At 41.2% G+C, this 55,836-nt stretch overlaps 1 protein-coding gene across 3 annotated transcripts; it reads left to right on the top strand.

Moving 5' to 3' along the window:
* Positions 1-4,035: 4,035 nt before the first annotated feature.
* Positions 4,036-53,068, top strand: plpp4 (phospholipid phosphatase 4). Of its 3 annotated transcripts, none has more exons than XM_056396390.1 (7): positions 4,037-4,528; positions 31,495-31,603; positions 35,041-35,131; positions 39,042-39,105; positions 39,294-39,418; positions 47,797-47,967; positions 49,502-53,068. In XM_056396390.1, exons 1-7 carry the CDS (start codon positions 4,440-4,442, stop codon positions 49,708-49,710), a joined length of 858 nt encoding a protein of 285 aa, XP_056252365.1. In that variant the 5' UTR covers positions 4,037-4,439; the 3' UTR covers positions 49,711-53,068. The 3 variants fall into 3 exon arrangements, with proteins under 3 accessions (XP_056252366.1, XP_056252365.1, XP_056252368.1); XM_056396393.1 differs by lacking the exon at positions 4,037-4,528 and adding an exon at positions 22,100-22,504; XM_056396391.1 differs by lacking the exon at positions 47,797-47,967 and having other exon boundaries at positions 4,036-4,528.
* The last annotated feature ends 2,768 nt before the right edge of the window (positions 53,069-55,836 follow it).

Genomic DNA, 55,836 nt, shown 5'->3' with positions numbered 1-55,836 from the left:
TACAAGATGGTTGTAGTAGTAGTAGTTGTGGAGGCCTGCTGCTCTGTTTGAATCAAGCAATGCAAATCTTTTGTAAAGCAGGGTATTAACTGGCTTATTCTGTTAATCACACATTGCCACATACATCCATCAGCTATGGTTTGAAGAGAAATTAATAAAGCAAATTCAGGATTTTCGTGAAGTAATTGAGAAATTAAGCTTTTGCTACCTCAAAATCTATATATAGAATTTATAAAATGTCAGCATTATCTTTGTATCATCAAATCTATCCAACATTAAACACAAAAGAAACAAGACATATTCCCATATTTTCAATGTGACACTGTCTGCATTTTCCACTCAGAATAAAAGAAAACAGAATAAGAGAAAGAACAGCCTGCAGGGCATAGGTCACATGATCACAGGCTCCTGGCTCACGGATTACATGGGTTATATACAGATTACAGTGCATTACTTTTCAGGTACAAGTATAAACAGTGAATGAGAACAGCCTGTACTATCACATAATTTACTACACATACTGTGCTGGGCTGGATAATAACTCATCTCAGATTGGTGATATTATCTAGAAACGTCTCCATATCCATGATACATTCTCTCCAACTAAAAGTATGGCTCAAAATGACTTGTGTATGTCAAGCCCTTCTAAAGCCTTTTTGTTTTACTGCAGCCAATCAATAAAGATGAGAGTTGAATCGAGAGAGAGATCTCACCATGGCATGCCTCACAATTTATGAGAGGCTGTGACAGCTCACATTTTAATCTCAGTATGGTCTGTTCCACTGAAGCTGTTTCTCGTCCTAAATTAATCTGCTGTGTCTCATAAAGTTTTTGTCAGACGAAAAAGGAGGAAATGTTCATTTTAGCACAACAGGTCACTGCTTTGCTTCATATTTACAAATGTTGCATGCAAGCAAAGAGTAATATGTTTAAAATATATATGAGAAAATTAAAAACCCATTCCAAACCACTGTTGGAATGTTGGTAATGTGTGTTAAATATAAATAAGTTTGATTATCATATGCTATCAATTCAGGGTCTCTACCATAAACAACACAGCATGTTATGGAATTCTTTATTAGCATTATATCAACCTAAAGGAATAATTCACCTAAAAACCAAACTTGATATAAATAATTCACAGGCAGTAAACTTGGACTCAGGTTGTTATGAAGCAATGCAATTACAGTGAAATTGTCTATTGATCTCTCCCTGCTCTTTGCATTGGATGGTTAAAAATTCCACACACAGGCAGTGATTAAAACTGAGCCTGATGCCAAAATATATTGTATTTAATATACACTCTGGCCGAGATAAGCTGATGCAGCTTTCTGTATTCCTAGCCAACCTTTTTAGTTGTGACCCTGTAACGCAAAGCAATGTGTTGTTTTGACTCCCGGTCACATGAGTGATGGTGAGTTTTGAGCATCATTTCCTCTCACTTCTGTTTCTTTTGAGTATTTTTGAGTTGCATGAAGAGATAAAACTATACAGCAGGCTATGCAACAACAACAACAACAACAACAACAACAACAACAAAGCTGTATTTAAAGTTGGGATACATGTACACCTTCTAGGCAGAAAGTGAACATATGGCTGTTACAGCTACATTTGGAGGGACTTTCTCCAAAAAGAATTGATGGAAGCTGGTACAACATACCAGTGCTAATATGACTCCTGAACTTGAACCATTTGCTTGGCCTGGATTGTCCTACTTTTTGAGGTAATTTCATGGTCAATTTTGCCAGAACCGGTTCTCATTATGTGAAGTTGCCAAGAACACAAAACACCAAGTTCATGAGGGTGATTACATGATGATTTTTTGGATGACTGTATCCTTTATTCATAATGCCACATTGTGGATTAGAGATGCCAAGGATTGTGAGTGGTGAAATATATCTCCCCACTTTGAGGAGTTGCTACATCAACTGACACAGTTGACAGTTCTGGCATGAGAGCTGATTCAAATTTTTAGTCACTAATTATAGTACTCTCAGAATAAAACAAAAATGGTTGGCTTTCCCCTTTCTGCTGCTTATTACAGAGATCAAACGACTGCTACATTTTCCATCGTCTAACACATTACATTTTTTCACATACACTGTACATCGTATGTAGCCACGGATACAACAAAGGAGTTTGTCATCACATAGTAGGTTTTTACAACAGCATCAGACTTTAAGTCCCCTCAGGTAGAGCAGCATGTAAAAATACTGCCTACATAGGGATATATACACCACAAATGAGGAATGTTTCCCAATAAAACCTAGCCCTAAGTGTAATGAGGAGAAATGTCCAATACAGCCTAGAACTTGGGGGGCAATGTACCAATCCCTCTGTAGCATAATGACTCACTGCGTCGCAGAGAATATCCTCCACAGTGGATAGTACATGCGCCCATACCCATGGAGGTGATTAGTAGCCCTTTGTAACGACGCATTCAAGTTTGACGTATTGAAGTACAACCTTCTTTAGAGTGCGCCATATGTCTAACTTTGCAGTGTAACCACAACCTCCGGGAACATGACTCACAGCATGCTCTGCAGAGACGGAAAAAGAACCTAGACCTGATTCAAGGCAGAAGAAATACTAAAATGCTGATTGGAATTTGATATAATAAGAGAACAGAGATGAAAAGGAAAGATGTACATTTTCGTAGAGCTCTTGAATGTTTGCTTTTTGGCAACAAAAACACAAGTCAGCATGGTATTAAGCAGAGAGAACTAAATAATATTTTTTCAGTCTAGCAATTAAGTGTTTATGTAGTCCTTTGTCGATGCTCTGGAAGGTCTGGAAAGACTCCCTGACCAGAGTGAAGCATGAGTAATGTGATGCTGCGAGGTAAACCCGCGTTGATAGCTTGTAATAAACATGCCACATTCTCTAAAAGCTGAAAAGTCTGATGGCTGCCAGAAAGCTTTGAAGTGAGATCACACCTCCTAACCTACCACCATTTCACATCTCCTCTTGTTTTGTTTTGCTCTTATTAGGGAGCTGGCACAGACTTCAGGCACATCAGCTACAACCCTACTGTATGAAACAGAGGAATAGATCAAAACCTCCATTGTGTGTTTGTGTGTGTGTGTGTGTGTGTGTGTATTCATTTATCTTAGACATATGTAACTTGGATGCTTTGTTAACCAGCAAGAACGCACAATTTCTAAATTGCATCTGCAGAGTCGGTTTCCAGCTTGTCAAGCCTGTGACCTAGAAAGGCAGCAGAAAAGTTTTTGGGTCAGGGGCTTTTTCTGTGATGGTTTCTCACTCTCTCCTTAAACACACACGTACACATGCACACAGACACACGACTCCACACATCTCGGACTGGCAGGTAATGCAAGAAGGCCAGTTTTAGAGGGAATCAAATATTCATGTGTCTATGAAGTGCTGGCCAGGTTTCCCGGCCCGCAGGCATGCTGCTGCCTGCGCTCCTCTATCACTGTCTGGCTGCAGAGAGCCTGAGGTGCTAGATTCTTTATAGTGGTATGATTAGACAGTATGGGGAAAGGCCAACAGAGAGCACTGCTCCCCTGAACTAGCCTTTTTTTTTTGGGCACAGTGTAATATCTAATACGTTGTGTCAGGCTGAGTGTTGGGCCTAATGCCTGTATTGATGGATTAGGTCCAGCAGCCTTTCTAGTGCGGTGACAATGTTTCGGCCATGAACACCTACCCAGACTGCTCCACCCGGGTGGTTCTCTGCTTTGTTTATGTCACATTTACTGTGAGTGCTTCATTATTTATGAGGATTTATTTGATCAAGAGGAATGTCTCTTGGCTTCAAACTAGACAAGAAGAAAATTCAGTTCATCACAGTATTAAATGACTGGACACCAGCGCTGAACTTATTCATCTGGCCCCCTGTGTGGTCCTGAGTGGTGTTCCAGAAACTTCTACTCATGTGATTCTCCAAAGTGAAGCAGAGGGATGAGAGAGAGAGAGAGAGAGGGAGAGAGAGAGAGAGAGGGAGAGAGAGAGAGAGAGAGAGAGAGAGAGAGAGGGGGAGAGAGACAGAGAGAGAAGCTCTCTCTCTACTTTGCTGTCTCCCATCACTTTCCCCCCTCAGTGCGAACCCACACCTCTTGTGTTTTCCCACCGATGCTTGTGTTCAACTCCAACCCAGTTCCCAGTTTAAAGTAATCGATGGAGTGGAAGAAGAAGACCCTGACTCGATAGAGGAGCAGAGTTGCAATAAAGAAAATCGCCCGAGGGGATAGAAAGAGAAGGAGACGAGCGGAGACAGGCAGAGGAGGCGAGGAGAGAGGGGAAGACTGCTTCAGGTGACCGAGTCGCGATGGAGGCGCACGGCGTGTGTGTTTAGGGAGCACCGCTTGTGGAAGCGCTCGCTTTGTTAAGGTGGAATACAAAGTGAAGAACCCTCAGAACTGACCGGGACCTGCCTTTGTCCTTTTTACACTTGACGGATTATCTCAAGAGTCATGAACGTGCCGCCACCAGACCGCAGGAAAAACATGCGAGAACTGGCTTTGGAGATTGGCATCCGAGTTCTGCTTTTCGGAGTTTTTGTGTAAGTAGAGCTTCAAGCGGCTGAGTTTTCTGTTCTCTGAAATATCCAGTCAGACATCCGCAGCCCTTCAGTTTCACAACTGACGCTTTAGGAGCTTTAGACACTGAGCTGTTGTATCCAGATTCATTTGCCGCGGTGTGGTGCTGGACGAACAGGTCCGTCTGTTGATCCGCGGTTCAGCACCATGGACGGATCACCGCTAAACAAGTAGGACAGCGGACAGACGCCGCGTTAACAGGTTGCAAAAAGCAAGTTGAATATCCGGCAGCATTACACTTCATGTCATTTAATCGGCGTGTCACCGTTCATGGATGACACTTGGGAAATATCCTCGTGGATTTTTCTTTTCTTATTAGAGATTCACTCCATAAAAAAAAAAAAAAAACAGTGATAGAGGGGAAGGCCGATACAGATGCGGTGATATGTAAAATGTAAAATACTTTTTTTTTTTCTTCAGTATGACACTAATCGAGAAGGTCGTGCCTCTAAACTAACACTGATATGAATTATTAATTGTTTGTCTAGCCTGGAGGTATTAAGCCTTGTTTGCACCATGATTGTGTCATTTACTATAGATTTTCGGCTTGATATGATCTTGAAAAAAGCCTCAGGTCCTGTTATCTGAAATGACTCACCTTGCAGGAGCTTTCACTCCATCTCTGGGGGGGAAAAAAAGAAAAAAAAAAGAAGTCAAAAAATCAGCTCCTGTGATTTGGAGTGTGTAGCAAAACTGCCTGCATATGTTCGTGTGTACGTTCTCATTAATATAGGCTGTATGTGTGCTGTCACAGCGAAAACATTATACAGCCCAGAAGAGTGTGATGCTGATGTTTGACATGGACAAACTCAACTGCAGGGATCTGACTGAGGGACAGGATGAAGCATGTGAGAGAGGAGGCATGAGGCATCTGGGTTTAGCTTTTTATGTGTTCCTATGTGAGATTCACATTTCTTGCTGATTTGTATCAGGGCTGGAGGCCACATAATAATAATAATAAAAAAAAACACAAGTTCACTCAATATCATCATCATCATCATCATCATCAGCCAACTGCTGTATTCTGCCCCATTCAGAAAGTCCTTGATCACTGTAATGAACTGAGTTTTACTCACAATATTCCCTCTCCAGCAAACAGAAAACAAGCTAAGGGTAATCAGCTGTGTTTGTTATGAAGCCCCGTCAGTAAATCTGCTTTGTGGTTACAGCAGTGTCCCTAAACTGACTACGACACATTCAATCAATTTGGTTACACGGTGTCAAGTTTACTTCTCTCTGTGTGACCGTAAACGAACACACACATGCAACACTGAATGCCAAATGTCCTCATGTTTAAACACACACGTCATCCTATTTCATGCAGCTTCGGGAGAGTTGTGGCATATTGGCGCGAGGAGTTGTAATTTGATAGAGACGAGTATTGGTGTAACAAGGAGCCATACAAGGCCCATTCCATTATTTAGTTAATTGTATTTTTGATTGATTACATTTAGAAAGAGAACAGATATAAACAGGATACTATTGGGCTCTGCACTTATGACTGAGAGCATTTACTTTTCTGAGAAAAAGTTTCAATCATGTATTTTGACAGAGGGAGCATTTGGTCTGATACCTTTCCTTGGCTGTAATTTTTGTATTGAACAAGCTTTATGCCCAGCAGATCGGAGAGTCGCCCTCTGGCTCTGAAGGGCAGCAGTTCCCTGTTCTTGTCTCACCTCGAGGCCAGAGGTGAACGCAGGATAATTGGGGTCAACTAGAATCTGATGTTTTCTTCACTGGAGGTGTAAAGGACAGTTTTTAGCTGCGTCTGATGTTCAGTGTAGGTGTAGTGCACTGCAGTTTTATCTTGGGAAGAAAGTAGCACCTTTATTCGTGTTTCTTTACCAATAAGACTCAGCAGGCTTGTATTTATGCTTCATTGCTTAGTTAAAATCTTGTTTACTCCCATTAGAATTTCATTTATTGATTTCTACCTCTGCAGCTCAGGACTAAATCTGACTAACTGGAAGAAAGGGAGGACAGATTTTCTCATTTGCTGTTCATATTCCTTCAATTGTGAGCATGTATCGGGGGAAGCTGGAAATGAATGAATTAATCCTTTACTTTGGGCTCAGAGGCAGATATGAATCCAGATATGAGAGGTAGCTTTAATCAGAGATCACATGCAAGGTCTGACTGTTTTGTCTTTGATTCTGATTAAATAAGGTGCCTGTTACCAAAACACTTATTCTCTGTGCTTGACTGGTCACCCACACAAACTGTTGTTGTTTTTCTCCACCACACAGTGAACCACATGTCTGTTCTCTCTGAGGACTGTAAGGAGAAAAATATTAAACCTACGAGCCATGAATTCCCTGCCTTATTTACATCCAATTTTTTTTGCCAAACACGACTCGCCTGTGAGGGAATATTACTTTTCATTTGCCCTTGCTTGCCAAGCTGCCTGTCTGTTCCAGGCCTCAGGAGGTGCACTGACCTTAGCAATGGGCCAAGTGTGTGCTGTTCAGTTGACCCTGTGCTATCAAACCGCTAATGCCATTCAGTCATCATAGCTTGGTAGGCTCCCCAGGAGTCATCTCTCAAGAGTAAAGCAAAAAGTTCAATCTAAATGGAAATGGATCATTGACATTTAACAAAGTGGAAAAAACTAAATCTGAAGCTTAAATCAGAACAAAATAAAGGTCTTTTTTTTCCTGCAGTCAGCTACTCAACATAGAGAGAAAGGATAATGAGATTGGTGCTATTTCACTTTCCTTGTAATCCGAATCACAACAAGCAACGAGCTTAGACAAACACCAAGAAGTCATTTCTTCCTTGAGCGGTTATGTGGCAGAGCTCGTGTCCTCAGTCAATCAAAACAAGCTCAGACTTCAAGTTTCTCTGTGTTTGTTCCAAAGCTGATGGTTGGGCACTTGAATAAGCAGATACATTCCAGTAAATATCAGAATACTGCTTCAGTGCAGAAGAGGAGACAAAGCAAGAAGGACACAGCGACGGAGAGAACGAGGCGGAGGATAACGTAGAGGACGTGCAGTTAAGGAGATCGAGATTGTTTTGAGGTTTTACAGATTAAGACGTGAACTACAGCAAATAGAGAGGCACCAAAACCACTCTGAGAACTCCTATGGGCGCAATTTAAAAGCTTCTTGATGGGGTGATTACCCAGAGAAGAGTGCAGCTTGCTTTATGGGCTGATGTACACAACAAAATAGAATAGATTTGTCTGTGCCAAGAGTAACAATTTGGGCCTGAGCGGAACTGACTCTTTTATTGCAAAGAATCATGATGATTCCCTGCACAGAAAGACATGAATCTTGTTTATCACATGTACCGGCACTGAAGCATGCCAGAATATACAGTGTGCGATGGGTTAAATGGCCTCTGACACCGACGTTAGTTTAGGGATAATTTTTGATATAGCTGTTGTCAAATGAGGTTAACAGTGCGTGCTACACAGCAACACCGTTCATCCCTCAAAACAGTGTTCGGCTCACTGCGAGTCATCCTCCCCTCTCAGAGGAAGGCTTAGGAGCAGCCCTGGGATGCAGTCCAGAGCCTTGGCAAGTCTCAGAAAGCCTTGTGAGATGTTGGGAAGGAGCAGAATGTCAGGCCTTTGACTGTTTAAGAATAAGCGGATTGTTTAGCTAGCACATTAAGGATGGGGGCTCTTACACTCTGATTCTGTGGAGAAAATCTCTTTGTAGAGGATTGGTTACAGAGTCATCGAGGAGCATTTTCTCTGTGGTTGATATGAACAAAGTATTTCTAATCCAGAAGAATGTTGCGGTTATTTTCTAACCAGTGCAACTAAACAGAGTCACATTGTTTTAATATAGACGTGATCTAAAAGTGATTGCAACCATGATCTGATTTCATGCTGCATGCAAGAGCATAGGCCACAGTGGCGATGTGGGGATCTACTTTAACAGCTCACCGTGGCTGCTCTTGACCACTCCATTAGTTACATTGCATTGTGTCATGGATGTATATTTGATGACTGATGCTCAGGACTAACAGTGCTGATTAAGAAAACATTGCGTTTTCTATGACCGCTTCACTGTGAAAGCCATCCCGTGTTTTGCCAGTTGAATGCTTTCAATGCGAAGCAGTAGGAGGATGTTCCATTTGCATGACCAGTGACTTCAAACAGCACCAGTGGCGTGTAAAGCGAGCGAGCAGTAAACGGTGAGGCTCATATGAATGAGATAAAGTTGTGGTGGATTACATGCACGCATAGTTTTCCCTCGTGCTCAGATAGGCATGAATTCAGATACGTAGACTCCACCACTTCCAATAAAAACTACTGTGAAGGGAAACATAACTATTGAATAATTACTGAATTTATTATGACTTATGTAGTAATGTACTAACTCTAATGTACTAATGAAAATAGACAATATATAAACTCCAACAACAAAAACTTGCCAACGAAGGCCATGAAACATCAATCCAATCTAACAAAGGTTTATTCTCAAATAATTATTTCAACATTATATAGAGTACTTATTAAAGAAATAAGGATAAAGAAGGTTCTCCGAGACTAACATAGACAAATTATAGGGACTAAAGAGTAACAAACTTTCCTACCAGAAACTGCTACCCTATGTGATGGTGAAAAAGAGTGAATGAGTGGAGTGAAGTCCTTAAATAATCTTCTGCTGCCCAGGTGAATTCAATCAGGTAAAGAACCAATCGGTGATAAGGAAAGGAAAGGAAGTGAGGTAGGTGAAAATAGGGATCTTAACTACATCCCAGTCATTTTCATCATTAGATGTAAATGAAGAAATTTGCTGACAGAAAATGTTCAGCCAGAGGTCGCAGGTGTTCCTCCACTCTGCTCTTTGTTTTATTTTACTGGTCTATACAGCTTAGTCCAAACAGCTCACTCAAGCTGATTTTATGATTATGAAGTAAATGAAGTAAATGCTGCTGATCAAGAAAGTCTAATGTAGCATTTCTCAGAAAGTGGTTAACTGAACTGGAGCTAGAGACAAGTAAATATTAGAATAACCTATATTGAATGGTGAGAAAGAGAACACCAATAGGATACCCATGTTGCTCTGTTTTTGTTTCTTCAAACACAAAGTGACTTTTCAGCAATTTGACATACATCTAGCTCGAGTCATTTGCCGTTTGTTTACTTTTCACTGCCTGTATGATTACAGTGTACTGTCTCTCTCTCTCTCTCTGCTTTTCTTAATTTTGGCAGCCAGTATCTGAGCTACTGAATCACAGGTCATCCAATCTGCAACCCTCATTATCTTAGAGATGAAGAAAGAATTGAGTTGGCGGGCTTGACAACTGGCTGTGGCTGCTGGGATATGGAAAGACTTTCCGACTGTATGCTGTTGACATAAACTGTTCAGAGAGAGGGGGAAAGAAATGCCTGTAAAGAGTGTGACCTCTAAGAAAGTTCATTTATTGATTTTTGTCTGAAACAGCAAAGAGAGAACAACCATTGTTGTACTTGATTATATAAAAACCAACCTAATTAATTACGTAGTCCTTAAAGGAGAAGCTTCTGAAAAGTGGTAGTCTAGTCTATTCAGGGACGTCCAATTACACCAAACAAACTAAGGATCGACAAGCTCAGTGGTCTTTGAAAAACTCATGGAAGGAAAATGGACAAAAAAGGCCAAGGTAGAATATTTATGTGACGAAAGGAAGTGACAGAAAATGGACAGAATGGAGGTGTTTGTGTTTAGCAGAAGGACAACGATGGGGCGACAGAAAAGGGAGAAGAGTGTGGATCAGCAAACTTTACAGGTGTTGTGGCAGAAATAACCATGATTCCAATGACAGCAGAGGCAACTGACTATCATACCAAGACCAGGGATACCCTGACAGCTCAGTCCGTCACCGCTCTAAACTACTCTGGCATTTCATTCTCCACAATCATTTGATCAACTCATTATGTCTCATTGTCCCTGCCGTCATCTATCCAACGCTATCTCTTTATCCCTCCATGGACATCAGATCGCTCAGTTACTCACCATCTGTCTTTTTGCACCGTTTCTTCTTGAAGGAATGCACCACGTTTTTTTCAGACATTGCCCTGTGGGTCAACCTATCCATTAGTTGATGGAACTTTACTACAAGCACAAAAATGATAGGAGAGGAGCAAAAGATGATGCATCTCAACAGCTATTGGCATAACATTGTATCATGGTTCCCTTACAAGACTGCCCTCTTTTAAAAAAAACAACATACTAACATGTTAAACTAAGACGATGAACATGGTAAACATTACACTTCCTAAACCTCAGCATGTTAGCATTGTCATTGTGAGCATGTTAGCATGCTGAGGTTTTTTAGCTTCAAGTATCGCTGTGCGTATGTACATCCTCACAGAGCAGGTAGCGCGGCTGAAGACTCTTAGTTTAGTTGCACTGACACTCAGTTGCCAGTTTATTACACCTAGTTAAAAAATAAATACATCAGTCCAACCCATCAGCTGAGTAGTAGGCTAAATCCTGTACCTATCATGACTGTTACACTGTTCAGTTTTTGTTGAGACCATTTTTTTTTTTAAAGTTTGACAATATAATTTTAACTCAAGATCCATTTACTATGTTTTCCTTGAGCTTTCAACCACCTGTCACAGTTCTAATGTTGTAACATTTCTGTTCTTCCATTTTGCCCAACCCAAAACATCAATGCAGTATAAACGACATGCTGTATTGGACAGCTGTCAGTCTATTGCAACATAAGTCAACAGCACCACAAACTACAGCCTCTAGGTTGAATCAACACCTCTCTTTTAAGAAAAAACTGAACTTTATAATCTTTATGACAGCACAGCTGTTGCAGAAGATTGAATTTTTATTACCTTGGCATGTGTAAAGACGATTTTTCTCCTCCAACCTGAATGACCATATACAGTGGGGCCTGCAGAGACCATTTCCTCCTTTGCTCCCATCGTAAGTCCTACAGCTGCTACTGGTTTCCTAACAACAATACATAATATGGGTCATAATAAACTGGTTGCACAGATTACCTATGGGTTTGTTTTTCTCAAGAGGATAGTCTCTTCCGCACTGCACTTCTGCAAAGAATTCTGGGAGATATTATAACCAATTGTTTCCAGCTTAATGGTGTATTTATTAGTGACATTTATTTAAAGGATGTGAATTAAATTAAATATTAGCCATTTCTAATATTTTGTAAAGTTGCAGTCTTCCTCCCAAATTAATTCCCAGTCCACCCCTATAGCTCTCATTAAAAAGTGAAATTAAGAAAATTAAAATCAGATGTTCCCATGTTTACAGGGGGCATTTAATAAAAAATACAGTCAGTAAGGCTACAGCCACAGTAAGGATTGTGCTCATGCTGGTAGGCATTTAATAAATTAATTTTGCAGCTGGATAATCATATGTAAGAGTTTAACTTCTACTATCATAAAGTCACAGGTTTTTCATACCCCGATCCTTAGGAGGAAATTATACTGCAATGTGACATTCTGTTAAAAGCTTTTCAGTGTCTGGAAAACCTTCTTTTTTTTTTGCCATAATCAAACTGCATCCAGCAATCCCATTCCCTTGACCGTTAATCAAATTAGTATAAATTCTTGATGTTGAAAATGGAAACCATGTCAAATACTTCTGGCTGCGCAGTACACTACTTGCAGCAAATAAACAAAATTTCACTTTGACCTTGATCAGTTATTTTCAATGTTTTAGACAGGCTTGAAATTATACTGTACATTAAGGTGCTAAGAGAACAGTTCTATGATAACGGGATTTGTCATTTGAACTTGTGAAGTTCGCCATCGATCGTTGAAGCTAAGTTTATCTGAAACATTTCAGTGATTATGTAGACAACAGCTCTGAGTATAAGGGATGTGAATGATGTTTTATATTTGCTGTTGTCACTCTATTTGTCTGGAGATGTTCTGTAAAAAAATTTCCCCATTTGCTGGTAGAAAATGAAATATTTGAACCATGACTGTGGCTCAGTAGGTGGACGCTGAGTTGAGGGGGATTGCTGCAGACTGCTGTGTTGTGGACTTAGTGTGGAAATGACAGCTCCTGTCGAAGCACAGAGGAAGATCCCTGCACTGCTCTGCACTTTCTCCCATCGTGATATTTCTATTCTTATTTCCCCTCCGTCTCTCCCACCTTCTCTCTCTGTCACTTTTTCTCTCCATCGCCCCATACTCAGGTATTTTCTTAGATCTGCTCCATTACTGTCATTTCTAGCATCTCTCTCTTATCTGTGGAAAGACAGATGAGGGGCAGAGGAGATGTAAGAGCCTCCCCCCAACACACACACTCGCGCATTCGGCTCCTGGCCCAAATCTCAAAATATATAACAAGCAAGCCCCTCTCCTTCCGGAAAAGCCTTCATCGTGTGTGTGCGTGTGTGTGTGTGTCCCAGACCCCTGAGTTTTGCTGTCAGACCAGACTCTTTCTGTGATGACTCCTCCATGGTTTCCTTTCAACAATGCACTGCAGAGTGATAGCTCACTTTTTTTTGCCACAGCCAGGTGAATCATAGAACACATACAGTGGCTTCAGAAAGTATTCACACTTTTTGAACACTGTATTGTGTTATGGAATTAACTTTTGTTGGATAAAAATGGATAAAATAACAATTTTTGCCCATCAGTCTACACTCAATCACTTATAATGATAAAGTGAAAACATGTTTTTAGAAATGTTTGCAAACGTATTTAAAATCTGAAATCTCTCATTTATAAAAGTAATTCAATTATCATTGAGATGTGTCTAGAACTTGACTGGAGTGGCAAACTGAATTAACTGGACATGACGTGACAGGACATGAAGGAGTCTAAAGAACTCTCTTATACAACCTCCATGGAAAGATTGTGTGGAGGCATAGATCAGGGCAAGGATATAAAACCTATTCTAAAAGTTTAAGTGTTCCCAGGAGCACAGTGGTCTCGGCAATTGTCAGGTCAGGGGGGGAATGACCAAGAACCCAATGATAACTCTGACAGAGCTTCAGAAGTCCTATGTGAATGATGGGAGATCCTGCTAGAAGCACAACCATCACAGCAGCACTCTGTCAACAGGAACTTTATGGGAGAGTGGCTAGACAGAAGCCGCTCCTGAGTAAAAGGCATATGACAGCCTGGTTGGAGTTTGCCAAGCTGCATTTAAAGGACACCGAGGGCATGAGGGAAAAGATTCTCTGGTCTGATGAGACAAAAAAGTAATTCTTTTGGCAGAACTCCAAACACTATGTTCTCAGTAGCAGAGACAGGGAGACTAGTCAGAATTCCTGGAAGAGCGAATGTAGCCAAATCCAGATAGGTGCACAAAACCTGCTCCACACTGCACACAACCTGAGACTGGTTCACCTTTAACCATGACAATGCAGCCAACACAATGCTGGACAAGTCTGACTGTGTTTCACTGGCCCAGCCCCAGCCCAGACTTAAACCCCATCTGTGCAGAGACCTGAAGATGGTAGTTCTGATGGAGCTTGAGCCAGGAAGAATGGATAAAACTGCCAAATCCATGTGTGCAAAAGCTTGTAGAAATTTACCCAAGAAGACCCGAAGCTGTAATTACTGCCAAAGGGGCTTCTACAAAGAACCGAGTTTAGGGGTTTGAATTATTATGTAGATGAAAGCATTCACTTTTTGATTTTTAATACATTTCTGATCCAGTCGTTACACTCAGTCCCATTATGATCTAACAGATTATAAAGTGGGGGCTGCATCGCACTCTGTAACACTCTGCTGGCCCCACTTTGGGCAGCAAGGCTTCACCCACCTTTTACCTAAAAGAGGTTAATCAGCCAAAATAAAAGAAAAGACCCTGTTTGATCCTTTTTTTTAATCTAAAAATGAGCTGCATGTGCAGTGAGAATACCTATATTCTTCCTACTGCACAGGTAGTGTTTTTTTTTTGCAGATTGAGGAAACAACAAAAGAGAAGTAAGTTAATATTCTTGTGTATGTGACAAACAAATCCCTTTGAGGTTTCAAAAACAACATCGCCCAGATTCATCTCAATCAAGATGACAAAGGGTGAATTTCTGAAAAAGAGGATCCAGATGATATCATAACTCATCATGGTCATGGTAGGCTGAAAACAATAACCAGGAAGGGAAATTAAATAAATTCAAATCGCCTGAGGGAGGGAAAATGTCACAGTGCGAGAACATGCACTATATTCACTCTACAGATCAGCAGATGAATTGAAAGTGATTATAGAACCACAAAAGTATAAGTTTGTGTCACTTCGTGTTTGTGAATTTCTGCATGTTGGGTGGGGGGGCATTAGTGTATTGAAATCTGTGTATTTTGTGTGCATGTACAGTGTATATCTGTAAAGATGTCAGACGTGTGGGACGGAACCGAAGAAGCTTCTTGGATTAGAGGTGAAACGTCTTTAAGTCCTGTCGTCCTTGATTCAACTTTTCATGGATAACCATGACCTGGATGACAGAGTCTTCACAGACAGATGTACTGTGTGTGTATATGTGTGTGTGTGTGTGTGTGTGTGTGTGTGTGTGTGTGTGTGTGTGTCTGTCTGTCTGGATACATGGTTTGTGCGTGTAAATGTGTGTGAAAAACTATGAGGGGACCTTGGCTTCCGACGCTGCTAATGACTAGCTGTAATACTGCGTGGGTTTTGTTGATGGGTTTGTATAGTCCACCCTTCCCTTCAGTGAGCACAAAGCTGAAATCTCTCTCCTGTTGCTGCCAACTTTGACATTTGCAAGGATGAACAGTGAGCATGACAACACTGATAAATGTCAGCCTTGTGTCCCAGTCCCATATCTGTGTCCAACATCACAGTCGGTGTGAATGATCAGGCTCTCTCAATTCTTAATTCTTTCCACCTCCCTTCCCTTCCTCCGCTTGTCTTTCTCTGTGACATTCCAAGCATGGTTACTCTCATGCCTAACTAAATAAACCTGCACACAAGCAAAGGCACACACATACTCTCCCACCCAACTGTCTTTATGGACGGTCTGCTTAGATTTGAAGGTCCTTGCTCTAAGCTCAACACAGATTCCTTAACCTCGGAGGTGATCGTAGACGTCAGTTGTTCCCTCTGCAGATTAAATTATGACCTTTGAAGATTAACACATTTCAAGGTTAACTGATAAATACTAATTCTCATATATAGAATATGCATCCTTCACTGACTGTGGTTTCCTTAAAGGTCATTGGATAATTACAGATCACTGGGGTGAGGAGCATAGCTGGAACAATCTCTAAATCTGCAGAAGGTTCAAATAATTTATTTTCATACCAGTTAATAAACGAACAATTAACCATAAAACAATTCATCACTGCTAATGATTCAAATCAAGCCTTATTGTCATAAGATACCAGTTTCTCAATAAACAGCTTCAATAATAAGACAAATCACTGTAAGTAGGTCGATTCTGTGGAATTAACCCAGAGCAAAATTTTTTATGTTATTCATTATATTACCTAAAACTTTAAAGCTTCCACACCCATGTTTTATCTCCTGTATTTAACAAGTGTAGAAAGAGAAAAGGAAACTGTATGGTTTAATAAGCAGCCATGTTATGTATGTGACTAGCTTAAATTGAGATAATTCCTGAATGCAGGCTTACCGGGGGCTAACATTATCAAGCCAGCTAAGAGGACACAACATGTACATTTCTGAACAAGTCTCCCAACATAAATGACCAGATGTCTGTAACCCCTGATATCCTCTGATATGATCAGTGGGAATGTTTCCTGAAATAGTGCCCATATGGAGGCAGCAGATATAGCACGCCACAGATAAACTGTTCAAAATCAAAGCTGAAAAATAAATGATCTTTTTATTATGTGACATTGCAAGGGTAAAGGTTTGGTTTAGGGAAAGATCATGGTTTGGCTTAAAATAAGTACTGAAGGACTTTTGTCGTCATGGTTATGTAATAAACACATGGTTAAAGCTACAATATACAAGTTCTGAGACTTAAAAGCAAACTCCTCCCTGCTCCTGCTCCATCTATATCCCATCTAAGATGTGTTTGAGCATATTTTATCTAAAGTATAGAAAAAAATTCATACTGCAGCTTTAAGGTTATAGAACAATGTTTTATCAACCCAATCATCCATCCTGACATAATTACTATGGCCACTAGAGGGCTTTGCCACTTTAACGTGACATGTAATGTAACACTTGAACATGACATGTTTGGGGACATATGCTGAAATAAACTGATGACGTCTCACACCACCGCTAGATGTTGCCTAATAAAATGTGAGGGTCGTAATAAGCACAAATAAACTATGGGGTCATTCTTGATGAGAGGACAATCTCACGTTTTTCATGGAGGACATTTTGACAGTACAGAACAAGCTACAAATTTAGCTGCGACTCCTAAGGTCAGTAGCATGTCACAGCATAGGAAGGCGTTTTCCACTATAACAAGTCAAAATGTCTGCTACGTCTACTGTCTACCGTGTAAAGGGGGAATTACCGGGAGCACAGTTCTCCTATTTAGTTGGAGACTGACCGTCTCTCCCCGCCTTCACTTCCTGCATGTAGCTAAGACATCCTTATATCTCCATCAAACCAAGCTGTCGAAGAAACAGCATTACTGTGATTATTAAGTGTAATGAACTAATCTCTGACACCACTCCTTACTCAAAAAGTTGCCACATAGTGGAAATAGTGGAAGCGATAGTGGAAAAAATAGGAATGACCGGACTTCATGTAGAGGAGAAAATAAATCAGGTACATCAGAAAAGTGAACCTCGACACTTCATGACAGAATAACTCCTGTGCATTACAGAATTGTATGGGAGCATCTTTCCTCTATACAGTGCAATAGAGAGAGAGAAAGCTCAGCAAATCTGATGAGCCAACAGCAATGGGCCGGGAAGGTCGATGCATTTACTCAGCAACTTCGGTGAATATAAGCTTTGGACCTGTGGAGCATTTGTGAAGCCTGCTGGCAGATCATCTGTGTGTAGCAGCCTGGCTCTTTTCTTTCCTGCTGTGGGTGGGACACTTATCTCGCCATGCACTAGCATTCTCCCTTGATTCCCCAGTCCCTCTGTGTCCCTTTGGCCATGTCCTGCCAGCTGCACACCACTGCTTTTCCTAACGTCTGCCTCAAATTCGGGACTTTGACCTTTCTTAAAAGTTTCTCTGGGGCTTTTATCGTGAGCAGACACCTGTAGTCTGACCAAGCCAGCCCTTGTTTTGCTCCTCATTATATAGTGAATGGCTTTTCAATTCAGCCTCTTGAATTAGCCAGCGTGAAAGGGTAATTGAAACTAAAAGAATAACCCTGCACTTTCCTCTGTATCCCTCCACCAGGGTTTTGCATGACAAGCAAAGGGTGGTGTTTTCTTTTTTCTCTCCCCTTTGGACAACTCGAGAAGAGGTATCTCTAGGGAAGTCAGAGCTAGCTGAGTGTCACTCAGCATCTATCCCGCTCTCCCTCTCCCTCCCTCGCCTGTGACAAGACCAGTGCTGTGCATTCCTGACACGTTCGGTCAAGGCCCTGACTGTAACCACTAACACAAACAGAGACAGAGAGAGGAGATGTGACATTTATTGCACTTGCAGAATACTGACTTACATAGCAGAGTAAACTATAAGAAGCTTCTGGGAAAATACATAATATCTGTTTCGAACACAACCCAGTAATTACGTTGATTAAATATGATTATATTAGCTATGCAGCTTGCTGTATGAGAAATTCAGATGGGGATATTAATAGTATGTCTCTCTTTTTATAGCCAGAGCAGGTGTGTGACTGTAGTTGTTGGCTAACAACTTAATCATCTTCTTTCCACTTTTGTTTTTACACCGGCTGTGCTGATACTGTTGGAAAAGGGTATGAGAATTGGTATTCTTCTCCTTAGAGGGACAATACTGGCTCAGGCCGCAGGGGTTAGTTCTATCTCCCAACTGAAGCCCACTGCCACAAGCAGCCACACAAGCTCACCTTCAGGCTTAATGCCATCTGCTTACATGCATCTCCCTGCAGCCTGGTCCCTTTTTCAGCCAAACAAATGCAGTCTCAAATGTCATGATTTTAGGTTTCTGGAATCCAGTGGGAATCTGACAGGTTGATCACAACCAGCCTGATTGAAACATCCATTCCTAAAAACAGCAGTTATCTCCCAGTCTGCAATCAACACCACACATAAGCTCGCTTTAGTTGTCAAGGCAGCAGTGCTGTGCTCTGATCTATGGGTCCAATAATCAATGAAATAAAGCAACATGATTAAATCAAGAATGTATCATCAGTATGTCAGTCACCTCCCCTTTTTCCCCACTGTGAACCACCCCAATCAAATTGAAGCAGCAGCGCTTTATTAAATCACAGATACCCAGTTGTCTTTATTTTAATGCAGCCGTGCCAGAACAGTTTTATTAGATTTTGCTGGAATAGCAAATGTAGGATTTTCTTTCTTTGTGGAGTAAGAAATGGAAACTAAAGCAAAAAGCTGTGCTGATCTTTAATCCTTCCAGCAGTGTTGAGTGTGTAAGTTGTGGATTTGTGATAAACTGAAGCTCACCTGCCGTCAGTCTCATCCATCAATCATTACAAATTTTTCTTTTGTAGGTTATAGTTTGCGGCAGCACATTTCACACATGCACGACTCTGGGAAAGCTGATGCGATCTGAAGTGCACTGTGAAAACGTATTCATGTACTGTATTGTACTGTATTCCGACTAGACTTGGGTTAAAACTATTGTTTCAACTAATATTACCTTTCTGATATTTATTATGATCAGTACTGTGAGTTTTGCCAAATACCACAACACAGTACATGCCAGAAAGTGTATTTAAAGGAAAGAGTTGGGAAATATGCGTATTCTCTTTTTTTCTGTGTGTTAAATAGGAAACAGGAGCCAACAACTGGTTAGCTCAGCTTAGCATAAACACTGGAAACAGAGAGAAACAGATAACTGCGGCAAAACTACAACTTGTCATTTTTAGACTTTGGTTTTTGTATAAAGAAACAGCATACAGTATAACATGTTAACTAGACTGGCCTTTTCCCCTGCTTTCAATCTTTATACTGGACTACGCTTATCTCCTGTTGGCTGTAGCTCCATATTGAACAGACAGGTGTAAGAGTGGTGTGTATATAAGTGTATATTACAAAACGTCAAACTACATCTTTAATTTATACACTTTTCCAATATTCCAATACAGTGCCGTTCCACTTTTAACTTTGTTCTACTGACAACTTTCAGTATCTTATGTCTTCGCCTGCGGTGCATCCTTTGTCTGGCACTTCCTTCCAATTTTATACATTAATATATGCACTGTTTGTGCAGTGAAGTCAAATGAGCTTTATGATGCGACACCTTTAAGAAGCATTTACAGAGCTCTCAACAAATTTGAAATAGAACAAACTTAACACACTGAGAGCGAACACGTCTATAGGATATGAATGAGGCTACTGAAAGGCTCAAATGACAAAGTGCAAAAGCGTATTTTAAATATATCCTTCTAATGTCCTTACGCTTGGAATTCTTATTGTGAGAATGATCACCCTTTTAATTTGAAAATGGTTTGTGCTCAGACACTCTAAAGAGCTTAGAAGTGTTGAGTGGCTGTCTGGGCAGTATATTGCTGATTTCGCCACTCCAGAACAGTCTTGTCTGAGCGCCAGCCACCACTGGGACATACTGGGCCAGGATCCAAAGAGCCGCCGATAGTCTTCTTCACCATTTTGTCTTTTCATATGTCTTATGATAAGATAGGATAAGAATAACTATTGTCCGTCTCTAATTAAGTTTTCTTTGACAAGGCTCAACAACAAACACACATTTTCAAACACACACTTGCATACACATAGAATAGGACAAAAAAATTGTTAAAACTACAACTGACAAGAACAGTGTTAAACATGTCAGAGTATATTTCCTATTTTAATTAATTCAGCGTGATGATCACAAAATTGAAGAAAGGATTTTTTCTTTTTTCGGTTTTTCTTGGCCAGTGGGACTTTTTTAGTATTGACCTTATGGCAGTAACTGGGAGGATTGCTAGGGTGTGAGAGGATTCAGATCAGAGTGGCCTTCCTGATTAAACACAGAGTGTACAGCTCAGATAGGGGACTTTGGGATGATCCAATTATTTTGCTGGGCTGATGCGGGAAAGCTTTGTTTTTGTGTTTGGCGGTGAGGATGTTTAACCATGCTGAAATACTGAAGGCGAGTATAGATTTGAGTAATGTCCTGTAAACTGGGAGAAGGTAAAGATGAAGCAAACTGCTCAATAACTTGTGACGTGAGGGATTGTAGAAACAAATTCTGAACTCGTGTGTTTACATTTTCACTTGGTTAGAATATACAAATGTGAGCTGAATTTGAAGTCACAGAAAAAAAACTAAACACAAGACCTTGTAGAAAAAATATGGACTTATTTTCACTCTTAGAAAATGTGTTCTGAATGCGATATTGTATTATTGACAAATGTGGAGATTGATATTTACTTCAATACAATAGGGAATGTGAAGTCACATTGTGTTGAATCTTGGGTAACTGATCATCATTTTGTTTATGCGCTGTGTTGTGACAATCCCGCTGCCTTTCTGCATACAAACCTGTATCTTCTTTTTATGCACACACATTGGGACTAACCAGTAAAATCATGTCTTCATCCATTTCTATTCTGCTAAACATATCTGCCCACTGGATTATTTAACAAGGTCTATCAGATCTTTTAATCTTTTTAATAATGCAACTGATCGAAACCACTGCCTATGACTCAATGAAATAATCACAGCTAAATGTTTTTGAAAGTTTTATATTTTGTTTGGCTTATTAATTGGGCCAAAAAGAGAAGTGCCATCTTTTCTTTGTGAATATGACTATGTTTGCCGGCTTGTGAATTAGTAAATCTTGCACCCAGCCACTGCAAAACTGTTCACAAGCCTCTAGGCGTTTAAAACTTTAAAACTCATGCAAAGTGTATGCACTCAGTTCAAAACCTAGATAATTCGCAATGTCAAGTGTGAATTATCCAGTTAGTGCATCGGGGTCTGTTATCTAGTCTTGGGCTGCCAATCATATGGATCTATGTTATTTATCACTAGTTTGTGCAATTACTGTTGCTTGGTATTGCAATTTAATATCTACCAGTGGAGATCACATTTCAATAATTCAATAATTTAAACAACACAGGTAAACAGAGCATGTTCCTCACAAGATGGTGCCCCATCCCACCATGACACATGGCATGAAGTACTTTCACATTCTCTATGGCAGCAGAAGACTTGTAAGCCACATTTACTCATAGTTATGTTGCTTTTACTTGAGTCCATTTTCAAGTACAACCACAACTTTGTTATTGCAACCTCTTGAATCTGTCGCTGCAAGACCACAAATGTCCTTTCTGGCATCACAAAACGATGAATCTGCACACCTCGACTTTTCAACCTGTTGTTGTGATTAATTTGTGGCCAAACTTTCACTTGCAGCTGTGAAAATGAGAAAGCCGAGCAAAAAGGAAAAGTCTCTCAAAAGTTTCAAGGAATCATGAATAACCAACAAGAATTGAATGTGACCAGACCCGTTACTTAAATTTTCCACCGAGTGACACCTCTTCCCAACAAAACAAAAGTGGATCTCTGGTCACAAAACAGTTCAGTTCAGTCTTTCCTCCCCAAGAGCAATTCCTCTTCTCAAAATAAGTCAAAGTGGGATCTTTGACAGTGTTCGTTCATTTCAGCACATTTCTAACAGAGTGAATCCTACTCCTGAACAAATTTGAAGTCGATCTTTGACAAAAAGTGAACCCCAAAAATCCCTGACGTTGTCGGACTTACCTCCGGTGCCGACAGGTGTTTCCTTCGATCATGCAGGACTTTAAAGCCGGGGCGAAGTTTTGATTTCCTTTGCACTGCCGTGGTCCGGGCTGGTTGGAGGCTGCCGAGGAAGGAAGGAAGGTAGGCCTGAATATGTACCCATAAACTGCGGACGGTTCACGGAGCCAGGGATAGGTGCGGGCTACAGCTACAATGGACACGCTGCATGGCGGACTCAGACTCTTCTTCGGTGGTATGCCGCCATCTTGTTTTATGTCATCCATATTTAGGTGGATTTCAGATCTAGGGTGGAGGTCAGAACCCTGTAGGCAGAATTAACATTTAACAATATTTTTATTTATGTGGCAGATCGCCTTACAGTGTATGTAAATATCAATCGACACATTGAATATTACAATATTTGTGAATATCACAATGTTTAAGAATATCACATTCAGAACACTTTTTCTGTGAGTGAAACTTTCAACATACAAGTTCACATATTTTCTGCAAGCTCTCATGTTCTCTTTTATCTTACTATGGGAAGTGGCTGGTGTGACCAAGCTCGGAAGCTCCACTACCACCGTATCTGTCGGGGTCAGACCAATCATCTGAGATGCATGATCCAGCTCATCCCCGTTGTAACCGCCTGGAGCCCCTGCAAGGCATTCTCGCTTTCTGAAGATCACTTGAGCTCTACAGCTGTCCTGATTCCACTTAACTATTCACAGACGCAGTCGTCGAGTCTCTGAACTCTGAAAGCGGATATCTGTGGCTGAGATTGTAGAGTTATTAAAGCTGCTTTGCATCTTTTTGTCAAGAAAAGTTTGTTTTGTTCAGGTGGTGGTAATCATCATTGCTCACACAGTGGCAGGCTAACACGTCATGGTGTTCCTGCGTGGGTGTGTAGCTAGCTATACTGCAGATACCATTTTCCAGGAGGAACGCTGGTGGCGGCAAGGGATGTCGTGTCCGACCCTTGCCCAGCTGCCTGCAGGTCCACCATCTTGGGGGGGACCCTCATTCCCTCTGCATCAGGTGTATGGGTGCAAAGCACGCCCAGGCGTCACTCGCAGACATCGGATCATGCGGTTACCACCTGCCAACCAGCAAGCGCTGCTCGCGTGTGTCTGTGACCTCAAGGGGACAAAGCCCAAGGATAAACCGACCTCGGTAAGCACGTGCTGGACGACACATGCAGATTCCCTCCCTCTGTTCAATCAGCCTGACCTGGGTAGAGGCGTGATGGTGGAGAGGAAGAGGATGAGGGTGTCCTGCTCAAGCCTTACACATCTATTTGGACAGAACTAAGGGGTTTAGGAGCAGTAACCAGCTCTTTGTGTCTCGGGCCCCTCCTCACAGACAGAAGGCTCTGCCAGTTTCTGTCACACTGGGTAGTGGAGGAAATCATTTTGGCAGAAAGTAGGGGGTTACAGCCCCCGCAGGGCCGTTGGGCTAATTTCACTAGGGGAACGGCCACCCCGTGGGTCCTGTTCAGGGGCATTTCTGTGAGTGACGTCTGTGCAGCTGCTAGTTGGGGATCCCCACACACTTTTATTAGGGTTTTATCGCCTGGATGTGACTCCGCCCTCATTGGTGCCCTCTGTCCTTTAGTGTTGATTCATCTTAATAGCGTGTTAACCAATGGGGAGGGCTTGCGGTGTTGACCTTCCTGGGTCGGGGTGTAGCCTAGTAGGCCGTATCTCCTGTAGTGAGATGCTGAGCGAGGTTTGAAAGAGAACGTTAGGTTACCAGGGTAACCTCGGTTCCTTCCCTCTTTGCATGTTTTGGGCAAGTGCAGTGCTGAGATACTGTGACTGGTCACACCAACCACAGGGCTAACGTGTGTGAATATTTTATACAAGTGCAAACTTTTTCAGATTTTTGTTCTACAAGTTCTCATCTTGTATTCTCTCATATTTTGAGATATATAATCCTTCATAGGAAAATCTGGCGCAAGGTATTTAAATGATTGGACTGTAATATCATTGTACTTATGACTTCTTCTTGAATCTGTCGTCTTCGCTGTCATTTCTATCAATACATATTTTTTAGATATTACATATTGAGGCCCAAGCTCAACGTGGATTTGGTGGCTTGTAAGAGGAGGAATGGGAATATACCAGCAGTAAATGAACCAGAAGATGCACTGAACAGGGAAGGATGGGAATTTCCCTCAGGGCTCAACACAACCTCTGATCTTAATAGCTTTTAAATCCTACAAGTCACTTTTCAATAGCTCCCTGCTTTATGATTAAATGATGTGAGCAATAAGTAGTGGTGTCGTGTGGCTGGTATCAGACTGAGAGAAAGGCGACGATGATCGGCCACCTCTGATCTGGTGGGGAAAATCATTCCAAATTCTGTCCCAGATCTGGCAGATGGTCAGCTCCAGTTTTTGTCCTCTCAGTCCCTTCACTTCTCACACACACACACACACACACTCACACATACACACACCCACACACACAGCTCCTAGTGGCTCAGCTGATTGCCAAATGTGCACCTCCTGAGAGTGGAAATGCAATCAAATGTGAGTGGACACAATAACCTGCATCCTTTTGAATGTGTCCCTGGATTGCAGCAAGTACTGTAGCAGTTATACCGTCGAGGAGCCCTGGTGCAAAATGTGACAAAACAGCTTAACCCTTTCCACTCACAAAGGACAAGACTCACAAAGGCCCTGAACTAACTGTAAGACATCCGAACACACAGCTCGCCCTGTGCTGTGCTTTGTGCCTCTGTGTTGAGGACATTTAAAAGCTGTGTGATATTTTCCATTCCACTCGAGAGGTGAAGGTCTCATGCTCTGTCTGTTAAGTGGGCTATGCAGATTAAGCACTGCTCCCTGGCCTCCTGCACCTGTGGATAAATGCTGTAGTGTTACAGTGTTTTTTTTTTCTATTGCTATGCATTGATCAAAACTGAAGTCATCATTTTCATTTTCATTGCTTTCACACACACATTCAATAACCACATTTTCCACATGTATGAACTCTATTCTCATCCATGCTCCACCACCTACAACAGTATTCAAATGCTAATGCACCGTTTTTTTTTAAACTGTTAAAAACACGTTCAAAACAGAAACATATTAAAACATATAGAAAACCCTTGCAGAATATTTCCAGTAAAATAACGTAATAATCATTCTAAACACAGCAGATTGCAATTTCAGCTGGAAGCCTACCCAGGTGTCCTGTTTTTAGTCACATTACCAGGCAGACAAAAGGAGATGGCATTGGAACGATTGTTTTTGGAAACATGGATCAAGGACGACAGGTTGTTGGGGAAAGGAAAGAGGCGGGGTGAGGAAGAATGCAGAGAGGACAAAGGAGAGGAAGACCAAGAGTGATGGTCTCTGATGAGATAAGAGCCACAATTATTGACCGTGTTGTAAACCATGCGAGAGAGGCCAGTTCATGGGATGCAACCAAATCTGCAGCGTTCAACAGTGGCACACATAATTCAAATTTTCCAGCAAAAAAAAAAAGGAACAGGCGAGATGTGCATCCTTCAATGATAGTTGAACTGCATATGACAGTGCATTTGCTTTTTTACATGTACTGACATTTTGAAATATTGATTGTTTTGTGTTTGCCTCCCACGGGAAGGAAAGGCAGAGTAATGTTAGATGCACAGGAAATTGAAAAGACTGTGGATTTACTGTATTTTAGAGAGTAATGGAGATGGAAGCCAGGAAATAACATTCATCTTTGTGGATAATGCTGGATTTATGCCACAGGGGACGAAATGTGATTGGACAGAGAGCGACCATTGATGTCCAAGGCCCGAGACGAGCTATAACATCACAGTGTGTGCAGTGCTGTCCAGTGATGGTTGGTTGTTACACAAACCATTCACTGGTTTCCACAGTGCAGAGAAGCTCAGTTGTTTTTTATATGACCTGCAGGAGAGAAGTCGAGGGGCAACAAACTCCCCTACCTGTTGGTGTGTTGGATAATGTGGCATTTCACCACTCTGCTGCAGTCACAGACTCATTTGCCGCTCATCCCAGGATGTCAATATTATTCCTTTCTCCAGAGCTTTTTCTCTGCGTGGAGGTGGAAGGTTTATGACCTTCGGCACATGACCAGATGTCCTTACTGCATGCCATGAATGCGGGAGGTGGAAACACTTCTCCTGAAGCGGGATCACGCCGGGAACACACTGCCGACGTTGCGAGATCGCGGCGGCTGATGTTGCTCAACTGCTGCAGAGAAGCGCGTGTGTGTGTGTTCACACCGGCTGCTGCTTTTGCTGCTGCTCTCAGCTCTCTCTCTACATAGAGTTTACAGGCTACTCCAATGTTGGATTTCTTTTCATTATTTATTTATTTTTAACAGAAAGCGTCACTAAATTGTAACTAAACTGTCTCCTCCTTTTTCATGCGTGTATCATATCCAGATTCAGGCTAGACAGAGACAACTATAGTGGAGGTTTTATGCAATATTGTTGGTATGATGTCAATAGGACATCAACAGGTTTTTTCTCTGCCTATTTTTGCTGGTGACATGAAAAAATTGGCGAGACAGTAAATCTCTAGATCACGCGACGCAGCTGCAAGGCGTGAGACAAGCATTTCCACACAGGCGTTGTTTTCCGCATCCACCACACACACACACCACGCATGTGATGTTAATGAAAATTTGTGGCCAAATGCAGGACGGATGGAGCCCTGTAGTTTGGGTAATGTGTTTTTTCTTTTTTTTGTTTAAGCTTTTTATTAAGTAAATAAAAATAAGTAAATAACCATGTGCAAAGGTAAAGATAAAAATAAAGGATGCTGAAGCCGATGGCTGCGTTTCTGATTCACTCTTTAATAAAGTCAATAAAGAGGGAGGTGTTATACTTATTCTATAATGAAAGACCGTAAAATCATTTAAACTTTAAAGATAAAATGTCATCATTTGTGTAATGCTCCCTGTTGTTAGTGTTTTTTAGGTCAGTGTGTTATAAATTATGCTCTCTGAGTGAATATTGTTGCCAGTGTCGTGGTCTAACGAGCTCTGCTTTGAGACATGTATGAAGTATTTTGGTGGTTTGAGTGCAGTGTTGGTAATGCAGAAAGTATGAAGAGTTTTGGGAAAAAAATTGCGTCACTATTGACCGATCCTTGTTAGCAATTGGAAAAAGAAAAAAAAACTATAATGCTGTAGTTTAATAATGACTCTGGGCATTTGGCTCCTGCTTGGCCAACCTCTGCTAACAGATATAATATGATCAATATTGATGAAAACACTGAGCTTCTGTTTGGATGTGTCTGTGATAGGCTGATGCATTAGTACACTGACACACACACACACACACACACACACACACACACACACACAAACACAATCACATTCAGCCAAAAGACTTTCAGACTTAGTTTGGTGAAAATGGGAGCTTGAAGTTAATCCAACAAAGCAATTCCACTCTCCTGCCTAATTGCTTCGCAACATATTTAACTCATTTAGGAAAAATTTCTCAACTTCCTTTATTTTTTTTTTTTAACTTCAGGTCACGGTGGCACAGCAGACGCTCTGTATTCCCCAGGCCACAGCCACAGATTCTGCCCACGGTGCACTGTAAATCAAGAGCTTTCAAATTAGCTGTCCCATATTGTTCTTAATGCTGTTGTGTGCTAAATTACCAAAGTGTTTCAGAGGAGGGGGATATGGGGGTGGGGAGATCTTGAGAAATAGTTCAGTTTTATTTACTTGGCTGTGGCTGTACTAGTCAGATTATGTATCTAGTGGAGATGGATAAGAGTTGGTGGTGATAAACTGGCCCAGTTTTGGAGCTTTAATGAAGACAAAAAGCTAAAAAAAGTTCTTGAGTCAGAAAAGGTCAGATGTAAAGCTTTAAAGCCAAGAATATAAAGTAGTTCGAGTTTACTCTTTATGGAAATGAATGTGGTTATATGAGGCACACCCTGTGTCCGCTGAGCATAAATGACCTCTACAATTAGTCCAAGTAGTACAAGTATTTCCAGAAAAATGAAGCCCTCCTGCCACTATAAATCCCTTAAGCTTTTCAAAAGATGCCAACAGACCTGCTGGGTTGTTGGGTGATGTAAAATGGATTGGCCCTTATAGAAGCCTGTATGCCTTTGCACAATAATATGTCTGACACAAAGCAAACAGAAGCTGATAAAACAGAGCGAGGTGCTCCCCGGGCAGCCAGCAGGCGGTGCTGAGTTCAGCACCTTTTGTTTACCTTGTGTTTACGGGCACGTAGAGAGCTCATCTGTTCCGTCCACAGATCTTGTCAGAGGGCCTTGGGTTTCATTGCAGCACTGATGACAGTCTGCCTTTGTAGAAAAACACATCTTTTCCTTCCTGTGTCCTAATCTTTGTCTCTTCTCACTGTCTCTACAGCTCCTGCTCTCATTGTCATTTACTGAGCAGTAGGGTTCAGATCTTCTGCTTGGAAGTGAGCAGAGGAAAGAGAAGCGAATGTAACTTAAAGCCATAAGATAATGCATGTGTAAAAACTAACTCTATTAGCTGTGAACCAAACATTTTGTCTAAATGAGCCAATTCTTTGTTTTTTTGGGGGGGGGGGTTTCTTCTCTGACACAGCTTACCATCACACTCCACTCGCTTCGTCTCTCTCTCTCTCTGAATCAATGTGATTACAATTATTTCCCAGCAGGATAAATTGAGGTACATGCTGTGTATGTCATTACCTCTCAAAGCTCTGACATTAACTCTGCTAATGTGACTGTGATCCACATTGTCCTTCCTTCCTCACACAGACAGTGGCATGATGCACTTCCTACTGCTTTCATCTCAGCCTGTAAATTACAATAAAGCAAAATTAATTCCCTCAAAGGCCAGGCACTTCCATCCGTGGAATCAAGGATGAAGCCTTGATTAATTCCAACTGTGTGCGCGATGTTTGAAGCCTGGAGCCCTAAAAGCATGCCTAAACTATATTGGAGTCCTTCTTTTAATAAAGTTTATCGTTGGAGAGGAGAAGATGAGGTTAAAAAGAACTCAATCTGAATCTTGAGCCAAAGGAAGTCCTTTGAGGGCAGTATTGCTTTGATGGCAGAGATTTAATACAAATTCTCCAAAAGATGGAGGAATGTTATTACAAGTCCAAAAGGCATTTTAATTTTGAGCTTATGAAAGTTATAATCCACAGCAAACAATGGTGGAAATATCTGAAAACACAGCAGCACAGTGGAATTTCTGTAGCTGCATCACATTTTTCATGTCAGGCGAAAAATCAGACCAGATATGAATTATTTCCTTGCATGGGTTGATGTTGAACATTAAAGTTGTGACTTACATATGTAAATAGCACTAAATGACTGCAGAAAAAAATGCCAAATAGTATCCAAAATGAGGTTTTATGAAACTTTCAATGATTATAGCTTTAAAATCAGACAGAATTAGTAGTTAGAGTTTATTTCTCCACTGCAGCGAGTTTGTGTATGCTATGTGCATTCTAATGTGAACCCATGAAAGCAAATATTATGAAGATGAATTAGATCTGTATAGTTACCTTGGGGGAGTGTGTGCCTCAAACTCATTAAGACGTTAGGGGTTGAATGCAAGATAAGCCTTGGAGAGTGACAGGTAGACCACTGCAGTATTTAATGGCCTGGGAGCTCTGTGTTTGTGTTCATAAGAGAGGAGGTGGGGGAAGTGTGTGAATGTGTGTGTGTGTGTGTGTGTGTGTGTTGAGGTGGGGGTCCGCCTCGACTGACTCTATTTGTCTATGTTCTGTCTCTCATCTTTTCCTCCCTGGGGGATGAAATAACATTCCCTGTCACTGACGTCTGACCATGAGAGCTGAAGAGAGGACAATCTGTGAAAATGGTATAATTCATGAAGCGTATTGTGCCATTAGCACAGTGTAATTTATTATGCACCACATAGTGTAAATGTATGCTCAGCAGGGTGTAAAATGAGTTAGTTGATTAGGCTGCTCCTTTTCAAAAACATCATGAGACATAGTCAGCTGACCAACAAAAGAGACTCCACAGAGTGTAGCATGCTGCTAGGTCTTTCAGAGAGAATTAAAAACGTATAATTGATTTGCCTGTAGCTTGAAGTAGAGGGGAAAATTGCTGTACATGAATCCATTTTCATGTAGGAAAGGTTTGCAGAAGATTTGTGTGCCTTTTTAGCCAGTGGCCTCCTTCACATTCTCCCAGTTAGATTCACACTGAGGAGCTGCACAGCGTCCAGGATATCCTCACACTCGTGCCGCTGGCCTGTGAGCAGCTCTGCTGGAGCACACACGTGATAAATGCCTTGCTGAAGGGCATGTAGTTCTTTGGGAGCGCTCTACTCAATCACCATTTCCACCTAGATGGAAGCAGTTCATCTGGGGAATGAACTGCTGCACCCAAGAAACAAACTTGAGGCAACTGCCTCATCTGTCATCTATTTGGGTTCTTAGTTTTCTCGTTTATTTGATTCACCATTTATCAATCACTTTTAGGTAACTGCAGAATTACCCCCTAGGGTGCAAGTAGCCTTGGTTGGAAATCACTGATCTAGAAAGTTTTAAAAAGAAACTTGTTGAGTCTGTCTGTTCTCATAATGAATGTGCTGTTGGCAGGGGAGCTGCACAGAGGAGGTGAGATGGTAATTAAGGGGAACCAGAGCTAGACTCAGGCCCTGGAACACGCCGAGGATTTGAGATATTTTCTATTTTGGGGCTAAATGTAATTGTTTTTCAGGGATCCCAGAATTTGAGCCCCTGAGCATGCAGTTGTACTTTTCATTTATTTTGAAACTTACATGGACCACTTCTTCAGTCAGTCACCGTGAGGCACAGAGTAAGATCAGAATTTCTGTTTATTATTTTTTGCATTTTGTTGCTAGAAGACAATGTCCCAGTAAAAAAAAAAAGAGTTCAGTGTTTTCAATATTTGGAGCTCTCTATGGCCCGAGGAGGTATCTCGTAGCATATTTTTGCAACAGAACAGGCGTTTGTATTGAACTGTTTTAAAGTGCAAAAAGACTTTGTTGAGAGAACAGACAACAAGGTTGTATCAGACAGATCTCTTGGTGTCCAGGTGGGGCTGGAGGAAGCAGGAGCATGCTAAAATCCCATTCAGTAATTCTTCAGTGTGAAGTCGCCCTGTTCACATGGCCTCACTTGTGTTTATCCTTATGGTAGAATCAACAGGTCCTCGAAATTTAAGCATAATCAGTCCGTGCACACTGAGAAGTCATATGATATTTGATAAGACTGCTGTTTGTAACTGATCAGTGTATTTTTTTTTTTTTGCCACAGATTTACAGAGTTCCTGGAGCCCTTTGAGAGAGTGATTCAACCAGAGGAGCTTTGGCTCTACAAGAATCCTCTCGTTGAGTCAGACCACATTCCCAAGAGGGTCATGTTCGTAAGTACCTGCTGTAATTATGAATACCTCTTATTACAGCCTTGATTTCTACTAAATATTTTGTCATGATTGCATTCTACATGAACCAAATCCTCTGCTCAATTCCCACTAATCTGCGTGGTGCAGAAATCCTCCATTTGGGACAATCAATACTGTAAAGCCTCGTGTTTCCGCCGTTGAGGTGAGGCCTGAATCATGTTGATAGAGAGGGGCCTCACAGAACTGCGCTCATTAGCTCGTCAAATGTAAATATCATCTCCTTTTGGACAGAAGTGGGCGGTGGAGATGAATTTCTAAGATACAGCAGGGCCTGAAAATACTTTTCCTCTGGCTCATACTGTAAACACTGAGCAAATAACCTAAAAAAAATCTCTTGTGAAAACACTTCTATCCGGCACATATTGGAGCATCTGTGCTGCTTTTGCTCTCAGTGCAGTTTCCAGCAAGTGACCGGGCTCAAAACACTTAAAATACAGCACGGGTCATTAGAGAGCTCTTTGTTATGAGTCACATATTGCTTTAGACTGTTTTCAGACTAGCTGGTCTTATTTTCAAAGAGTGATTACGGTAAAATATGACAACACCGAGGGTGACAAAATAGAAGCAGCTCCTGTAAAACCTGAAATACTTTATTCCAACTTTTTTCCATCTGCTACCAAAAGTCTACACTTTCTAATGGCTTGGAATTTCTTGAGAAACAATTTAAGCAGTTTAAGAAAACCGTTTCTAAAAACTGCACAGTAAATTCAAAATAGCTGGTCTGCGTTCAGGCCCTAACGATGATTAATGAGATTTTAAAGGTGGTAGATTCAATAGATACTAAAACAGTTGAAGATTGTGGGAAATATCCTCATATCTGTGCAATAAATATGATATTAGAGCCAGGAGATTATTTTAATTTTTCATAAAGAAAGGAAGCGGGGGGGGGGGGGGGGGGGGGGGGCGCTCATCTGGCTCTATCCATAGTTCAAATATACACCTACCAGCACGTCTCAGCACCAGAAGAGTTAGATCATATTAACCTGATAATCCAGGCACTCTCAGTAGACTGTGCTCGGGTGAAGCAAAACTGCTTTTAAAAGCTACTGTAATATGAATATCTTCTAAATATGTTTTCAGTGCTGGTGCTCAAGGGCAGGAATTGAGCCCTGATGTGGATTGCATTATGTACCTTATATTGATATATCCTGATATGTAATTAAGTCTTTTTCCACCACATTAAACAGTGAGTGAATTATCTTCCACTGGTTTGATATGGAGTTGTTGTGAGGGGCGTGTAACTTCAATGTCCATGGATCTTTGCTGATGACAGGCCTCTAAATAATGAGTGGGAGAGAAAGCCCCCCCACCCCCCGACCCCTCGCCCCCACACCCACATGCCTCTTAGGTAAGAGGCATGACACCCAGCAGTCAGGCTTCTTCAATGTCATTGCTCTGACAGTGGCCCTGGAGTTGAGCAGAATTTATCTGTTCATTAAAAATAGTCCATGGAGGGGATTTACATGAAGCCACATTATGACTCACTCTGACCTTCATTAAGATATATACTGTATCATCCTGCGTGCGGCCTTTAGAGTCACCCTCAGATTCTCTCATCATGGGAGTTGCAGGAATATTCTTGATGCTTGTTGTTTTATTGATGGGCCCGGTGATCTTTGAGTGCAACTCCTCTGTTGAGTATAGCCAAAAGCTGTGCAATAGTGGAATGTGTAAACAGGATATTAGAATGCAGCCCTCAAATCTGTGCCTGAAAATCAGATATCATCTTCGAGGAAATCCTTTCTCTTCCCAAGTTCATGTATAAATAGATAATAGTACAAATAGATATGTAATGCAACTCAGTATTACAAAAACTGAAAGTTGATTGAGAATCATTTGTACTATACATTATTGACAGTGATAGTATAGACCTCTAAGCAGGCATTTGGTGAACGGTACAAATCAATGAGATTCACACATATAAAGATGTCTGCTTAGATTTTCCACCCACGTTTTCTGATAGTAATTCACATACCAACAGATATATCAAAAGAGTCTCCAAGGACTATGTATGTAGCCTTTAAATGTTGTGTTCACTGCACGCAGCATCCATAAATGTGATTTAAAGTCATGCTAAGATCATTATTAATTAAAAAAAAAAAGATATGAGTGTCAGACTGTGAAATATTATGAGACAAAACCCCGTTACATTGTCAAAACTTTAAGATGTTTTCAAATACCTCAAAGTGCTTCCATGGCAACTCAAATCCTCTGCTTTCCTCATCTACATATCACCCTTCACATCTTTGACAACTGTATTATACCCTCAGGATTGCCACTGTATCATTTTAGTTTAAGAGGAGCAACTGTAAGTAAAACACTGTTAGAAGTTGCAAATGGAAATTTTCTCAACCACAGCTGCATAAAACAGAAGTCAGGCCACCTCTGGTGTAGGTGCCATTCACTTAGACTCCGAGGGCTGTTTCACTCTCCATAAATTCTGAGATGTTAAAGTCTGAACCTGACAGAGAAAGAGGTGTTTTTCTCACTGGCTTCCCTCACAACCTCAGTGATAAAGTGACGGAAATGGTTGTGAATTAAAGGTCACTGATACACAGCGTGCATTTTCGGCAAAGGTGATTGATGCTAACAGCTGCTGAGTCTCAGATTTGTTGCTTTAATCCGTTTTGTGAGGAAACATTTCAATGTTGATTGTTTTGTTGTTGTTTTTTTTTTGACGACCTGTGGCACAATTTACCCTGTGAGCGCGACCACACTGTGCCCCATAAACATTAAAAGCATATAATGTGATATTATTCATGATACAACATGTCTTACTACCCATGTCGGTGCCTGTGTCACAAGGACAATCTGGATTATTTAATTTCAAATTCAGACAGTAAGTGTTAGTGCACTTATTGAGTGTGAATCCAAGTGTGATTACAAGTTTGAATCCAGCTACTTCAAAGGGGATTGTGAGGTGCAAAAATGACTTTATAATTGGCAGAGATACACAGATTTACAGGCGGCTGAGCTGATGAACAGCACTCAAGGCAAATTCAATATGTGTGTCATAAAAATGGAAGTGAAACCCAAGCTTTGTTGTTACTACCTCTGTTCCGTAAGGAAAGAAAATATATTGAATTTGGCCAGAAAGTAATTAATATAATTTGGAGCATGAATAATTACCTAGGTGCTGAGGAGGCCCAGATCTCTTATCAAGTGCCGAGCAAAATTCTTTCTTTGTGCAGACAGGAAACACTCTGAACAATAAAGTAGCTTGTTTGGCCGCTCGGTTTGCCGTGTTAAAATTAACTCTGAATAAAGGATGGGTTCGTGTCATTACCTGAGGCGAAAGTCCTTTTTCGATTAACCTGCAAAACAGACCCTATGGAATGCAGTTCATCCCTCATGTCGCATCAATGACTGTACATTTCTTTGTCTTGATTTCCTCACAGGCAATTTCATTCCTCACCCCACTGGCAGTGATATTTGTGGTGAAGATAATTCAGAGGACGGACAAGACGGAAATCAAAGAGGCTTGTTTAGGTATGTGGAACCAATTACTTGTAAATGTCATGAATTTGTTGCTGTTAGTCACGGTCTTACATATGAGAGGTCTTAAAATGGCGGCATAGTTGCTGCACATGCTGCATTCGATGGAATTTTTAAGTAGCTTTGATGAAGTCGCCTCTTTGTCTGATTTTCTTGCTCTTTACCATCTTTCACCTTTCCCAAGTTTTAAACCTGATAGCACGGACTGACTGGTCACTTATAAGAACTTTATTGTGCTTAATGCTGAAAACCTTCTAACTGTGTGACATCTGTTTCAGTCAGCATGATACCACACCAAGTTCATCTTAATCACAGGAGCCATGAGTATTTACACCCATTTAAAATTTCATGCTATTTGGTTAGTTCTCAACCAGCATCTGGGCATTTCTCTCACACTGATTTTCTTCCTGTTTGCCGTTTCCCCTGGGTCGAGGGACCTGCGGGGGGGTTTGGCACATCTGAGAGCATTAAGAAAGTTTAACACAAATCCAATTAAAGAGACACACAGAGATGAATCGGATGGAGAGAGAGAGAGAGGGTGGTTTAGTGTATCAGTGTAGAGATTACAGTGCTGTGTTGAACAGGCCCATTGCTGCCTGCGGAGAAGCACTTCTACGAGGCTTTATGGCCGCATAGGAAAAAACAAAAATCACTCAAGAGAACAAAGAGTAAAAGGGAGCCTGTTATTCTAACAAGTTTCTACAGGATCACGGTTTTGAATGTCTTTGAACCAATGTGATCTCTAAACCTAATAAGAAGGAGAGATCATGAAAGCAGTTATTTGGCTGCGTGTGCAGTTACAACGTAGCTTATTTTTATCTACCTGCAGACCTATTTACTTTTCATACCAAACTAAAATCACAGAAAAGAAGCTGTCTCTGTATTCCTGCTAATTTATTAAGTTCAAAGTTGTCCCTGAGGGTCCTCGATATTTCAAACAGATATCACTGCGCGAATATAAATTAAGGCTTTCAGTTAGATCTTCACCTTGTAATTCCAGTGGGACTTATTTTACTACTACAATGCATTTATTGTTTGGTACAGCATTCTGCTTTCACACCGCCTTTGTTTTTCTTTGGTGTAAAATGAACACAGTGTTCCCTTAGTAGGATTGTCTAATAATGTCTAATAACCCTTTATCATCCCCAAACTCCTGCAGCTTAATTGCGTGATTATCTATCAGTCAGGCTATAATGACGCCATTTTGAAAGTTTGATTATATTTTCCAAAAGACTACCCTCGGAGAAAGACACAGAGATGATTCTGCAGTGATTGTTTTAAATTTTGGTTACAAAGCATGAATAATTTCATATTTCATTATTCATCATCTAACTGTGAGATCTCACCGCACAAGGCTTTATTGTTTGATGTTTGAGGGAAGGAGTAATCTTCCTTTTAGTGAGAAAAGGAGAGAGTTTTCAATAATGGGAGTTTTTGTGGTCTCTGTATATTTGGTCTAATGCGTCAAAGCGTTAATCCTCCAGGAATGCACAGTGCTTCTCACCCGTTTTGTAAATGAATATAAAACATTAGATGATTCGGACAGAGACAGTTTACTTGGGATGTCTCTGTTCATTCTTTTTCTTTGAGCGATTTTGTTAAATCAACCAGTCTACAACAACCCTTCCAAAGCACTCAGAAGCTGAATGAGAAAGGCTTTGTTACTGTAATGGCAGCAGTCCTGTCTTTACTCAATAGGTCTCTAATTTCCTGAAGCGGTGCCTTAGTGCAATCACTGGTTCAAACTCTGGGGCGCAAGTGCATATGAATGTGGTCAATTTGCTGACCAGTGGCACGGGGACAATCCTAGCACAGCACAGAGCAATTTGGCAAAGAGACAGATGCAGGTTGAATACACTATTAGGAAGTCGACTGCCGTATCAGCAGGTGCACTTGTGGCGAGCAACAAGAATGGCCAATCACACCCGCTCCTCTTGTACCCTTTAAAAGTAGCAGAAGTGAAGTCCAGGCTCAACTGGAAGCACAAAGTCACGCAGCAGGAATATATAGAGTATGCCACATTACTGTTCAGCATCTCAGATATGCTCTTAGAGCAGAGGATGTCTCCTTTATGAGTCTGGTCAGCTATGCTACTCAGTCTTACTGGACAGGAACTGGCTCATTTGGTGCCAGGAGTCTTACAAACAAGTGTAAGTGCAAACAAATAGGCTGCCAAAACGATGTTTGGCTTTGGGCCAGCACAAAATTAATTAATACTTTAATAACCATCAGTAAACTTCCCGAGTCTAAACTATGTGTGAGCGAATGCAGCTGCGGCACGTATTATACAATACATGCTCGGCCTCCTTTTTGAACCGGTCAAATGGAGCATATATCATTTTGGGCTTTCATCTGATCTGCACGGGGTTTGCCCAAATTAACAAGCTGTTAAATAACATTGACACTGCTCATCTCTCAGCAGCTCAGGGAAGAAAATACATTTGAGTGCTGGCAACGTGGGGTGAATTCAATTGGCCTGCAGACTTCTGGGATTAACCTATGAGGGCAGGCGCCTTGGCTAATGATGAGCCCCAGTGGTTTGCTTCACAGCTAATTAAATGAGCGTACGGTTACAGTGCAATTCCTACCTGTCAACCAACTGTAGTTCTGTTTCCTATTAGCAAAGTTGAGCTGAAGTACTAATAGTAATTGCTTCACAGTTAGATAGGCTGTTGGTTCTTGACTTTTTCCTCCATATTGGATATGTGAACAGTATTTGACAGCATTAAACTATATATGTGCACAGCTTTTCTTTCATATCGGTGACTGTTTTTAGTTTTTCGTTTTTTACCAGCATGGCTTTATGGATCCGTCTGTCACTTTGGTCCAGCATGAAATATCTCACGAACCATTGCATGAATTGCCACGAAACTTTGTCCAGACACCCACAGTGTGCAGAGCTGCCACTTTGAGGTTCGCATTTGTGGCTTGGAAAGAAATATCTCAACAGCTATTGCATTGATTGGCATGAAATTAGTTTGATACATACATGTGCATACCTCAGGATTTGTAATAGCATGTGATCTGACTTTTCCTCTAAGCCCTGCAGACCAAAATTTCAAATTAGTTCAGTACTTTGGGTTATGGGTTAATACCTCCAATACTCCATTCCCGTCCCCATGAGCCTCAGCTGTACTTCGTGCTTGATGCTATTAAGCAAGTGGTAGCATAGTAAGGCACAAAACTTAAGATGGTGAACATGGCAAACATTAGACCTGCATTAATATATACATTTGTCTGTTTTCATGCCTCTGTGCCAGTGGCATTATGTTTACTGTCTGTCTCATTCTTGTGAACATGATATCTCAGTAACACTTTGATGACATTACTTCAAATTTGGTACAAACATTCACCTGGATTCAGAGATGAACTGATTAGATTTTGGTGGTCAAAGGTCAAAGGTGATTGTGGCAATAACTATTATAAAATTCACCTGCAAATTAATCCTGGACAGGTTAGTGGAGACCTACATCATGTGGTGGTATTTTCTAGTTGTGTGTGTGTGTGTGTGTGTGTGTGTGTGTGTGTGTGTGTGTGTGTGTGTGTGTGTGTGTGTGTTACTTGTGCCGTGTGAAAAACCTTCCTCCCACTGCATCTGCTTACAAATTATGAAAGTCTGTTTCACACATAAATCCTGACGACCATCTGTCCATCTGCAAGGGAAATTCCCATGAAACTAATTGGCTGTTTTATTTGTACAGTGCGTTAGGAAAGTGGCTAACCTGCTAGAACCTGTATTGCTCTGATAGTAAAATGAATTCTTTTAATACAGCATTACTGTTTTTTATGAATGTTAATTATATTGATAGTGCTGTGTCAACCTTTCATCTGCTTCAACAATAAACCTCTGTGTTGTAAGATGGTAATTTTGACTGTGTGTGTGTCAATCTTCCTTCACCTCCAGCTGTGTCCCTGGCTCTCGCTCTTAATGGAGTCTTCACAAACACCATCAAGTTGATTGTTGGCAGGTATGCTAAACAAACTGAAGCACGTCACAGGCTCTGACAGTGATGCTAAATGTTAAGCTGTGGGCTCTGAAGATCACATTGCAGCTTTGACTTACTAGATTTATGGCCAATGAATTGTTTGACAAGCAGAAGGAATTCTCTCTACCGACGACACATGAACCATCCCGTGGGTTGTTTTTGATTTCCAGACCCAGGCCCGATTATTTCCAGCGCTGTTTCCCAGATGGAAAACTGAATGCGAGGATGCTGTGCACCGGGGATCCAGATCTAGTCTCAGAGGGACGCAAGAGCTTCCCCAGCAGCCATTCCTCCTGTGAGTATCAAGCCATCAGTCCAAGCAGATCACCGCCAGCACCTGCAAACACAATGCCAGAGGATATCAGAACTCACACTCGGACTCACTGAAACTACACAGTACTGTACATCTTTACTCAGTTGATCTTTAATGGCCAGAACAACATTTCACAACAGTAGAAAATGCTGAGTGGGTGTGTACAAAAGTGTTTAATCCACATTTCAAAGCGACAATGAGTGATCATTCAATCTAACATCCCAAAGCAGCTTGTTAAGATGCTTATGGGTTCGGTCGATCGAGTCGAACACATTCAATCTCGTTTCGTTGGGCTTCCTCTGAGTTCCTGCTGTGCTCAGCTGTGCAGACCAATGTGGAGCATGGGACATCTTTTCGACCATATTGCTTTCCAAGCTGTTTTCACTTCAGCAGCGTGTTAAATAATTCACATGTTTTTCTGTTGTCCAGCAGATGAATGTTAAGCGGTATGCATAGAGAGTCTGCTGTGTTGAAACAAACCCGCAGCATTATATGCCGCATCAGGCATGTAACGACTGCATTTGAGAGAATATATCGTTTAAAAACATCACTTAGTTTCCTCGCTGCAATCGAACATAAAACATACTTAGGACTGTGTGGCTTCGAAGTGTCTTTTCTCTCTCGCTCGAGTGAATGTGTGCCTCAGAAAAGTCCAACAAAAACACCAGCAATAAAATGCTTACAGTGGAGTTACACCGTACCTCCCGCTATCTATTATGCAAAATGAAAATTATATCTTTATATCCTCCAGTGAGCTGTGCCCCAGTTGTGGAACACTTGATATTTATAATGTTTGCTTTTGTTCAAAATTCTTTTAACATTTCCTCTCTCGATGCACATTCACACTTAACAAGGTAATTATGTTGAAGTACAACAAGATTGTGTAAATAAGCATGTGGTTGCATCCAACTGAAGCATTAAACTGGCGCAGGTTGAAAGAAGTGAAAATCAGTGTCACTATGAACATCTTGAACTCACAGTTCATTTTCAACTTCTTTATTCTAATTAAACTGACAATGTTTGATGTGAGTTTAGAAAGCAACGTTCTTGAGAGGTGGAGGGCGTGTGTGTAAGTGCAAGAAACACAGCGCTTGTTCAATGGTTTGTGAATGCGTTTAATTGCCATCCTGCTGTGAGTATGACAGCCTTGAATAACTCTATAAAAAGGCTTCAAATCAAACATGGGATTAATTGGCGTTTGTGCGTTACAATAAGATGGCAAAATACCATAATGGATGGGATGGCACAGGCAGTCAAAATTTTCATTGATGTTAAAGTCGGCTGAAATTTCACAGTCCAGTTTGAGTTCAAGTTCTTGTCTTAGCCTAATATTAAAGTTGCACACTTACAGCTTCTCAGACACCTGCTTAAAGAGTGAAATGCTTTGAAGTGCTGGCTGAGTCCCATTAGAAACAGCAGAGAGGGACATTGCTCTGTAATTCACTGCAGCACTGTGTATGGATTACATTCATCTGCACGGCAGCTCTAATAGCCTTATGTTGTTGCGCTGCGAGTGAGAAAGTGATTGGAGCAACCGTGCAACGGGGACACAAGGAGCACCCATATGCCAGCGTGCCTAGAGAGACGGAGAAATCCAATTTCCTGTCTGTGTCCCTTTTCACCAGGACAACGCTTGTTGGACCACGCATAAGATACAGAGCTTTTAACCAGACGCATGTGGCAATTGACAGGGAATAGGGCCAGACGGATGACAAGCGTGAATGTAGCCTTATTCAAAGTGGCATCTGGACGTAATGAAAACATCACTTCTGGCTGGTGTAAGGCCCGGGAGACAGACTATAAAGCAAAAGAAACACTTTTGCATGTACAGACTTGCCTCTCCCAAAGGATGCTCCATAATCTGCATGGTAAACAGATAACCCAAACTAATCCATCAACATCAGCCAGGATGGAAATATAAATACACATCCAACTACAGTGTTTGATGACGGCTATTTTTTAAAGCACACAAACTATTATTGCATTTCAAAGTTTTTAAGGCTGCTCGGGTTCTCTGTGATTAGATTTCTTTTCCTCACCTCATAGCAAAGTAACAGAGTAACAGAGATTGGAGGAGACAGTTCCCAGAAAGAGAAAAACAAACAGATAAATACAAACTCCCCTGAACCCGCTGCACCAATATTCACAGCGGTAAGGCAAGCAGGCCCTACGGCAGTAGCTGTAAATTGTCTCCCTCTTATTCTTATTCATTACACCATCTCCCCCTGCGCATATTAAGCCATTAGATATGATCAATTAATGTGCACTTTTAAAAACCATCTGCCACCTCTAACGTATACATTCCCTCCCATGCCTAAATGAATCCTGTGAGACAGACCTAATCACATCTGTGAATCTCCACATTGCGTCTTTCACTTAAACATAACTATCTGTATTAAATTACGCAGAGCTTGGAATGTCTGTCATATTAGTTCAGTATCTAGAGAGAGAGAGAATTGCGCTTGTGTAAAGTGTACTCTCATGTGTTTACTCACTCAGGTGCACGTCATCGTGACTGGAGTGTGCAGAGAGGTTGAGGAACAGCTGGTGTAGGAGTGCTGCAATTATGCAGTGCTAATAATGAGTTCCTGTTGGCTTTTGTATGTTAATGGGTGAACAGACTTTGTGCCCAAGTGGTTGGTTAATATGCATATGCATTACTTGTGGTCAGAGGGGTGTCCCATTGGTCCCTGCAGGGGTCAGAGGTCAGAGAAGCTGGGAGAGACAGTGGGTAGGAGATGGAAAACATAACTACTACTGCCAGTGATTGGTTGGACACTTTGTGTCTGTGTGTGGTCAGGTAGTTCAGTGACAGATGTTTCATCAGAAATAAAGGGGAGAATGTAGTGACTAATATTTCCAACATTACCGCACTTTGCAGAGGGTTTGACCAGGGCACAACTCCACTCTTTGAATCCACAGCCAAACCCTGTGGTTTGAAAGAATAAAAATGATCCTCCATGGGTCCACTTGTCAAAAACCTACCCAGCTCCTAGTATACAGTGGTTTCACTTCTGGCTGGATTGTAACATCATGTAGCTTCCCTCACCAGTGCTCCTTTAAAAACGTAACGATGAAGCAACCAAAGACTAGAATGTTCTTGTTTTTTTTTGTTTTTTTTTCAGAAAATCAAGACTAATATCCCCGACCTTGCACCCAGTCCAAAGCATTGAACCCAACCCAAGTGTCTTTGCTAGTTTCAGACTGACGCAGTTGTCATTTTCCCATCCAGCGCTGACGTTGTTTAAATAGCAAATACACTTGCACCCATTTGAGCACCCATGGATATGTTAATCTTACAGCAAGGTGTGGTCAGGCGCATTGTTTTGCTATGCTCAGGCAGCAGAAAGTGATTGACCAACAAAAACCTGGTCTGAAGTCAATGATGCAGTATTTCACTTTTATTTTAAGGGTTCATTGTCAAGAGAGTAATATGTGCCTTCATAGGCGGGAACACACCATGCCTGTCACGCACAAGCAGAGTGAGCTGAAAATGCACTTCAGATGTTAGGGTAAGTCAAGTGGAACATTGGAAGGTTGGAGGATTGTTTGTGGCATATTGTGTGTTGCACAACTGCTGCGTGCGTGTGCTGGGACTGGGCTCACTGGTCAGTTGCAATATATAATCAACTCGCCACTAATGCCAAAGTGATATGAGCAAGGCTTAAACAAACCTACACCATGCGCTCCAGACCAATGCGCTTTGGGTCGTTAAAATGGAGCCCTAAGAGTCTACAGCCGCAGCAGCAGTTCTGTGAGGCTGTACTTAGGCACTTGGCACTAAGCACTTAGGCAGTCCATGCTTTGAGCTAAATGCCTACAAATAGCAGGCTAACATAGTCATTGTGATAATGCTAACGTGTTGTTGTTTAGCTGGCCCAGTGTTTTACCGTCTTCACTCGATTAACTTTTGTCTATTAACATTACGACTGAGGCTGATGGGAATGTCCTTAGTTTTAGAGGCTATTTTCTTTTACATTAACTAAAGTATTGGACAGATTAAAATTTTTACCTATTGATAGTGATGGCTGATAATTCAGAGGGTCACCAAAGTTACTGTACTTCATCCTTAGGGGGACACAAATGTACTAAATGTCGTGGCAGTCCATCCAACTGTCCGTCCAATTGTTGAGAGATTTCATACCAAACCCGACCTGTGTAGGTGTGTTAGTTTTGTATAAGAATGAACTGTGCAAGTTATGCCCATTTCAATTCATCATGCTGTGCTGAACACTTCAGACACCGCATGCATCACCTGAAAGCCGGCAACCAATCATATGAAAATATTACAGACAATAAAAAAAAAAAAACATGAAATCTGATGAAGATTAAATATCAATATGTACTCTGTATGCTCTGCAGGTTCCCAACAACCACTGTTTCCTCAAAATGCAAATAAAGAAGTAGCCTACTGTGTCTAGCTCCCTCAGAGCTAGTTATGCTGTGACATTTACAATGCTCAGTATGACAGCCTATTTTAGATGGAGTTAATACAGTTACGTGCCTCCACCGTCAGACAGATGATATTTTTCCTCCCAGTGAGAGATTTGATGAGCCCTCATAATGTACCTACAAGTACATTGAATTACTGTGTCATTAATCACATCTTGTTCTGAAAGGTTTTTTTTTTTTTTTTTTTTTGCTTCAACCTTCCTGAATCTTTTTCTCAATTCAGTTTACAGAACCCCTCCCCCATTTTCTTCTGAAGAAAGTGCAACCAGACTCAGTTCTTCTTCACTTACAGCTTCTGAATAAACTTTGTGCTTGTTTTGAAGATGAAAAAAAGCAATCGCGCTGCACTCATCACTCTCATTAGGCATCTTTGTTTAGTCTAAGGGGAATTATTTTTCAAGGCTTTTAAAATGCATTAAGTGGATTCATTACCATGATGTTTTTCCCTTTGTCTGTCTCCCCTCTGTCCTCTGGCCTTACTGGGACTCCTTCTGCCTCTAGTGGAGCATCCTTCAGTGATTATTGAGCACACCTAATTTTCACTGTATAACCCCAACGCTGCAAATATGCTGCCTCAGTTAATTATGCTAATTTCACACGTAGAAATGTGCAATGTTTGCGCGTCTCTTTGGAGTGTGGGAAATACACACTGGCTGTCCCAGCTCATGTATTATTTATACCACCAAAGCATTTCTATTAGTGTAATCCTCAAGATGTTGTCTGCAAACATCTTGGTTGTGTGCTGTACGGAAGTAAAGCATACACGTTTACTGCTACAATGCACCATTTTCCTTATGATACCTTTAGTCATTCAAATGCTGTCCTGTCCAATCGCCTGATATCTGTGTTACAGTTCTGAAACAGGTCGACATACCAACAGAGAAGTTAACATTTACAGTTACATCATATTTTTCTGTCTTGATTACCGTCTACATTGGCGTAGAAGCCACACACTCAGAAACATTTGCACATATTAAATGGATCGTTAGCTTGATTTCAGAGTGTGAAACCAACCTGTCAAGTAACTAATAATGACCTAGTTTTATTTAATTGAAGCTGCAGTAAGTATTTGAAGTGACATTAAATCATAGTTTTGCTTTACAGTGTCTGTGGTTTCAGCCAGTCCAAAAAACGCTTTAAATTGCCCACAATGTAACGGTCACTGGGTGAAGAAATGTGTTGCTCACCCTCTGAGTGTGTGTTGACCTGTCCTGAGTGGTCCATGAGATCTCTGAATGAATAATGACAGTGGGGAATAGCGGTAAACTGGGTCCCTGCTGGATCCTGAGCATTTTTTCGTGTACTGTTTTCACATAGAAATAAAAGAGAAGAAACAGTAGACATAACACATTGAGCAATGTATATTATAGTCAAATAGTATAGATGAAATTTCACATTATGATTAATAAGTAAGTGTGTTTCTTTCAGTGTTACAAAATTGCAGTCAATGTATAAGTGATGAGGGATCAGCATCGCAGACACTGCAAAAAGGTGTCTTGCAAATGTGTCATCTTCTCGTTTAAAACTGCTGCAAGTTTTCTAAGTTTAAATGTTCAGTCAGCATTCTGGGTCATGGATATCATGGATAATTTAGTCATGTCTTTCCAAATGAATAATGTAATCATCTTAGGCATGGTTAGAGCTGTAAAAATGAATGATGTGAGCTGCTGTTCCAATCACACGGAAATGAGGAGTTCGCACAGAAGTGAAATGAATTGGCACTGAGGGACGCTGAGGCTGAGGATCTCTGATGGTTTCTTCATGACCTCCGAACAGGACTTGGCCAATGAACTGAGCTAGAAAGTACGACCGTAATGTGTTGCTGTCTGTAAAACCCATGTGGTACACTTTATGGGTGGTGAGAGTGACTATATGCAGAATTTTATATACCACAGTGTTAATAAATTTTTAACATTTCATATTTCCCCTGCTCTGTGTGCATTTGTGTGTGTGTGTGTGTGTGTGTGTGTGTGTGTGTGTGTGTGTGTGTGTGTGTGTGTGCATGCATGCGTGCGCGTGCCAGCTGGAGTGAGGAGAGAAACAGTCAAGATTAAAAGTGTTGCTGCAGGCAAGGAAAACGAATTGGGTGCTATGATTGGTCAAACTCATGGATAGGTTAGATGTTTGCTGGGCGTAGACTTGAGTACTGCACATTTGGTCAAACTCACAAGGCGACACCAGCCGTTTGGCAGGTCTCTATCGGTCACCCCAAGCGATCTGCGCAGTAGGCAATGTGTTCACTGTGTTCGGCAAAGCTAGCCACGTGGCTCTCACCACCTAATATGAAAAATATCTCACCAACTATTGGATGGATTGCCATGAAATTTTACACTGACATTCATGGTCACCAGAGTGCAAGTCCTACTGACCGTGGCAGTCCCGGACTTTTTCTCTATCGCGCATCATCATCATCAGCTTAAGCTTAAACCTACAGCACTTAAAAGTTCTGCTGCTAGTATCTGAGTGCGAGATACCACAGGACACCTTCGGAGGTTTTCAGCGTGTCTGTGCGCCTTGACTCAGGAGTGTACACGGATATATTTGACTGGGTAGAAACAACAACAATATGTACAGTACACCACACATGCCTTTGTGGAAACCAACCAAAATCCCACACTAGATTCAGTCCTGCTGAAGAGTTCAATGCATAGCTGAATTTTACAGTAAAAATGCAGTCAGGGGAAATACATTATTATCAATCATTTCAGAGGTATTTGACACTGGATGACCTAATATCAGCCTATCCCATACATCCAATTTATTGGTGTAAATTGCCTGATGGAAAATGCTGAGTTTTTGATGGAATCAACTCTTTCTCCCTGACAGCAGGACAAGCACTGAGACAGGTGGACTTTCTGCCTCTGCCTTCTCACCATGCTTCCTCTCTATCTACAGGCAACACACGTGTCCCCCCGTCCTTAGTATTCTTGGCCGGCTTTTGGGTTGAGTGACAAATGGGCAGCTGATGGGTGCTAATGTGTGCTGTTTTGGCCCGCTGCGGCAGTAAACTAATGACCCCGGCTCAGCACCACCTTTTATGGTTCCATCACACAACTTTTAATTCATGCAATCAGACCACCGCTGTTTTCTCTTACACCGACCGCTATCAATTCAAACACAGACTCAAACTTCCGCACGGCATGGCCAGCAAGCTCAGCCACATTTCTTTCTCAGGCAGGTGTACGGTTTTCACCATGGCCTCAGGTTGTCGGGCCATCGGTGGGTCTGTGCAGAGAGTTATTGGACCAACTGAATATTATGCATCAACTCTACTCTAGTGTGGTAAACGTGGTATAATTTAGGACTGACATAGTCCCTTTCTTATCTTTGTTTGCACAAGAACCAGCAACTGAGAACCTCATTTTGTACCATGTATTGGCTCAGGGATGCAAACCGATGTCACATACACACTCCACTTTGGAGTATGTACATTGCATAAACAAGTCTCCTTCAGTGTGTGGGTTGTGCTTTGTAAGTGTGTAGATGTGGCTGTCTGTTTGCTTTCGCCTGCTCTCAGGCGCCTGTCACACGCAGTGAAATTAGTGTGGAGATATTTGCCTAACAGACTGAAGTTTCGTCCCTCAGTGAGCATACCTGCGAGTGGGTGGCAGTGGACAAGCTGCAAATCTCCCATCTGCCTTCTTCATTGTGTACTTTCTGTCTGAAATGCTGAAATGCTGTCTTGTCTTATTTATTTTTCCCCATCGCCTGTTGCAGACTTCCCCATCCTGCAGTGTGATTGAGTTTTACAAGACAGTCCCCCCGAGACATGTGCGCAGCTCATGTCTTTGCTGATGAACAAGAGGATTCGTCAGGATGAGAGCTTATAATCCGAATGCTGAATATCATGTTCGGTCTTGACCCGCTTCTCTTCTTCCTCTCTGTCTGACCGCTTCTCTGCCTGCTAGTTGCATTCTCTGGTCTTGGCTTCACCTCCTTCTACCTGGCCGGGAAGCTGCAGTGTTTCACGGATCAGGGTCGAGGGCGTAGCTGGCGTCTCTGTGCCATGGTGCTGCCTCTCTACAGCGCTATGATGATTGCGCTGTCCCGGACCTGCGACTACAAACACCACTGGCAAGGTCTGCCTAACGGCTCAGACACAAGACATATTAATCAAAATGTGAAATAAATGCTGTGTATTCTCAACTTATATATTGTTAAATCTGCTCGTGTCAGCCTGAGAAGGATTGCTGTGGACAAATCTGTTTCAATCACACCTTGCTCAAGGCATTTTTATAAATATTATATATAGAATTTATAAAGCAAACTCTGGGTGATGCTTATTTCCAACAGCGTTTCAAATTTTTATCTTAATCAGCATGACTGGCAAACTGACAAAGGCTCTCAACACATATGAATGTACAGTAAATCAGGACGAGCAGCATGCTTATTTTCCCATCAGACTGAAAATTGCATCTTATAAGACTGTTTTCTGTCACACACAGTATAATGACAGGTTTTCATTTCCTGAAAACTGCCTCAGATGACAGTGAGGGAGCATTTAATTCAGCAGCCTGAGAAGAAAATTATAATTACAAGCCTCAGTTTTTCATATCTCCTCTGAAAGAACTGGAGGGAGACTTGGATGGAAGAGAATACATATGTTGGAAGGGGTGTGGGAGACAGTACGTGGTAATGCGATGACAGCTCTGTCATATGGTGTTAATTAGTTTTCCGAAAGCCATATGTTCCTGGTGAGCAGGGCAGCAACGAAACAGACAACTCTTTTAACAACCAGGATTTATTTACGTTCAGTAGTTACAGGTGAGCTTGACCACTTTGTGACTGCTCTTAGTATTCCTTAGCTCTGCACACAATTCCTCCTCCTTCTCCCGAGTCTGCTGGGAGATCAGCAATAGTGCAGTCCATTAAACTTGAGGGGACCCAGTCTGCACCGAGTGTAAACACAAGCTGCTGAGCCATTCTTGATTGATACCAAATTTCTCACCATCCCTCGGCACTTCGGAGGTGCGCTCTGTCCTCCTGAGAGAGAGGCTAGACTTCCAATCACTGTTTCAGTGAGGCCACCAAAGTAAAACCACTTGACAAGAGTCGATGAAACATTTAGGCTACATTCAGCTCATGCATTGTAAAGTTCTTGAGTGATGGAAATCGATGTTATAGTATATTTCCTTTTTCTCCCAGAATGAGAAAATAAAAGGGAAAGCTATGGAAAAAGATCATTTTTGATATTATGGAAGCTTCTCCTTCGGCTCTTCCAGCCACCAGCTGGCCATGTCATTTTGATCTATACCCAGCAATATAGGCTTAATATTCAGCATGGCAGTGTGATATTATATGATGTATTGCAGCTTAAAGGGGGAAAGGTATAATACGAAACTGTTCAGCACAGATGACAAAGTGACAGAGACAGCATGCCCAAAGGCGAGTGCTCAGTAGAAGAGATTCATCACTTCGCCTCTCAGTTTACTTTCATCAACCTCCAAACTAACCAGGCATGATCAACGCTCACTGAAGCACTATAGCACATACAGTAATGCCTAATTAATTGTGTTCATTCTACGAGCAAGTGTTTTTTTCTCTGCCTCTGCGTAGGCTAAAATTAAATATAGCTACATACCTGAAAATATATGTGTTTGTGTGACTTTGCAGACGCCTTTGTTGGAGGAGTGATCGGGTTGCTGTTTGCGTACATCTGCTACCGCCAGCACTACCCACCCTTCCTGCACATGGACTGCCACCTGCCTTACGCCAGTCTGGCTGCCGCCGCCCACGCACCCTCGCATCCCCAGGACGACCCGCAACCCACTGACAATGCCACCACCCTTCCCCTGGAGGGCTTGACTGAAGGGCCAGTATGACTAGTAGCCACCATCGAAACTCCCACCAACACCCTCACCAAGCCGCCAAGCCCACCCCCCCGTTCCCAGTGACTTACTGGGGTCTTGTATACATTCCAATGGACAGAAATACACCTTCCCATCTCCATACTGTTACACCCAGTCTTGATGACACCTACATTCTTTTTTTGTTTCATTTTTTTTATATCTCGTTCTTGCTCAGCAGCTGTGAAAGTCTATATTTAGATGTGATGTATAAGAGGAACCTACATATATGGGACATCACCACTGAGAGGGAAGAGTGAAAAACATGTTGAAAACCTGAGGAAACAAGTCTCACTAATGGCTGTGAAGGAAGATGAAAATATTGCCAGTTTCTGCTGGTAGTTTTTGCTCAACAAGAGATGTGGCTGGCAGCTTGTTTTATGGTGGAACATATTTAATGTTTGGCGGTTTAAGGACAAAGACAGGAAGTTGGTAGGACCTGAGAAATCCCATGAAATGTCACAGCAATCAATCCATGAAATCAATCAATCAATCAAACCATGAAATCAATCATTAATTAAACTATATAATATTGTATGTCAGATGTGACAGTCAGAAACAAAATTTGATAGAAACTAGTTCCAGAAATTCAGTGACATTCTGTGCATTTCAGTCGGAAATTCAGATGTACGCTGCATTTTCAGAGGGGCACCAATGTGTTGGTTTAAAACTGAAAGACATTTGGCATTACTCTAGAGTCATGCCCTTTCTGGTTTTAATACTTTTTGGTTGCCCATAGCAGCATAATGATAAATATTGCCCTAATACAAAAGAAAGGCACTGGTCCGTGTCATGGGGGCATTATACAGTGTTCCCCACCATCTAAACTATGGTAACTCCTCTACCTTCCTCCATTTTTTATTATTCCATTTCTCCCCACTTTCTTTGGCTTGTACAGTTTTTCAGTGCAATTCTAGATATCAACCCCCCATCCCCCACCCCCTCATTCTTTTTCCCTCACACCAACTTTATTTCTCACAAGTGTTGCATCTAACACATGTTCCCAGGGGTTGCACGGGGACATGAACCCAAATTGTAGCTCAATGAGTGCAATCAATAACGGGCAGGTGGGAATGGCGTGGCGGAAGTGCGCCTAGACAGGCACAAAACTCCAATCTGATCCTGCATTAATCCTCATTAAGGGAGGTCAGCCACCACTGCTTATCAGGACATTAGGACTATATGAGTTGCCCCATGGACTGCCCAAGCATTGCAAATGGCTTTCAGGCCACTGCAGCCTGACAAATAGACAATCTAGCATTCAGCAGATGACAGGCCTGAATCCGGGACAACGATTTTGATGTATTATTCATCCATTAAAGCTCTGTTATTTATTAATATTTCCAGCCTTAATTTAGGGACACTGCATTGAAACGAAGCAGACACCAAAGATTTGTAGCTTTTTTCTGCTTGGGTTGTATGCACTCTGTTATGCTTTATTAACAGTGATGACACATAGCCAGATTACTGGTTGCCTGTCATCAACAAAGCAATTTGTAGCCTCTTACAAGTTATGTTGGAAATGATGGATAATTGTGTTGCCTTGGTTACCATGTCTTTTTCTTTTTTTATTGCCATTGCTGTGACATTAATGGGAAGGTGCAATCTCAGCTTACCTCTAACCCAATCACACAACATAGGAAGGGAATTATTATATATTTGCACTCACGAGTGAGGAAGGAAAAACATGAGATAGCCCGTCAGAATAGCATTATATGAAGTGAGCACCAAGCCAAATGTAGAAGGCTATTTTGTAATTTTATTATCTTGACAGGATGTAAGTCTGGTGTTTTTACATTTGTCTGTCTTCACTGTCAAAAGACCACTTGTTTTTTGTAAAAAGCTTAATTCTGGGCACAATTTGGCTCGTGGCACATGAAAAGATGACGAAAGGTTTTCTGCGTTCAGAATTTGTTTAAAAGTCATTTATTCAATTCCACTAATGTCTATCACTAATGCAACCCATTGGCAGCTTTTTAAAACGGTGTTTGTGCGTGCAGGTTTTGAAAAGGCCTATCCCACAACAATGCAATACAAAATCAAACTTTACAAAGACCGAAGGTTTCACGAGAGGGGGGAGGTACTCGACTCTGCACATCAGACTCTGTGACGAGACTCTGAGAGTTGACTGGAGGGAAACTCGTAACCTGCTTGCTGGTTCTACAGAGTCTTTCAGCAGGGGTCTGGAGATCTGTGAGTGTGAGACTTTGACATCTTGAGGCAGATTTGGTGATGAAATGATTGCAACACAGATGCATTATGTTCTATACACCTGCATTCGCCTGACTTGGCATCCTGATGTTTGTACCTTGTCATTTAGTTTTCTCCTATTAGATGGTGCAGTATATATTGGAAAAAATGTTGTTCAGAAAATCATGTCTGTAAAAGTATTTTTGCTTTTTAAAGATTTATTTTTTCCCAGAATCCTTCAAATCATTCCATGATTTGTTTTAATTTGGTGCTATAGATACTTTTGTAGAAGTAGGCGTCACTTTTTTCAGACAGTGGATGTGTCATTTTGAAATAAAAGTTCAATTTTCTACAGAGAAAAAAAGTTATATTACATATTTCCATTTTTTCAAATCAGATGCTCAAGGGCAACCAGTGCTTGTGATTTTTTCTTCAATCATTTCACCTTCCCAAGGACTGAAGGGATAAAAGTAACTAAAAAAATATCAAAGAATAATGAAATTATTATCAACTATAATGAATAGATGTCTGAAGAAAAAAAAGAGTGTAAGACTTAAGAATCTTTGTTCATGGCATGCCAGTTCCATTTATGAGAAAAGACTGTTTTCTATGAATAAGCATGTCTGGCCTTGAGAACTCTTTGAGCTGTGTTTCGCTGTTTATATACTTTATGTACGATAAAGGACTGCAGCTGTGTGAAATTTGTCCGTGAAGAAAAACAAAGGAGCCTAATGTATCTTGTCAAAGTGTGATCGTTGGAGCCTGCGTCTGTTGTTGTGACAGGAACTCTGAACCGTTGTATGTGGAATGAACATATCATTGGAAACAAAAATGTTTAGATTAAAAAAAAAAAAAAAAAAAATCCACCTTGTAATCAGATCATTGGTGTTACCGCATTATTCATTATTATATGCAAATCAGCAGTCTTTCACCATGCAGCAGCGGACATTTGAATGAGCTACTGTATATTCCAAGTTTGGTTCAGTGAATTAATGCTTCAACAGTCCCACTGTCAGACTGCAACGTGCTACTGAGGCAGCTGAGGGAGTGTGTGTGAATGTAACTCTGTTCTAAGTGTGCTTTTCTGCATCGGTTGTGTTGCACTCTTGTTTAGGGAATTTCCAATAAACGTATGTATACTTAAGACTGCCTGTTGCTTTTCATATCAGTAGGATTTAATCAGGATGCTGGCGGGGGCGACTCCTGACAGCTGAGGAAAGTTTCTTCTCAAAATTATTTTCTACACTATAATACACTTATAACTAAATAACAGCCTGGAAAAAATAGCCGACCAAAATTATATTAATATTAATATTCTGCATCATTACTGCTTTTATTTTTTAATGTTTTTGGAACATTCTCAAAACTTGTATTTCATATTCTTAGTGGTGGGGCTTTAATTTAAGAATTATAAAAGAGGCATAAAGTAGGAAAGCTTTTGTGCTGGTGAGATGTTTTGTGATGTTCTCCTTAAGCTAGCATGCTTCAAAGACATGCTTATATTTACATGTAAACTAGAGGTTGAGAAAGTTTTGAAAGTCATGAAAGTAAGTAGGATTCACGTAAAGATGGTTAACATGACACGTAAAAGACTAGTAACATTAAGAGAGGGCTGAAGTCCTGATGTCAGCCTCTGTTCCACTAACCTCTGTAATTCAGTGCAAAATCTCATTCAGCATTTCTTTCATCTGTTTCTCCGTTGGCAGGATCAAGAAATAACTCAAAATTTAAAGCAATGAAAGCCAATATTTGAATATTTGGGTATTACAGCAAGTTGGAAAAGTTCTCAGGCATGAAAAAGATTAGTAGTTTGTATAATGTAACTCAAGATTTCTGCTCTGTCTCTTTGTCACTTATATAAAGACTGCAATCAGGATTTGATTTTAAATTGCCAGTTGCCAAAATAGTTTTTGCCGCTGAGTTTTTATGAATAAATAACTGCAAGAGAATACACACCGCTGTCGCAATGCGTTACTCTCAAAATTGCAAATAAATTGCACCAGTTCAAATTCAATAGTGGCTATTTTGAAGAGCTCAGAACTGAATCCCTGAATGTTTTCATCCAGGCTTTTAGCCCTTGTGACCTTGTTACTCATGAAAATTATTCCCTCTGAATAACAAGACAAAGACACTATAGATCAATAAAGCTTTTGCACTCAGACATCATGCCCTCCTCAGTGCACTGATAAGCTGCTGTGATTAAGTGTGATATGTAGCTATGTGCGATTTTTCAAAGCATATTAAAGTGTGATGGCATTTCTAAAGAGAACAAGGCCTCAAGGTATGTGAAGGTAAAAGGAAAAAGGAAAAAAAAAACAAAAAAAAACTTGGTTGATTGAAAACCTTTGAGTGATGTATGAGGTCTGGTAACAACCCATCCAATCAGAGCCAGGAGTGCTGCAGCAGCCATCTGTGTAACAAGCAGGGAAGAAGTTGCCCTGCATATAGAGAACCTTGTACAGCCTGAAGGAGCCTGAGAGTGTGTGGCTCCAGACACCTGATCCATTAGCTTACAGAGCTTGTTGTGAGTCTTTTTTTTAAATTAATGTTTGTCAGTTGTCCCAACATCTTCCTGCACCTGGCAAATATCACATTATTTGGAGTTGACAGTGAATTGTTAAAATGACATAATATTTCCTTAGCGTTTGTACTCCTTCTAGGTACAACTGACATTGTAGCTTCATCATCGAGCACACACACAACATTAAACACCCACACAACAGCTATTATACACTCATTGTTGCTCCCCAGTAACTCTCACTTTGAAACCATGCGCTGCGAGATCATGTGTGCTACTGGGGGTGAATTATGCACAAAATACAGTTGTTGTTGTTTAGTTTTGCAGAAAACTAACATCTGATACAACAGACCCGCTTGTCAGTCACACATTTTTGCCTTTGAGATACAAGCGATAGTTTCCTTTCAGTATGTGGATGATTAGAGTGTTCAGTCAAAGGCAAGTGTGTCATCCCCTCAACACATCCGTATTGTTTTCTTCCGAGGCCGACTCCCCACCTCTGGATGAGCAGTGCAATTATGGCAGTCGAATCAACCTGGATCTAATGCATCAACAGTCAGCTGGCATCTAATATCACTTAACATTGCAATACCCTTCAAGAAGCTGCGCATAACACTCCATCACGCTCACTGCTTTCAATTTTCATTATTTCAACTGGAGATTTCATGACCCTGTGGTCACATTAGTTGGCATCATGAGGAAACAGGGATAGTTAACATGGTTAGGCCTTTTACATTTGGTAGATGCTGACAAGATGCTGAACAATTAATGGTTCAGACCAGTTTTCCCTCTTATGGGGAGATTTTATCAGATTGTTTCAGAAACACATGGAACCTGTTTTGGATCATTCTTTTGATGTAAGGCTGTATTTTTCGATACGGCAGGATATGCTGATGAGGATAGGATAGGTAGATTTAAATTTAAAAATATTAATTTAATTTCTTTCTTTCTTTTGTTTGTTGACAGAACAAATAGGTCCACAGAATAGTTAATGTAAAAACACACTTAATATTGGGACTGGAACAAACTGATTCCCTGATCCTCCAGACATGCCTGGAGATATTTGGTCTTGTAAAGAAGATATATAAAAAATACTCTACTTTGAATAGTAATTTGTGTGTCTGATAAGATTCTTTTCATAAAAACGTTCAGTTGGTTAGAAATTTTTCAAATGATTGAACCTACGCCTCCTATTGAAGAGATTCAAAGGACCTATTTGTAAGTTTTGCTTTTGCTACATAGCCAACATTAGTATTAGTAGTAACAGCTGTTTACTTACCAGTCTAGAAAAAACTTTTCATATTCAGCAGCTGTCTCCAGCGGCAACGCCAGTGTTAACTCTTTCTCATGTCTTTTCTTCTACTGAAGTTGGCATGCTAATGAGCCAGCCAAGG

This window comes from Seriola aureovittata, chromosome 14 (genome assembly GCF_021018895.1).
Source record: "Seriola aureovittata isolate HTS-2021-v1 ecotype China chromosome 14, ASM2101889v1, whole genome shotgun sequence".
NCBI classification, from domain to species: domain Eukaryota; kingdom Metazoa; phylum Chordata; class Actinopteri; order Carangiformes; family Carangidae; genus Seriola; species Seriola aureovittata.
Note: the sequence above shows the minus strand (reverse complement) of the source record. Positions and strands in the feature narration are given on the sequence as shown.

Excerpts from the sequence above, each read along its gene's own strand:
- plpp4 (XM_056396390.1), top strand. The coding sequence starts at position 4,440 with ATGAACGTGCCGCCACCAGACCGCAGGAAAAACATGCGAGAACTGGCT. Across the intron at positions 4,529-31,494 it reads CTGCTTTTCGGAGTTTTTGT|ATTTACAGAGTTCCTGGAGC; the intron begins GTAAGTAGAGCT and ends TTTTTGCCACAG. Across the intron at positions 39,106-39,293 it reads ATCAAGTTGATTGTTGGCAG|ACCCAGGCCCGATTATTTCC; the intron begins GTATGCTAAACA and ends TTTGATTTCCAG.